The following is a 71200-nucleotide window of genomic DNA, read 5'->3' as shown; positions in this document are numbered from 1 at the left end:
TAGTTGATTTCTCATGGATTTTAAGCCCTGCTTCGCCTACCTGCACATTCTAAAGGATAAATTTACATTTTTTTTTTCCCAACCTGAGTCCTATCAAAACATTGTTAGAAATCAAGTGTTTGAGTCCTCTACTCACCTTTAATAGTTACCTTTACAGGAAAAGAATCAAAATTCTCTGGCTGTGATAATACCCTTGTTTATAAAACACTATCACATCAAGTGCTTACAATATAAACAAAGCACAAAATGAAAACAACACACTAAGTTGCGCAGTTTCTCCAAATCACACACGCAGAAACTGAAAACTTGAAACTTCTTATGGTATCTTGATGGCCCAAATTTGTCTCCTTTTTGCACAGTCACGTGGTTTTTGAGAAGTACCTCCTCCCAATAGATTTAACATACAGCGCCATACTGTTTAACCATTGATGTAAATGAAATCCAAGGTATATTCAGTGCCTTGGGAATGTTCATTTGTATATATAAAAAAAAAAACCTTACATTTATTGTGTTCAATTACTTAGGCGGAACAATGTATTAAAGTGGTTATAATTCCAAATGGTTAATGTAATATTTTTGTTAAAACCATGGAGTAAGGGATCCCTAACACAGGACAGGTTGCTTTGAAAGTTTGTTGTCCCAAAAATTTGATACAGAGAAGACACGTACATCCAAAACACATAAAGGGTGTGCTGGATCAAGAAGAATTCTACCAAAAACAGAAAGATCTGCACCACCACCGCGCTCCCATGCAAAAAGCTTTATTAATGAAAATGTGACGTTTCAAGTGAACTGCCCTTCCTCAGTTAATAGCATTTTAAAAAGGAATAGTTTGCACCATCTGTCATCCTTAGTTATCATGTTATGGGGTAACATTATATATATATATATATATATACACTGCCTATACAATTGTACGTTCATTAATATGCACTGTCCCTGTCAAATAAACCAAGAATGAATGAATGAATATGTCATAGAATTCAATGGACGTTGACCTTGTTTGACCTTTACTTTGGAGACCAAGCATTCAACAGAGTCAAAACTATTCCATTTATTAAACCATTTATTTCAACCAATAATTTGCACCACTTTTTACCAAAATTGGAGCAACTTTAACTTTTGACCCCTGTACAAACTGAAACTGATCTTTGTCACCATTTTTGCTGTTTTTACCCCATAACTCCAGAACATTCAGTCACAAATAGTTCAAACTATACTTTTTGGAATCATTATGATCAGACAAATAATGTTATAGTTTTCAACATGATTGGAGCATTTTCAAATTTTGACCCCTGTGTTATTCTTTATTGAGGTCAGCTCCAGGATGGCTTCATATCTGAAAATAAACATTACTTAATTTAGAATACGTATGTGTGCCAAATTCCATTCTTTTATCACAAAAATGAAGGAATTGTTTTGCTATGCTGCCCCACTATTCCAACGGTCGGGGATTACCATGAAGACGAAACGTACCTCAGCAGTGAGATTCATGTCTCTGGATACCTCAGCCTTTAAGATCTAGAGACACCTGGGAATAGTTTACAGCCATGTGGTCGCTGGACAGAGGTGTGTGGTGATGCTGACATCTTTGCAGGAGAGTGAAGGTCCAAGTCATTCGGCTCCTGAGCACTCATTTATCAACACTGCGTAGAAAAGGATATCAATTCTGTCTTACAAATAAAATTCAGTAAAAATAAAAATCTGTTTATCAAACGTGCATGGTGGTCACACACACATATCAATATGTATCAGCTGTTGATGAATTCATTACAATGCTTACACACATTCATGGTCATTTGCATTCAGAAACAGCCCCACATAACCATGTATGGTCACAAAACATCTGTTCAAGAACCGCATGTTGCCTGTGTTCCTCACCGGAAAAATGGCCAAGTGAGCAAAGAACAGAAATTTGTGAAATGGAAATCAGGGTGGATGCTGCAAACCAAAAGCTCTTGTTTAGTTTCCTCAGCTCAGGAGTGACTACAATAAAAAAAAAAAAACACTGCATGAGAGAAAGTGATGAGTGCAAGTTCATGCTGTGGGATCAGATGAGAGTTCCTCATCAGAAATCAAAAGAAATGGTTTGATATGAATCTTAATAGAAAAAAAAGTCACGGTACACGGATGAGGCATATCTGCTTCTGGAGGAGGACAGAGCAGTGGCGGCGCCAGGAATTTTTTTTTGGGGGGGTGCTCCACAAAATGTGGGCAAAATGAACATCCATCCATCCATCCATCCATTTTCTTCCGCTTTATGCGGAGTCGGGTCGCGGGGGCAGCAGCTCAAGCAAAGCCGCCCAGACCTCCCGATCCACACACACCTCCTCCAGCTCCTCCGGGGGAACCCCAAGGCGTTCCCAAGCCAGCCGAGAGATGTAGTCCCTCCAGCGTGTCCTGGGTCTTCCCCGGGGCCTCCTCCCAGTGGGACGTGCCCGGAACACCTCTCCAGCGAGGCGTCCAGGGGACATCCGGAAAAGATGCCCGAGCCACCTCAACTGACTCCTTTCGACGTGGAGGAGCAGCGGCTCGACTCCGAGCTTCTCCCGAGTGACCGAGCTCCTCACCCTATCTCTAAGGGAGCGCCCAGCCACCCTGCGGAGGAAACTCATCTCGGCCGCTTGTACTCGCAATCTCGTTCTTTCGGTCATGAGCCAAATCTCATGACCATAGGTGAGGATTGGAACGTACATCGATCGGTAAATTGAGAGCTTTGCCCCCCTACTCAGCTCTCTCTTCACCACGACGGTCCGATACAGCGACCGCATCACTGCAGATGCTGCACCGATCCGTCTATCGATCGCACACTCCATCCGTCCCTCACTCGTGAACAAGACACCGAGATACTTAAACTCCTCCACTTGAGGCAAGGACACTCCACCGACCTGAAGAGGGCAAAGCACCTTTTTCCGGTCAAGAACCATGGCCTCGGATTTGGAGGTGCTGATTTTCATCCCGGATGCTTCACACTTGGCTGCAAACTGCCCCAGTGCACGCTGAAGGTCCTGATTTGACGAAGCCAACAGAACCACATCGTCTGTAAACAGCAGAGACGAGATTCTGTGGTTCCCAAACCAGACCCCCTCTACACCCTGGCTGTGCCTAGAAATTCTGTCCATAAAAATAATGAACAGAACCGGTGACAAAGGGCAGCCCTGGTGGAGGCCAACGTGCACTGGAAACAGGTTTGACTTACTACCGGCAATGCGAACCAAGCTCTTGCTGCGGTCGTACAGGGACCGGATAGCCCTTAGCAAAGGACCCCGGACCCTGTACTCCCGGAGCAAAATGAACAATATATAGTAAATTGCTTTATAAATACCAAGGTATATGTTTTAGTCACCTGTGCTCCTCTAAAATGTGGTATCAATGCACACACACATCACTTAGAATGATTGCAAGTTCAGTAAACTTGCACATATGTATAAATAAAGATAAGTGAAGTTTTAAGAGTGGCTGTAATAAATATTTAGGAAACCTAAATTTTTGGAGTATGGAGTTAAATTTGTCTCATTAATACTTGCAAATGCACAGAGGGTGATTTACAAATATCCTATGATTTGTACGCGTGCTTTATGATCCACAAACACAAATTTCTGGTTTGTAACTTGTGTGTGGGTTTTTACAAATAAATGTTTGTTTGCAAAACTGAAAATTCTGTTTGTGAAGGGTGATTCAGCATTGGTGGATCACCGAACACACACATTCATCACTTTGCTCAGTTATGCAATACTGAGACATTCTCAGCGCAAAACTGCAGTTGAGATCCACAAATATGTCAGTCGCTATTCACATTATTGTCAGAATTATTGGAGGGCTGAGGGGGGGACTTGGCTCATTATTGGGTGGGCTTAAGCTCCCCCAAGCACCCCCCCCCCCCCCCCCCCCCCCGGCGCTGCCACTGGGACAGAGCACAACAGAACTCAACACATCATTGGAGAGGCAGCTCTCACTGGCATTGCACGTGGAGACACGGACACCCTGGCTGAACCATCCAACATCCATATTAACTTTAAAAAACACACACACACTTTGAATACCTTTTATTTAGATTTGTAACAGAAAATAATTTTAAAGGACAGACTAAGGAAATGAAGAGCCTTTATCTCAATATGTAACCCTTCAGAAGAAACAGAGGCCATCAGTGTGTCCAGCAGCAGGTATCAGAGGCATCACTGTGACAAGGACCAGGGGCCGTCATGCATCAAGGAGTAGGTGCCAGGATCAGTGTGATGAGGAGCAGAAGCCGTCAGATGCCAGGGCCATCATTGCATTGTGGAGGAGAGGGCCCTTGGTGGGTGTGCCAAGGAATAGCCGCTGGGGCCCATTGAGGAACAGGGGGCTGTCGTGCATCGAGGTGCAGGTGCTGGGGTCATCAGTGCATCAAGGAGCCAAGTAGAACAATGCACTCTCTGAAGATACTCCATGCAGAGTGTACAGTTTGCCAAATCTAATGATGGAAGACCAGCCATGTTACATTTTCAAACACCTGCAGCTGTCGTTTGTAGGTTTTGACACAAGCGATGCACCACATCTGTTTCTAACTAGACATAATTACTAAGTGTACTTATTAATCCATGGAAAATAAAGAATGTATGTGGATAAGGTTGCACACTGTCTCCAGCAAGGCTTTACAGTTGCAATTTCTGTGTTCTACCACTAGATGTTATGCATATACAAATGAAGGCCCCAGCGCTTCTTGTTTTACTTCTGTACTTGGACTCTTTCTCAGTGTGCTGCCTGTTATTCATTCATTCAGCCCTACTTTGGTTTTATTTTGTGTGCAATAGTGTGTGTTCAATACATTATGAATAATTTGGTTGTTTTTCAAAGGGACTCTATGCAGGTGTGCACAACATCAGTGATAATCTGACCACAACCTCTGAGCCTGATGCAGGCAGTGTTGCCACAGTTACTTTAAAAGTTACCTTTTTAGTTACTTTATAGTTACTGCATTAGCAGCTTTATGTACTTTATTAATAGCTGCCAACAACTTGTAACTATAAGTAATGTAACTAATAAGGTAACTAACTTGGTTACTCTTAAGATTGAATAACCCAGTTAGAGTTGTAGTTACTTTATTAGTTACATTCAGCAGCTGCCGACAAGTTGTCCGTAGCTACTAATGACAATACTAATACTAATGGCAACACTGGATGCAGGGTTAAAATAAACCAGTATATTTGGGAGAAATCAGGCCTAGTTTGTTGGTTTCTAATGTTACATTTGTTTCTTTTTATTGTAAGCGTTCTGGTGATTTTTTAACACTCTGCATGGTTGCCCCTTTAATTTCTTTTGAATCTTTCCAGAACAGGATTTCCCACAAATGAAGCAAGGTTGTAAAGAAGTGAACTTTAAGTGTGATTGAGAAGGATGAATGTGATGGCTGTTTCAATTTTGAATGGTATATAAATAATGAATGTTTATAAGTTCAATGGTACGAATATTTCATGTGGTGAAAGCTGGTACGTTCCAGCTTTCACCACACTTTAGGCCCCCAGAAGCCAACGGTTTCTAGATAAGCATCCAGAACAGTAATTTTTATGTTTTGAGAAGACCATAAAGTGGACACGACTTGACTTATGCAATTTGAAACTGTGGATATAAGTACTTTATTCTGAGAATAGCCAGCATTGATTTTATTAACATCCCGGTGTAAATAAGGTATCACCACATGTGTAGAACTCACAAAGAATGATAGGTTGAGTTTTCATTAAAAAACAACTGCAATGTGTTAAAATGTATTCATAAATATGAAAGAACAGGCTCTTAATAATTATTAACTATCGCATACTGTATTTTTTTTCTCAAGATTTGTTTTTGCATAAGTTTGAAAAAACAACAGATCATAAGTTTAGTATAAATTATTTATCATGAATTTAATTTTTGAAGTGGCACTAATAACAACACTCATACTGAACATAATTTCACTTGCATAGACTGATTTTGGAGAGCAAGCAATAACTGCAGATGGGCTTTCTGAGGTCCCAGATAGCTTTTCTGATTTTCTTTTCTAACTTTCAGAATTTAGTAAATTAGCATATGGTCCATTGATACTTATGTGTAGACACTAGTCCCTAGAGGCAACTATTTTTGGTTTCAAATCTGGGCAAATGCAGTCCCAGAAAATTCCGAATGTGACAAACAAGAAACAGGTGTAAACAAGTCAATGCTGCTAAAAATACAAACTTGCAGAAACAAAGATACTATTCTGACATGGTTTGCACATAAGACTGACATAGCATGTTTCAAGTACACACATATATGTCAGATCAACCCTCCAAACTGCGCCTGTGTCACTGGTGCTTAACAGTCCAACACGAACTTTATGAGTCCAAAATTCTCAGTAGTTCCTGATGCCATCCACTGACTTCACGTACAGACTGCCATCTGCTTTCCTCACTCCAGCGAAAAATTGCATCAGAAATTTGTTCAGCTTTTCATCCTAAACAGCTCTTCATGCCTGCAGATGGCTTACAGCGTGGTGGATTTGTTTTTTGTGTGTGTGTTAGAAGAATTAGCAGCATCAATCAGCTCCTTCAAATAGTTATCTGTTAGCAAACCAAACTCCGCTATGTTTAGTTAAACACCGCCCCGGTAGTGTGAGCATGCGCGGTGGTTGGGGCGTGCAATAGCACATTTCATATAGTACCAAAATTGCACGCTAAAAAAGAACTATTGCACGGTCAATGAAACACAATGGAAAATGGTACGAATAATTCATGTCACATGACACACAAGCCACCAATCAAATGACAAGGATCCACTCAGCCGTTATATAATGCCTTTGAATGTACAGTAGAGGCGTTAAAAAAACCAAATGGCTCCCATGTCATAAATAGTTACAGTATAGAGGGCGCATGATTCATGCTTTGTAATTGGACTGCTGAGCGGGGAAAAAGTCAGCGTGTGTTGTGAGACACAGAGGGGGGTGTTCTCGTCGACATATGAATACTGTAGAACTGAACAGGATCCAATGATAGGACTCATCACGGCGACTGAATTTGGAGGATGATACAGATATTTATCAGCACAGGTTTTGTTCCGAACCCTCCCTCTATATTTGTAGCCACGAGCCAAAAAGGGAGGGGGAGCAAATTAGGTCATCACCATGTGTGGCTTATTGCTGCCGCTGGTAGCTCATGTGCACAGACGGTGTGATTTATAGGGTCAAATGTGTGTGCCACTCAATGACAATGAGGACACGCACCGCTGGCTTCATTCATTGTCAGCCCCCCTCACTCCAGCAGAGCTGCTGTTGACTCAGCTGTGACTGAACTGCATGATGGAGGTTGAATGCATCTTTCTCCTCTTGCACACAGAGAATCAGTTCTGGTGCTACAGAAGAAGCAGCATGCAGTAAATCAATACCGTTGGCAGAAGTTGTCCTCGTGCTCTTTGGTGTCTCTGCAGAAACAAAGCATTTTGCAGTTTTGAACTCACACTAAAAACACTCATTTCTCACCTTTTGCACTCACCCAGAAGACATGAAGGCCAACTGAGATTACAAGAAGATATGGTGTGCTTTGGGATATGAGAATGCATGTGGATGGCAGCTAAAAATGAGAGAAACAGGGAGAGCTGCCAGAGAAGAAGGCTCATGACTGTGTGAGTCAACCTGACGTCTGCAAATCTGGGGGATTTATTTTTTATTTTTTATGATAAGAAGCTTGGGGTCTGGCCAGAACTGAGGTCACAGTAGAAATTCCACAAAATTATTATTATTATAATTATTTTTAAATGCAACAAAAAACCCACTCAATAAATAAAAACAACATCATAAATTCCTTGTCAGAAATATAAGAATTCATTGTAATCTGGAATGGAACACAAAAGTTTGACAAAAAAAGGAACAGCAGCAGGCAAACTGGAGAGAAGAGGAGCACCACTCACCAGCATTTTGTCACATTTGGTCAATCATGCAGCATGAAAACCAGTTTTCAATTTACATTTTCACATTTAAATAATTTCCTTAGCACAAAATTATATATATATATATATATATATATATATATATATATATATATATATATATATATATATATATATATATATATATATATATATATATATATATATATATATATATATATATATATATATATATATGAGGCCATGAGCAAGTAGTTTATGGTCCAGAAATGGCTTTTTGTGTATCAATAAATATTTACCACACATTAATTTTTTTGTAGTATTAACAAAATCATAAAATATACTGAGCAAAACGTCAAGCAAAAATACTTTTGTGATTGTTACAGGCATGATGTGCAAGCATGTTGAGTCTAATTTAGTACAGTTCATTGCAAATTAATATCTTCTGAAAAGAAATGCCATTGTTGCACAGTTTTCATATTTACAGTCTTTCTGGACAAACCTATTTATTTAATTTTCCAAATCAGTTTCCTGCAGACTGTGTTGTGTGGGCTGCCAGAAGAGGAGGTACTGCTGGCCCACCACCAGAGGGCGCCCTGCCTGAAGTGTGGGCTTCAGGCACGAGGGGGCGCTGCCGCCTTACAGGAACAGCTGAGGTGACAGCTGTCACTCATCAACTATGACAGCTGTCACCGATCATCTGCACTTCACCCCGGATAAAAGCAGGATGACACCTCCACCACGTCGCCGAGATATCGTACTTCTTTGGAGGTAACTTTCTCTGCCTGCGTATTATAATAAGTGATTTCAAGAGCTACTTTGTTGCAGCTGTCTACCCAGAGGACCGGTGTGGGCTGCGACTGTTTCGTTCTACTTCCCACCAGATAAGTGGTTACTCAGACGCTGCACGAGTGTGTGTTAGAGGTGGAGGTGGAATTCCCACCGTTGTTGTTACAGGGTGTACACACACCCACACTTGACTGTCTTTGCTCTTTGCCAGTAGTACCAGATCCGACACGCTGAGACGGTGGCCACCTGGGGGACTCGAGACCTGGCGGCTCCAGTATCCTTCGGGTTTGGTGGTGGTGGAAATCGTGTGGTTCCGGTTCTTCTCCAGACGGACGTCTCCTATTGTCGAGCCTGCCCACATGACACCTTTATCCATTGACTTGTATTTATTCTATAATCTGCTGTGTGTGGTTGTGACATTCACAACAGTAAAGTGTTCAAATTTAACTCCCTCTATTGTCCGTTCATTTACGACCCCTGTTGTGGGTCTGTGTCACTACACTTTCCCAACAGGATATCTCGGCCAGCGTCATGGACTCCGAGGGGCGTCACCCAGCAATTGAATGACCAATGGGAGAGCAGGGTGCACAGGCATCTGCAGGAGGCGTGATTGGTGAGCTGCAGCACATCCTCACCGCCTTTACGGCTCGGTTGGATCAGATGACCGAGCAAAACATCCTCCTGAACCGCAGGGTGGAGGCTCTCTCCGCACAGGTGGCGGCGAGCGCTCAGGGCGCTGCTGCAGCTCCTCCTCCTGCCGACCCTGTGCAGGATATGAATGTTCCAGTGATCGTTCAACAACCCCTCCCACCGTCCCCTGAAGCATACATAAGCCCCCCAGAGCCGTACGGAGGTTGTGTGGAGACGTGCGCGGACTTTCTCATGCAGTGTTCGCTCGTCTTTGCACAACGTCCCGTCATGTACGCGTCTGATGCTAGTAAAGTAGCTTATGTAATTAATCTGCTTCGAGGAGAGGCACGCGCTTGGGCTACGGTGCTTTGGGAGCAAAATTCACGGCTTCTTCATACATACACTGGGTTTGTGAGGGAGTTCAAAACCATGTTTGATCACCCTAACAGGGGAGAGACCGCTTCAACTGTGCTGCTGTCAATGAGACAGGGATGCCGGAGCGCAGCCACTTATGCAGTCGACTTCCACATTGCGGCTGCGAGGTCCGGCTGGAATAACGCTGCGCTCTGCGCCGCCTTCGTAAACGGACTGTCGTCGGTCCTGAAGGAGCACCTGGTGGCGAAGGACGAACCGCGGGAATTAGATGGGCTTATCGACCTTGTTATACGGTTAGACAATCGGTTGGAGGAACGCCGTCAGGAACGAGACGAGGGGCGTGGCCGGGCACGCGCCGTCCCTCTTCCTTCCGGGTCCGAAAGAGGTCCGCCCTTCCCACGCTCCATGGCCTCTACGTCCCGTGTGGCTACAGCTCCCCCTGCTGACGAAGCTATGGACACGAGCAGGGCCACATTCAGACCACCGACTAGACAGAGGAGGCGTCCCCGCGGTGCGTGTTTTGTTTGCGGCTCAATTGAGCACCAATTGAGAGACTGCCCCGAATGGTTAAACACCAACGCCCGCCCCTAGAAACTGGGCTTAGGGTGGGCCAAGAAATTCACGTGGGACACACTCATATTTCCACACGGCTCCCAGTTACAATCCTTAGCGGGGATTTAACCCTTCAGGCCCCAGCACTGGTAGACACAGGGTCAGAAGGGAATCTGCTAGACAGCAGATGGGCCAGGGAGGTAGGGCTCCCTCTGGTGGCGCTTCCTTCGCCATTGCAGGTGCGAGCACTAGATGGCACCCTACTCGCTTTAATCACACACAGGACACTACCAGTAACTCTGGTGGTGTCAGGGAATCATCGGGAGGAGATAGAGTTTTTTGTGACCCCCTCTACCTCCCGTGTGATTCTGGGGTTCCCATGGATGCTAAAACACAATCCCCGGATTGATTGGCCGTCCGGGGTGGTGGTACAGTGGAGCGAGACCTGCCATCGGGTGTGTTTAGGATCCTCGGTCCCTCCCGGTTCCCAGGCTAAGGAGCAGGTCAAAGTCCCTCCCAATCTGTCGGCGGTGCCGGTTGAGTACCACGATCTTGCTGACGTTTTCAGCAAGGATCGGGCACTCACCCTTCCCCCGCACCGTCCGTACGATTGCGCCATCGATTTGATTCCAGGCGTGGACTTCCCGTCCAGCAGGCTGTACAACCTCTCACGACCTGAGCGCGAATCGATGGAGACCTACATCCGGGACTCCTTAGCTGCCGGGCTGATCCGGAACTCCACCTCCCCGATGGGAGCAGGTTTCTTTTTTGTGGGCAAGAAAGATGGCGGTCTTCGTCCATGCATTGATTATTGGGGGCTGAACGAGATCACGGTTCGCAACCAATACCTGTTGCCTTTGTTGGATTCGGTGTTCACCCCCCTGCATGGAGCCAAAATATTCACAAAGCTGGATCTTAGGAACGCATATCACCTAGTTCGGGTCCGGAATCGAGATGAGTGGAAGACGGCATTCAACACCCCGTTAGGTCATTTTGAGTACCTGGTCATGCCGTTCGGCCTCACTAACGCCCCCGCGACGTTCCAAGCTTTGGTAAATGACGTCTTGCGGGACTTCCTGCACCGATTCGTCTTCGTGTATCTGGACAATATACTCATTTTTTCTCCGGACCCTGAGACTCATGTACAGCATGTATGTCAGGTCCTGCAGCGGTTGTTGGAGAACCGGCTATTTGTGAAGGGCGAGAAGTGTGAGTTTCACCGCACCTCTTTGTCCTTCCTGGGGTTTATCATCTCCTCCAACTCTGTCGCCCCGGATCCGGCCAAGGTCGCGGCGGTGAGAGACTGGCCCCAACCTACGAGCCAGAGGAAGCTGCAACAGTTCCTCGGCTTCGCAAATTTTTACAGGAGGTTCATTAAGGGGTATAGTCAGGTAGTTAGCCTCCTGACAGCCCTGACCTCACCAAAAGTTCCCTTCACCTGGTCGGATCGGTGCGATGCCGCGTTCAGGGAGTTGAAACAGCGCTTCTCGACTGCACCCATCTTGTTGCAGCCCGATCCCAGTCGCCAGTTTGTGGTTGAAGTGGACGCCTCTGACTCAGGGATAGGAGCCGTGCTATCCCAGAGCGGAGAGACCGATAAGGTTCTTCACCCGTGTGCCTATTTCTCCTGCAGGTGGACCCCAGCAGAGCGGAACTATGACGTGGGCAATCGAGAGCTCCTAGCGGTGAAAGAGGCTCTTGAGGAGTGGAGACACCTGCTGGAGGGAGCGTCAGTGCCTTTCACGGTTTTTACTGACCACCGGAACCTGGAGTATATCAGGACCGCCAGGCGACTGAACCCCAGGCAAGCCCGCTGGTCACTGTTCTTCGGCCGTTTTGACTTCCGTATCACCTACTGCCCCGGGACAAAAAACCAGAGGTCGGATGCCTTGTCCCGGGTGCATGAACATGAAGTCAAGCCCGAGCTGTCGGATCCACCGGAACCCATCATACCGGAGTCCACTATCGTGGCCACCTTTACCTGGGACGTGGAGAAGACCGTCCGGGAGGCCCTGGCACAGACCCCGGATCCCGGAACAGGGCCGAAGAATAGACTATACATCCCACCAGAAGCCAGGGCTGCCATCCTGGACTTCTGTCATGGGTCCAAGCTCTCCTGCCACCCAGGGGTGCGTAGGACCATGGCAGTGGTCCGGCAGCGCTTCTGGTGGGCGTCCCTGGAGGCTGACATCCGGGCTTACATCCAGGCCTGCACCACCTGCGCCAGGGGCAAGGCGGACCACCAAAAGGCACAGGGACTCCTTCAGCCGCTTCCTGTGCCTCATCGCCCCTGGTCCCACATCGGTCTGGATTTCGTCACGGGCCTCCCGCCTTCCCGGGGGCACACCACCATCCTCACGATAGTGGACCGGTTCTCCAAGGCGGCCCACTTCGTGGCCCTCCCGAAGCTCCCGTCGGCCCAGGAGACAGCGGATCTCCTGGTCCACCATGTCGTACGTCTGCATGGGATACCAACAGACATCGTCTCAGATCGTGGTCCCCAGTTTTCCTCGCAGGTTTGAAGGAGTTTCTGCCGGGAGCTGGGGGCCACCGTGAGCCTCTCGTCTGGGTATCACCCTCAGACCAACGGACAGGCTGAACGGGCTAACCAAGAGCTGGAGCAGGCCCTGCGTTGTACCACATCTGCACACCCGACGGCTTGGAGTGAACACCTGGCCTGGATCAAGTATGCGCATAACAGCCAGGTGTCCTCTGCCACCGGCCTCTCCCCGTTCGAGGTGTGTCTGGGGTACCAGCCCCCTTTGTTTCCTGTGGTGGAGGGAGAGGTCGGTGTACCCTCGGTCCAGGCCCACCTGCGGAGATGCCGTCGGGTGTGGCGCACCGCCCGTTCGGCCTTGTTGAGGGCCCGGACGAGGGCAAAGTCCCATGCAGACCGTCGACGGTCCCCGGCTCCCGCATATCAGCCCGGGCAGGAGGTGTGGCTATCCACACGGGACATACCCCTCCAGGTGGCTTCCCCCAAACTGAAGGACCGTTACATTGGGCCCTTCAGGATCCTCAAGGTCCTCAGTCCCGCCGCAGTGAGGCTCCAACTCCCGGCCTCACTGCAGATCCATCCGGTATTTCACGTGTCAAGGTTGAAACCACATCACACCTCACCCCTCTGTACACCCAGTCCGGCGCCACCTTCTGCCTGTATCATCGACGGGGAGCCAGCTTGGACAGTACGCCGGCTCCTGGATGTCCGTCGAATGGGCCGGGGTTTCCAATATTTGGTGGACTGGGAGGGGTATGGACCTGAAGAACGCTCCTGGGTGAAGAGGAGCTTCATCCTGGACCCGGCCCTCCTGGCCGATTTTTACCGTCGCCACCCGGACAAGCCTGGTCGGGCGCCAGGAGGCGCCCGTTGAGGGGGGGGTCCTGTTGTGTGGGCCGCCAGAAGAGGAGGTACTGCTGGCCCACCACCAGAGGGCGCCCTGCCTGAAGTGCGGGCTTCAGGCACGAGGGGGCGCTGCCGCCTTACAGGAACAGCCGAGGTGACAGCTGTCACTCATCAACTATGACAGCTGTCACCGATCATCTGCACTTCACCCCGGATAAAAGCAGGATGACACCTCCACCACGTCGCCGAGATATCGTACTTCTTTGGAGGTAACTTTCTCTGCCTGCGTATTATAATAAGTGATTTCAAGAGCTACTTTGTTGCAGCTGTCTACCCAGAGGACCGGCGTGGGCCGCGACTGTTTCGTTCTACTTCCCACCAGATAAGTGGTTACTCAGACGCTGCACGAGTGTGTGTTAGAGGTGGAGGTGGAATTCCCACTGTTGTTGTTACAGGGTGTACACACACCCACACTTGACTGTCTTTGCTCTTCGCCAGCAGTACCAGATCCGACACGCTGAGACAGTGGCCACCTGGGGGACTCGAGACCTGGCGGCTCCAGTATCCTTCGGGTTCGGTGGCGGTGGAAATCGTGTGGTTCTGGTTCTTCTCCAGACGGACATCTCCTATCGTCGAGCCTGCCCACACGACACCTTTATCCATTGAGTTGTATTTATTCTATAATCTGCTGTGTGTGGTTGTGACATTCACAACAGTAAAGTGTTCAAATTTAACTCCCTCTATTGTCCGTTCATTTACGCCCCCTGGTGTGGGTCCGTGTCACTACACTTTCCCAACAGATTGATTTGGATATTGTGATGTCATACAGTTATGGCCATAAGTTTACAAATACTTTCAAACCCAGTTTTCACCAAATACATGTTATGAAGAACAAAAAAAAAAATCCTGTTTTAAGCCAATTAGAATGCCTGCTTTATTTTCATAAGCCAGGTCACTTTATTTGTGCAACACAAATCATAAATGACTGCAAAACAAATACATGAGGAAAGTTGAGACCATATACAGCAGGTAAAATAAGTATTGAACATGTCACCATTTGAAATATATTTCTAAAGGTGCTATTGACATGAAATTTTCACCAGATGTCGGTAACAACCCAAGAAATTCACACATACAAAGAAATCAAACCATATCCATATATTATGTGTAATAATGTGAAATGACATAGAAAAAAATGTGTTAACCACCTGAAGAAAGAGAGGTGCAAAAAGTTATGGAAAGACAAGACCAGCAGAAATCTGTCAGTAATTAGAAAGTAATCCTGCCCCTTGTCAGTGCAAATTAATGTCTGGTTCAGTCCAAATTGATTGACTATAAAAAGGTGTCTCATTACCATGGTATCACACAAGAAACATGTCATGATGGGTAAAAGCAAAGCACTCTCTCAACCAACCACTGTTGGGGCCATGTCTCAAGATGGTAAGAACCAGTCCAGTCTCACGTTTTTTTTTTTGTTTTTTTTTCATGCTCCCGTGACAAAATGAGTCAAATTTTCATGACAGGTTTTTTTTAAACTCACTATTACGAACCCTACTCCTGACCCAACCCTAACTTTAACCATAACCTAATCCTACTCCTTCCCCCCAACCTAACCATAACCACCCCCGACCAACCCCCGCTTCACTTTTAATTTCATGCAGCCATCATGGAAGGAATTAGAATGAATTCGTGCTGCCGTGACGAAAATGAGGCGCTTTTCGTCACAATATCATGAACCAATAGATTAATGTATATTTTGTGCTGCTGAATCACGACTTGCCATGAGACCAGGTTGAAAGAACATAATTTCACCATAAACCAGCCACAATCAGATGCTCCTCTCAAGATTTTTGATTGAAAAGAATTATCAGAAGACTTGTCAAAGAGCCAAGGACCACTTCAGAAAGACCTGGAATTAGCAGTTACAATTGTTTCAAAGAAAACAATAAGTAATGCACTCAGCCACCATGGCCTGTATGCATGCTCACAACACATGACTCCATTGCTGAAGAAAAAACAAAATTTAGACAAGCCTGTGAAATACTGGGAGAATATAGTCTGGTCAGATGAGACCAAAATTGAACTCTTTGGATTCCATAATACACACCATGTTTGGAGGTCAAATGGCACTTCACATCAGCCCAATAACACCACACCAACAGTGAAGTTTAGAAGAGTGAACATCATGGTGTGGGGCTGTTTTTCAACATACAGCACTGGCAAACTTCATATCTTTGAAAGAAGGATGAATGGAAAAAGGTACCAAGACATTCTTGATCAAAATCTTCCAGGATGATGAAGATAAAATGATGGTCGACATTTCAGCAAGACAACGATCCTAAAACACCAGCCAAGGAAACTCTCAGCTGGTTTCAGAGAATGAAAATAAATCTGATAGAATGGCTCAGCCAATCACATAATTTGAATCCAATAGAAAATCTATGGAAAGATCTAAAGATCAGAGTTGATAGAAGAGGTCCATGGAACCTTCAAGATTTTAAGACTGTGTGGAAGAACAGGCCAAAATCACAGCTGAGCAATGCATGCGACTAGTTTCTCCATACAGGAGGCATCTTGAAGCTGTTATTACCAACAAAGGCTTTGTACAAAATATTAAATACATTTCAGTAAATGTGTTCAACATTTTCCCCTCTGTCATTCCATTTTATGACACATAATTTAATTTCTGTACTTAATTTGTTTTGGTTTCTTTGCATCTATGGCTTATTTATTTGGGTTGTTACCGACATATTTTGAAATTTCATGTCAATAGCACTTTTAGGAATATATGTACTGAGAAAAATAGTGGCGGCCCGGTGTGTGTGTGTGTGTGTGTGTGTGTGTGTGTGTGTGTGTGTGTGTGTGTGTGTGTGTGTGTGTGTGTGTGTGTGTGTGTGTGTGTGTGTGTGTGTGTGTGTGTGTGTGTGTGTGTGTGTGAGACAAGGTTCCAAGTTTGCTTCCGACCTGGGGCCTCATGTACAAAGACTTGCATGGATTTCCTACTGAAACATGGAGTAGGCTAAATCTTAAAAAGTGGCGTAAGCACAAAAATATCTAGCTGTATCAAAGTGTGTGTACGCATGGATCCAAGCACCTTCTGTTTGTACATCCTGCTGAATGTGGAATTGAGCGCACATGCAGATGTACCAAGTTCTTACCTTTCCACGCCTCTATTTAAATATGCAAATCCACGTAAATAGGCCCGCTCCAAGATCCTAGATTCCCAGCTCCAAGGTCCTAGAAAAATGTTAGTGGAAGTGTGTGTGTGTGTGTGTGTGTGTGTGTGTGTGTGTGTGTGTGTGTGTGTGTGTGTGTGTGTGTGTGTGTGTGTGTGAGTGTGTGTGTGCATGAGGCCATAAATGCTGTGAGCTCAGAGCAGCGCACACACACAGAAGTTAAAAATACTGAACACAGGGAGACAATCGGGGGCTTGTTAAGAAGCGCTGCAGTTGTAGTTTCACCATCAACAAAAAGAAAACACATTAATAATAACAAAAACATATTTGAATGCGCACATACCCAAATGTGCTTGCTGGCTTTCATTCGGAACAATTACTTTTTTATTTATGTCCACCCATATACTACAAACACGTGGGTGTGGTAACTGTTCATCAGTGTGTCTCTGGTGTGCACATCACTCTGATGACTTCTTGTTTTCACAGTAATAACAGTGTCCCAGCATCACCTCTGCATGTCGGCAGTGGAACAACAGCTGTAGAAACGTGCGTACGCCAGCCATGATTTTTGCATGCCGCACTGCACATTTCCACGGTCATTTCACGTTTGATACATCTGAACATTAGTGTGTAGATGGACATACAGCACATTTTTGTGCATATGCAGCCTTTGTACATGAGGCCCCAGGTCCTCTCTGTGTGGAGTTCGTAACATATCTCCTGAAGCCTTCCATGTTATATAAAGAGGCAGTCATCTTGGGATTTGACCAACAAAAATCGGACATAATGAATAAAACAGAGATTAATATATTGTTTTATTATAATAATCATCATAATAATTATGATGATGATATTATTATTTTTTAAAAATGGAAATAAAGTAGAAATTCTAAGACGTGTATTGTTTGGTAAGATGAAATGTTCACAGTTGGGAAAACTTGAGTTTGGATGTTTTTATTGAAGGTGTATTTAAACATATGGTCTCGGGCAGTGGGTTCTGGAAACACTTTGGTTGTGTTCTTGGGGTGTAGGTGTACATGTTCTGAAGGGAATGTGGTCCATAATTACTGATGCCTGTTTTGTATTGACTCCACCACTTCAAATAGTGGACTCACTGACACACGAGTAAAACAATGAATTATCTTTTTCTTCTGAACCCAACATGTACCATTGCAAAGTACTTGTGTCAAGTTTATATCAATGAGCAACACACGAGTGAGTGAGCACTTCAAGTTTACGCATTGCAATATCAACCAGAAGCAATTGTTCTTAGCGTACAAAGGAAAGCTCACAAGAGTTTGACGTTCATATTAAAAGAATCACTGTTCAAAATGAATATATGATTTGACTTATCAAATGTATTGTCACAGATATCCTGGCGCTTTGGACGTTTTGCTCAGTATATGTTTTCATCCATGACCTAAACAGTGTCCTGACTAATGTCTGATTATTCCCAACATTAAACAGCATCTCCTGTTTCACACAGGGACAACTGGTGGATTTTAATGGTGGGAAGGTTTCCACCTGAAGGCGGTTGTGCACATTTTGTTTCCTTTGGAGGAGTACCACCATTCAGGATGCAGCAGCAGGTTTGCTGGAAGCTTTTCCTGCAGAGTTTGGCCACTTTGGTCCTGCTGGTGTCAGCATGTCCACCTGTGGGACTCCCAGAGAGCACCTTCCACTCTTTGCTGTCTCTGGAGGAAGGGGTCCTGGATAGCGCCAAAGAAGAGGAGGGGCTGAGTCGCCCAGGGGTCGCCCTGCTGTCCAGGCTCAGAGTGAGGGGCTGAACATGGCTCTGGCTCTGGCTCTGACTCGGACCTGCGCTCATGTGATGGTGATGAAGCGGTTTAGGGGTCTTTCGCATACAGTGCACACCGAGCAGACTTTGGAAAGCCTTCCTGAACTCTTGGCTGGAGCACGGGTAGATGATGGGATTGATGCAGCTGTTGAAATACCCGAGCCAGAAGGTGATTTTGAAGACAGTTTCTGAAGGTCTATATGCAGGAAACATGGAACCTGTGTGGACATTACAAACAGACATCTGATTAAACTTGATATATATCAGTTCAATTGAATGGGTGTCCAAACGTTTGAAGGCGTATTCGGTGCATCTGGAAAGTATTCACAGCGCTTCACTTTTTCCACATTTTGCCTTATCCCAAAATGGACGAAATTATTATTTTTTTATTAAAAGTATTTTATTAATTTATTAAAAGTAAAAACACTAAGAAATCACGTATACATAAGTATTCACAGCCTTTGCCATGGAGTTCAAAATTAAGCGCAGGTGCATCCTGTTTCCACTGATCATCCTTGAGATGTTTCTACAGCTTAACTGGAATCCACCTGGGATAAATTCAGTTGATTGGAGATGAGTTGGAAAGACACACACCTGTCTACATACAAGGTCACACGGTTGACAGTGCATGTCAGAGCACAAACCAAGCATTAAGTCAAAGGAATTGTCTGTAGACCTCTGAGACAGGATTGTCTCGAGGCACAAATCTGGGGAAGGGTGCAGAAACATTTATGCTGCTTTGAAGGTTCCAATGAGCACAATGGCCTCCATCATCTGTAAATAGAAGAAGTTGGGATCAACCAGGACTCTTCCTAGAGCTGGTTGCCCATCTAAACCGAATGATCGTGGGAAAAGGGCCTTAGTCAGGGAGGTGACCAAGAACCTGTTGATCACTCTGTCGCCAGACGGAAGCCACTCCTTAGATAAAGGCACATGGTAGCCGGCCTGGAGTTTACCAAAAGACACCTGAAGGACTCTCAGACCATGAGAGACGAGAGTGCTGTGAATACTTTCTGTATGCACACATGATTTCTTAGTTTATTATTTTTAATAAGTTTGCAAAAAAAAAAAAAAAATATTTTCATGTTGTCATTATGGGGTGTTGTGAGTAGAATTTTGAGGGAAAATGAATTTACTCAATTTTGGAATAAGACTATAACATAATAAAATGTGGAAAAAGTGATGCACTGTGAAGACTTTCTGAACTCTTCTTATATATACAGTATAGCGGCCCTCCTCACATCGCACATGGCAAATGACTGTGTGATGTGGGTGAGCCATGTTTGACTGTGAATCACAGTGACGAATATATTAAAAATAAAAGAAAAGAAAAAAAAAACTGAATTCTGGCAGTAGTTCTGGCAAAAACTAAGATTTCTGTCCTTTTTTGATGGACAGCAAAACCTCTTTTGTGGGTTGTGCTGCACTCTGTCCTCTCTGTGCACAGTCTTCTACAGAAAAAGAGGCTTAAATACAGACGCCACAGACTCAACAGGAAAAATTTTTAAAAAAATCATTCATTTAATGTAAAAGTTGTGCATATCTGAGTTAAACGGGTTACTTCACTCTTGTTTCATGAAGTTAGTTTTGTGGTACCCAGCGGCTTCATCGAAATGGAAAAGAAGCCCAATGTCAACACAGACACACAAAAACATGCACACAGGTGTGTGTGTGTGTGTGTGTGTGTGTGTGTGTGTGTGTGTGTGTGTGTGTGTGAGAGAGAGAGAGAGAGAGAGAGAAAGAGAAAGAGAATGAGTGAGATTATCACAACTGATCAGAGCCCTTCTCATGCGCAAAGCACTTAAGTACTGTCCACTGAAACTGGTGGACAGCATTCATTCATTCCTCACAAATCTCCTGCATCACAGAATCACACCTGTGAATAAAATGTAGAACATAAATATAAAATCCAGATTCCTGATGAAGTGGTGTAGAGGAGGATTTTCTTAAAAAGACCTGAAAGTTCAGCTATAATTTGCCAGAAAGTACATCTGAGATGCAAGGCTAGATTTGATGTTTTGGTGAAAGAAACTTTTGTATTTCTTCATAATTGATGTAAATAAAGTCCAAGACATATTCAGTGACTTGGAAATGTTGATGTTTCCATCCCCTGACTTGTCTAAAGAAAACTGGCAATAAAACTGATTATTATTTACAGGTTTTATCAAGTTTTAGAGATTTGCTTTCAGTTTGAGGAAGATAATTTTAGAAATTTTAATTCTTTATTTTTTTTGTATTTCTTGTATTTAAAATGACATCAACAAATTAAAATCCTAACCTTATGATGAGTGCAAAATGAGTGTGGTATTATTACCTTTTTGTTTAAGAACGTTTCATTTTCACTGTTGCTGCACTTTGTGTCAAATCACAGTCATATCGTATATCATATTGATATGAAAATTCAGTAAGGTAGACCTTCTATTATACATTCCAAATCTAAGGTGGAACTCTACTAATGTTTACTATGGTACACGTAAATATCTTTAAAAAAAAAAAGAAAGAGAGAGAGAGTAGAGCCACTTAGGTGCCTGGTCTTGAGAACCAGGGATGGTAGGTTGAAAAGCTTTTTTATCCCATGGGAACTCTCCCTACCCACCTAAGCGGCTCAAAAATATGGACAGCATGTATATAAGTATAACAATATTGAGATATGATAATTTGGCCATATTGTACAGCCCTACTGTCAACTAGCTCTCCCCCTGCCATCCCCTCATTACCCCATCCCCGTAGAGACGGTGCCTGCTCCCAGACTACCAATAACCAGCAAAAATCTATTTAAGCATAAAAATTCAAAAAGAAAAAATAATATAGCACCTTCAACTGCACCACAGACTAAAACAGTTAAATGTGGTCTATTAAACATTAGGTCTCTCTCTTCTAAGTCCCTGTTGGTAAATGATATAATAATTGATCAACATATTGATTTATTCTGCCTAACAGAACCTGGTTACAGCAGGATGAATATGTTAGTTTAAATGAGTCAACACCCCCGAGTCACACTAACTGTCAGAATGCTCGTAGCACGGGCCGGGTGGAGGATTAGCAGCAATCTTCCATTCCAGCTTATTAATTAATCCAAAAGCCAGACAGAGCTTTAATTCATTTGAAAGCTTGTCTCTTAGTCTTGTCCATCCAAATTGGAAGTCCCAAAAACCAGTTTTATTTGTTATTATCTATCGTCCACCTGGTCGTTACTGTGAGTTTCTCTGTGAATTTTCAGACCTTTTGTCTGACTTAGTGCTTAGCTCAGATAAGATAATTATAGTGGGCGATTTTAACATCCACACAGATGCTGAGAATGACAGCCTCAACACTGCATTTAATCTATTATTAGACTCTATTGGCTTTGCTCAAAAAGTAAATGAGTCCACCCACCACTTTAATCATATCTTAGATCTTGTTCTGACTTATGGTATGGAAATAGAAGACTTAACAGTATTCCCTGATAACTCCCTTCTGTCTGATCATTTCTTAATAACATTTACATTTACTCTGATGGACTACCCAGCAGTGGGGAATAAGTTTCATTACACTAGAAGTCTTTCAGAAAGCGCTGTAACTAGGTTTAAGGATATGATTCCTTCTTTATGTTCTCTAATGCCATATACCAACACAGTGCAGAGTAGCTACCTAAACTCTGTAAGGGAGATAGAGTATCTCGTCAATAGTTTTACATCCTCATTGAAGACAACTTTGGATGCTGTAGCTCCTCTGAAAAAGAGAGCTTTAAATCAGAAGTGTCTGACTCCGTGGTATAACTCACAAACTCGTAGCTTAAAGCAGATAACCCGTAAGTTGGAGAGGAAATGGCGTCTCACTAATTTAGAAGATCTTCACTTAGCCTGGAAAAAGAGTCTGTTGCTCTATAAAAAAGCCCTTCGTAAAGCTAGGACATCTTTCTACTCATCACTAATTGAAGAAAATAAGAACAACCCCAGGTTTCTTTTCAGCACTGTAGCCAGGCTGACAAAGAGTCAGAGCTCTATTGAGCTGAGTATTCCATTAACTTTAACTAGTAATGACTTCATGACTTTCTTTGCTAACAAAATTTTAACTATTAGAGAAAAAATTACTCATAACCATCCCAAAGACGTATCGTTATCTTTGGCTGCTTTCAGTGATGCCGGTATTTGGTTAGACTCTTTCTCTCCGATTGTTCTGTCTGAGTTATTCTCATTAGTTACTTCATCCAAACCATCAACATGTTTATTAGACCCCATTCCTACCAGGCTGCTCAAGGAAGCCCTACCATTATTTAATGCTTCGATCTTAAATATGATCAATCTATCTTTGTTAGTTGGCTATGTACCACAGGCTTTTAAGGTGGCAGTAATTAAACCATTACTTAAAAAGCCATCACTTGACCCAGCTATCTTAGCTAATTATAGGCCAATCTCCAACCTTCCTTTTCTCTCAAAAATTCTTGAAAGGGTAGTTGTAAAACAGCTAACTGATCATCTGCAGAGGAATGGTCTATTTGAAGAGTTTCAGTCAGGTTTTAGAATTCATCATAGTACAGAAACAGCATTAGTGAAGGTTACAAATGATCTTCTTATGGCCTCGGACAGTGGACTCATCTCTGTGCTTGTTCTGTTAGATCTCAGTGCTGCTTTTGATACTGTTGACCATAAAATTTTATTACAGAGATTAGAGCATGCCATAGGTATTAAAGGCACTGCGCTGCGGTGGTTTGAATCATATTTGTCTAATAGATTACAATTTGTTCATGTAAATGGGGAATCTTCTTCACAGACTAAAGTTAATTATGGAGTTCCACAAGGTTCTGTGCTAGGACCAATTTTATTCACTTTATACATGCTTCCCTTAGGCAGTATTATTAGACGGTATTGCTTAAATTTTCATTGTTACGCAGATGATACCCAGCTTTATCTATCCATGAAGCCAGAGGACACACACCAATTAGCTAAACTGCAGGATTGTCTTACAGACATAAAGACATGGATGACCTCTAATTTCCTGCTTTTAAACTCAGATAAAACTGAAGTTATTGTACTTGGCCCCACAAATCTTAGAAACATGGTGTCTAACCAGATCCTTACTCTGGATGGCATTACCCTGACCTCTAGTAATACTGTGAGAAATCTTGGAGTCATTTTTGATCAGGATATGTCATTCAAAGTGCATATTAAACAAATATGTAGGACTGCTTTTTTGCATTTACGCAATATCTCTAAAATCAGAAAGGTCTTGTCTCAGAGTGATGCTGAAAAACTAATTCATGCATTTATTTCCTCTAGGCTGGACTATTGTAATTCATTATTATCAGGTTGTCCTAAAAGTTCCCTAAAAAGCCTTCAGTTAATTCAAAATGCTGCAGCTAGAGTACTGACGGGGACTAGAAGGAGAGAGCATATCTCACCCATATTGGCCTCTCTTCATTGGCTTCCTGTTAATTCTAGAATAGAATTTAAAATTCTTCTTCTTACTTATAAGGTTTTGAATAATCAGGTCCCATCTTATCTTAGGGACCTCGTAGTACCATATTACCCCAATAGAGCGCTTCGCTCTCAGACTGCAGGCTTACTTGTAGTTCCTAGGGTTTGTAAGAGTAGAATGGGAGGCAGAGCCTTCAGCTTTCAGGCTCCTCTCCTGTGGAACCAGCTCCCAATTCAGATCAGGGAGACAGACACCCTCTCTACTTTAAGATTAGGCTTAAAACTTTCCTTTTTGCTAAAGCTTATAGTTAGGGCTGGATCAGGTGACCCTGAACCATCCCTTAGTTATGCTGCTATAGACGTAGACTGCTGGGGGGTTCCCATGATGCACTGTTTCTTTTTCTTTTTGCTCTGTATGCACCACTCTGCATTTAATCATTAGTGATCGATCTCTGCTCCCCTCCACAGCATGTCTTTTTCCTGGTTCTCTCCCTCAGCCCCAACCAGTCCCAGCAGAAGACTGCCCCTCCCTGAGCCTGGTTCTGCTGGAGGTTTCTTCCTGTTAAAAGGGAGTTTTTCCTTCCCACTGTAGCCAAGTGCTTGCTCACAGGGGGTCGTTTTGACCGTTGGGGTTTTACATAATTATTGTATGGCCTTGCCTTACAATATAAAGCGCCTTGGGGCAACTGTTGTTGTGATTTGGCGCTATATAAAAAAAAAATTGATTGATTGATTGATCTACATTAAAAAAATGCTTAAAGTGGCAGGGGGTTAAGAGGGCTGTAATTGGGGGGGGCAGCTGAAAAGCAAAAAAAAGAAAAATGCTTAAAAGGGTGGGGAGTGTGGGGAGCAGAGCCCCCCCCCAAGAAGCTGAAAGGTTTTAGTCATGATCATGCTCCCAAGAACCATTCTACTGAAAAAGGTCTGAAGGACCTAAAAGATGGTGAGGAGCTTTTCCACGCACGTGAGAGGCAAATAAAGAAAAATACTTAAAAAGGCGGGGGGTCTGGGGGGCGGAGCTCCCCCTTGAAGCTGAAAGATTTTTGCCATGCTAATGCTCCCCTGAAGCATTTACTCAAAATAAAGTCTGAAGGACATAAATGACATGGTGAGATGCTGACGAGCTTCGCTCATTCATGTCCGTGACATATGCATATTATATATTACTCTAGAACAAAGATGACAAACAGTGTTGTAAAGGACAATAACCAGGACATAATAGAGCAAACAGGAAGCGATAGCTCACAGTGATTCCAATTGAAAATAATGGAGAAGCAACCTGAACTTCTTCTGGCATTTTTACATAAAACAAACACAATAACAATGTCTATAAACCCAGAGAATATATTCACAAGAGTTTTAGGCACAATATACAAAGGGTTTAATGCTATTGTCCGTGTGGAGCCTGATCAGGGCGTCTCAAATGCATTTCTCCTGTTATGAACTTTTACAGTACCCATAATGCACTGCACACACCATGTCCACACTAAAACCTTTAGAATTGGTGCAATACTTTAAAACTAAAACATATAGCTGATATATCCAGTTTATAAAACTTCAGACATGACGTTAATTTAATTAACTTGTCCAAAATTAGTTTGGTTAAAATTTTAACCATAAGTTAAAACTGTATGCCTCTGGATGACTTGTGTGATATTGCTGGTTGGTTAGTACAGTATTATGAGAAATGTATCATTTTCTTTGTCTTCTGTGACCAGTTCTTCTCTGAGTACAGAGGTTGGAGCAGTTTCTCCTGAAACCAGTTCTCCTTTGATTGCAGAGGATATAACTGTATATCTACTTCAAAACATTTAACAGGTAGATTCAAAAATCTTTGATGTCAGACTTTAAAAATGTTTATAAACTGTAAAAGCTTTATCCACTAAACTTGTGATATGTTAGTGGTCTTAAAATGATCAGACCAAAATTTATCAGAAGATAATGGATCCGATGTTGGTTTTCATAGTTATCTGAAAAGCTAATCCGGTAATGAAAATGTTAGTTTTGATAATTAGTGGTTAGTGTAACTGTGCCCACCACTGAATACACCACAAAGACAAGATATTTAATGTTCAAACTGATAATCTTTATTGTTTTATGCAAATACAAAAAACAATAAAGCAAAATATGTCGAGGTTGAGGTTCTCTTATTTAACGTGGGTAACCAACGAAAGTCTCAACGAAGGACTTATTATTCCTCCCCAGCACTGTTTTAAGGGTGCCAGCTGGGAGCATAGCTGCAATCAGGAAACGAACCTGAATTGCTGGCATCCCAGTCCAACGTGGAAGCGGTTACACCACCACCTCCCTCCTATGCACTTTAAAACATGCTGCTGCATTTAGTTATGTCCACTTGCTATCTGTCTTTACAGCTCAGCTCATCTTGTAAAGTTGAGTTCAACATCCAAAACTTGTAAGAGCTCTTTATGTTAGAGGTAGCAAGTGGACATAACTAAACGCAGAAGCATGTATTAGAGTGTGCATTTTGAGTCAAAATGCATAGAACACCGCTATCTACTGGATGGGAGTGCAACTAGCATCAAACTGTCACATGGTCGCTATTCTGTGTGCTGAAACACACAGAATTTTCAGTCTTACAAATACCTTTTTTTTTTTTTTTTTACAAATGTAAAACAAATGATATTATATTTACAAATGCACATTTATTTGTAAAAACCAACACACACATTAGAGTAACTTGTGTGTTGGTTTTTTACAAATAAACCAACCAACCAGTGATGAGGAGGCTCATTTTCCCATAATGCCTTTTGGCATCTGTGAATTTTAATGCTCAAACCTTCAGAATCAGTGCATTAATTTAAAAGTAAAAGATATTTGTGATATTTTCAATTTGTAAAAATGACAGAGTTGACGTTAAAATCAATAAAATGGCCGGAATTAGTTTGGCTTTTAAATCAAACCATAAGTCAAACCTACTTTGGTTTTTATGCCTTTGCCACATGTCTGGAGCATGCTATGTTGAATATAAATGACTTTTTGTTTTTCTTTGTAGCAGCCTGGCAGCCAGGCTCCTTGTGCTGGGGTCAGGTTGGACTCAGCTCCTCACAGCTGCCTAACTGTTCCAAAACATATAACAGACAGGAACTAGCATGTGATTTTCAGGTTTACAAACATTTTTGACTGTTCAGCTTTACTTACTATGCCAGCAAAAAAATCGTTAGCAGACTAAAAGTTAGCGAAACTAAATTTAGCAGAAGCTAATTACTCCACTGATGGTTCACACTGCTCAGCGTGGCGCTCTGATTGGAGCGGGACTGCTGCTACTTTGGCATTGTGGGATAGCTCGCCGGACTACTTTCGCCACACTGCTCAGCATGGCGCTCTCATTGGAGCGAGGATTTTCCTGGTGAAAATTAAATCAAAGCAAATACCTACCTGTGGGCAACATGTAGAATGTGTCTCTTCCCAGATAGATCTCTTACAGTGCAGCTTCTTGTTCTGACTTTAACACAAAGTTAACACCTATCTTTCATCGCCAACTGTAAATGGTAATCATACCATTCCAATCGTACATTTCTGAACTCTTCCACATCAAACTCTATCATGTCAATGTTTACAATGTATTTGAGCGATAATAGGTGAAGTTGCTTCAAAACTTTAAGTTTCATAAATATTTATTACGGCCACTCTTAAAACTTTAGTTATCTTTATAATTTCATTTTTTATTTAGAATTGATTTAGATGCGGACCCGGCGCCACGAGGGGGCGTTTTGGGGCGACGCCCCCTCACGTCATCAACCTCGCCCCCTCGGATGTGAGAGTTATCAAAAATAAAAATAAAAAAGAAAGAAAAAGAAATACTGGAAAATATAGCGCCTCGCAGTTTCGCGGATTTTTTTTAAGTCCAATTTTGCATGCTTTTTTTTTTTTTTTAACAGCGCATTGTGCTCTGTGTCCTCATCAAGCAGGCCGGTGTTCTGTCGAGATGACGGGACACCTGTTGCGGCACTGCGAAGGGAGAGTACGCGCATTGTGTTCTGCGTGTCTTTTTATAAGAATCTTCTCGCACAGAAGAAAAAAGAGCAGCAACAACTACCCATAACTGTGTTCTTCACTTGGAAAAAGACACCTGCAGCGAGGGGTGAGTGGAAAAAGGCGCAACAGTGGCGCGGCGCCAGGATGAAGAGGCGCGATCAAAGGAACTGTGAAATACTGGTCAGTCACTATTAATAATTTCTTATGTGTCCAACCTCGTAGGTTGATCGTTAAAATTAAATTCGTTAGTTCTAAAAGCCATCATAATTATTTATAGGAAAACATTCTATTTTTATTTCTCAAACAAATGTTTGGGACTCAATGTTTGGGCTCGGAGTCGAGCCGCTGCTCCTCCACGTCGAAAGGAGTCAGTTGAGGTGGCTCGGGCATCTTTTCCGGATGCCCCCTGGACGCCTCGCTGGAGAGGTGTTTCGGGCACGTCCCACTGGGAGGAGGCCCCGGGGAAGACCCAGGACACACTGGAAGGATTACATCTCTCAGCTGGCTTGGGAACGCCTTGGGGTTCCCCCGGAGGAGCTGGGGGAGGTGTGTTTGGATCGGGAGGTCTGGGCGGCTTTGCTTGAGCTGCTGCCCCCGCGACCCGACTCCGGATAAAGCGAAAGAAAATGGATGGATGGATGGATGGATGGATGGATGGATGTTTGGGCCTGAAAACAGGTTGGTCTTATTTTTCTACTAAGGTTTGAACTTTGACAGTGTTTACACACGAGAGAAAAGTGAGAAAATGTTAATGCCTGTTTGAGAAAAGTGTATAAAGTGTGTAGTGAGGGGTTTTACAGCCTTAAAACATCTATAATAATTGTAAAAAATAACGCTGACTATTTCGTGGATTTCGCCTATTGCCGGCTATTTTTAGAACGTAACTCCCACGATAAACGAGGGACCACTGTACACCTACATGAAAGGTTTATCTTTGACCCGTTGTGTGACTGTCATGCCCAATTGTGCTGTGTTTGTGCTTGTGATGGAGGGCTGTATGTGGGGTTAATCTACTGTCTCGTGTCGTTTCTCAGATCAGTTGTTGGTTTGGTTTTGTGGTATGCAGGAGATCACTTGACCGAGGGTCTATATGTTCAAATAATAATTAAAAAATACTGTCATCACTCTTTACTCTTAGTCAGTCTCTTACAACGATGTAGCCTAAATACACGAGCTTTCTAGGAGCGAATTCATTACGCACGCTCAGAGGCAGGTATCCTCCGGTGCGCACTTTTTTTTTGGGGGGGGGCGACCCCGCCCCCTGTGATAAACTCATTGCCCCCTTAATATTTTTTTTCTGGCGCCAGGCCTGTTTAGATGAGATATACTTATTATCTCACAGGAATATATCACAATTATCAGGGAACTACTTTTTGAGCACGAATTCATTAAGCACGTCGGCCACGTACTACACACAGAATATACAGAAACTGTATATCGTTGTTTTGGCCAAAACAAGAGCATCCACTGCCAGAGCTAGTGGCACGCTTGGTTTTCAAAGTTATCTGAAAAGCTAATCCACTAACCAAAAAAATTAGCAGTGAGAGGATTAGCAGAACTGTGCCCACCACTGAGTAGTAGCCAGTAAACCAGTATTGATCAGTATGTCTGGTATTTATATTTGTGTATTTAGATTCATTTTTGCAAATTGTTTTTTACTTTCACTTTTGATGCTCTGTGTGCTTCTTACCCTGTGTGCTGCTACATAATGCTGCTGGAACCACAGTTTCCTTGAGGGAGTCTTCCCAAGGGATTAATAAAGTTCTATCTCATCTAATATAATCTCTAACCTCATTAAAATGTTTTGACTATTGATGTATAAGATCAGTCAAAAAAGCAACTGTGCTTTGCCTATATCATATCCCACAGACGTGTCTGCCACCTACTGGATTATTAGTGGATGCTGGATCGATGATGGATTAGGAGTAGGTGTGGCTGTCAGTGAGACAGGCAAATTGCTTCTATGTAGAAATGCACCAGCCCATATCAGGAAAAAAGTTTGGAAAATATGGAAAATGCAAAAGAAAAAAAAAGAAGTGATTTTTCCATTTACACTGAATTCTGTTCTACTGCAGACAGTATGAAGCCATAATTCATGTTGTGTGTGGTCACCTTCATTTCATTTGTTAATATCCATGTATTCCTGCATTTAAGAACTGAAACATATTCCAAAGTAGGTTGGTAAGTGAAAGCATTTACCACTTTGTAATGTTGTCATTCCTTATCACAACACATAAAAGAGGTTTTGGCATTGAGGATACAATGTTTCAGGTGTTATTTTAACTCATTTTCCTGCAAACATGTCTTGAGGAGTGCAACAGTAAACATCCATTTCTTCTAAAAACAGATCTGGAAAATTGATTTTTGTTAACAAAATGCACGCTTCCACTGTGCGATGATCCGACTTCTCTTAGAGATCAGAGAAGTTGACACTGCTCCTGGACAAGGTTAACATAAGGCTTCTTTTTAACTCAATAAAGTTTTAAGTGGAATTTGTGATGTACATAACTGCACTGTACGGTGGGACAAAGGTTTCACAAAGTCATCTATTGCCACTGTGTGTCATGATCTGCCCTGGTCCTTTGCCCTTTTTTAACCTTGTCTGTAGTTTGTTTATTTTTCCCCCAGGTGGCGCACTGCAGAGCCGAGGAACACCTGTAACTCATCATCTCCTCGCACCTGAAGCTTATGAGCGGCTCATCAGGAGCGGGCTACTTAAGCTCAGTCTTAGCCGGATTCTTCATTTTCCATGCCATGAAGCCAGTATGTTTTTCCTGAGGCCAGACTCTTCCAGGAGCTTCCCAGAGCTTCACTGAGATTCCATGACCTTGACCTCCTCTTTCCTGCCGCTTCCATGCGCTCTGACATCGGCGCTTTCCACAGCTCATTTCAAGGTAACCTGGCCAACTATTTCCTCTATTAGAGCTTGTTGATTTCCCTGGTGTTTCCAGACACACTGCTGCGTGGCTTCCATGTCGCAAATGCTCCTGGCTCCACGACAATCTGCACCATGGCTCTCAGCTACAGAGCGCGTAGCTCTGCCATGCTTCAGTTAAGTTCCTTCATGTTCTGTGAGATTCTGCTCTCACACAGCTCCTGTCTGTGACTGTGCATGACTAAGAACTGTCTCCAAGAACTAACACCAACAGCTATTTCCAAGAACTGTTTTCCTAGAACTGTATGAACTCTGATATTGAACCACTAAGAACTTTCCAAGTCGTTTCTAAAGTCAAGTCCTGCTTAATTGGAACTGCGTCACAAGACGCACCTGACTGCTGAAGATAAGTCATGAACTGTGAATGATTCCTGAACAGCAAACCTTTTTTCTTAGACTGTGAACATTATTTTCAGAACTGTGAATATTCCTGTTTCGAGCCTTCTGTGAACTGCCTGTTAAAGGCTTCAGTGTTACGAGTGCAGTCACACACCTCTCCTCTCCTCTGTTCTCCTAGTTCCTGTTTTCGGCTCTATGCTTCCCACCTGGCCCCAGCTCCAGAACCTTACACTTGTTCTCAGACTCCCTAGTCTGTCCATCTGTGCACTGCAGCTCCCAGATGTTCCACCGCTACAAGGGGGCCCTGTCTTGGCTCAGCAGGCGGTCTAACCAGCGCAGAATTGTTCACTTGCTTATTGTAAATAAATCTTTTTATTCACAACCAGTTCTGTTCTTTGCTCCCAGTGTTTAAGTCCATCACCTGTAATGGTCCGGACCCATCCAGACACCTAATCATAACACTGTGGTTATATCAGTTATTGATGAATGATGGTTTTTGATGTAGTGCCGTGTGAGAGATACTGAAATGATGCACTGTAGAAGGAGAAACTTGCACATCCCTTCCACTATTAATAATATGCTATTTGGTTTAACATTTTTGGATCATTTTCAAATGCATTTATCAAAAACTGGAGATCCTCTGCCCATGCTTGATCCTCAAAGACTCAACCTTTCATGGATGTATATTGCTTTTGTACCACAGCATGTTTATAATCACCTGTTTTTCAAATATCATTATTTATGTATTTATTTATACTTGTACACACCGCATTACTTGACCTAAATCGCCTCATCCCAACTTTTTGGCAGTGGTGGGCACAGCTAACCAAAAAGTTCGCTTCGATGACTGGTAATCAACTGGTAATCAGCTAACTGAAACATTTTTTAACGCTAAACAGTATAAAAACTTACCAGAAGCTACAGATGACAATAACTTTCAACTTCGCCTCAAATACACTCTCAGCTTACTAAGAAGCTGATTTTGAGTTTAAATACCACCAAAGCTTCTAATATAACCAATAGCAATCACAAACCTAAACAGCCAATGAGCCAACATTTTTGTTTTACACACTCTGCCCCCTGCTGTAGAAAAACATCACTTTCCCTGATAAGATACGCTGCGATGAGGCAGAAGTCTTGAAATGGAAAGCAGGTTTGAATTATGGTTTTGCTTTATAAATAAAATTATTCTGGATAGAATAACTACATTAAAGTAAACTCTTAAAATGTACAAAGTGATATATAACACATATCTGTTAATTTTAAAATAATGCACTAATTCTGAAGATTTGAACATTAACACACAGATCCCCAAAGGGGATTATGGGTAAACTAAGCCTCTGCTCATACTGATTGGTTGATTCATTCATTCTATGTAAAAACCAACACAAGTGAATCAATGTAACATGTTGGTGTTTACAAATGTGCGTTTGTAAAATATGTCATTTTTTTCATTTGTGTAAAAAAGAAAGAAATTTTGCAAGATCCCGCTAGACAACTCCTAAGCGCACACGTGATAACATCACAACTCTATCCGGTTAGGGAGACAGGGTTTCTTTCAGTAACAAGAACTATCAAAAAACTTTCTCGTGTGTGGTTGCTGGAGTTGTGTGGTGATAGAAATCAATGTTTGAATGCTTGAATAACGATGTCAGGTGCACAAAGAAATCAAATAATAGTGAAAACATGTTCAGTGCGGTGTCATAACGCATCAATCAGTCACGCCGCGAGGCATCATAACTTCCGATCGCTTAGCGGCTCGGTGCGGTGTTAGATCAATCAGTCGCTCCGTGAGCATCATAACATTAAGCCTGGTTCACATGGCAAAATAATTAGGCCGATATCGGACCCGATCTTCCCCTTCTGACAATCTTAAGGACGCCCCGACAATCGTCATGATGCTAAATATAATCTTATCAGATATTCCTGCTGTGTGTGGTTTGTTAAGAAGGACGTGAGGAGCTAAATGTGACATGCAGCCAATCAGAAAGCGAGGTGTCTGATCTGGGAATGTTTGTGTGTGAAATCTGTTTGTGTGTGTTGTTTTTACCATGTGGCTGACACCACACACTGCACAACTAAACCTGTCAGATCTATGATTTTTTTTATCTCCATGTGTGTGGATAATTTTAAAATCCTGCGGTCGACAACACTGTGATATAAGTGGTCACCAGTAGATGGCAGTGTTCTATGCATTTTGACACCAGTTATATCACACAGCCAGAATCACAATTGAACAGACTTTTTGGCTTTTGGAGAAGCAACCTGGGCTTCTTCTGGCATTTTTACATAAAACAAACAATAACAATGTCTATAAACCCAGAGAATATATTCACGAGAGTTTCGGCACAATATACAAAGAGTTTAATGCTGTTGTCCGTGTGAAGCCTGATCAGGGCGTCTCAAATGCATTTCTCCTGTCATGAACGTTTACCCAGAATGCACTGCACACACACCATGTCCACACAAAAACCTTTAAAATTAGTCCAATACTTGAAACTAAAACATATATCTATTTTCACTTTATAAAATTTCAGACATGACATTAATTTAAATAACTTGTCAGAAATTACTTTGGTTAAAATTTTGACCATAAGTGAAAACTGTATGCCTCTGGATGATTTAGGTGATATTGAGTATATCACTATGGGGTCCAAAGAAATGTGCCTAGCTCACCTGTGTCTGCAGAGGACAGAGCATCTTTATAGAGTACAGAACTGTGCATCTACTACAAAAAGCTACATCTCCAAAAATGTTAATGGACTAAAAATTATCAGACCATAACTTATCGGAAGATAATAGGTCCGATGATGGTTTTCAAAGTTATCTGAAAAGCTAATCCGATAATGAAAACATCATCTTCGATAGTTAGCGGAACTGTGCCCACCACTGCTTTTTGGAATGTTTTGCAGGCCTTAAATGCAAAAATGGATGTGTGTTAAGAAATTAAAGTTGACCACACACAAAAGTGAAATATCTTGGGTTCATACTGTCGTATGTCAAAGTAAATGGAAGGATCACATCACTCTGGGGGTATTTTTAATTTGCATTTTTCTATACTGTCCCAGCTTTTTCTTATTTGAGCTTGTACTACATCAGAAGCCAGCATGAAACACTCAGTAAACCTTCGGACTGTTTCACAGCTCTTATGCTGTAAAGCTTAAATAACACATCCACGCCTCCACACAACCCCGAAGAAATGATTTTGTATTCATTTATCTGCAAAAAAAAAAAGAAAGTGAAGTATTTAAGCAAGGTACATATTGAGAAAAAAAATGTTTTTGCTGCATAAATATAAAATATGACATAAATAAACTGTTATTTTCTGCTTGGCTACAGCAGTTACATTGTTAAACTCCAACAAGAAGTCAACAGAAGAAGGAAGGATTTTGTACGACTGCAGCTGAAGCTCTCTGCCTCTCTGTCAGCTGTAGCTTGAAATGAGCTTGTCAGTTTCTTTCATTTCCAGAGACTCGGCCTGGTGGCCACCAAAGTCACTGCTGTGTGATTTTAATTAAGAATGATACATTGGCTGTCAAGAATTTGATGAGATTGTCGTGAAATTTCATATCGCACAGTGTTGATGAAAATTAGAGGGTTATTTTTTAATTTCATGATCCCTTTATTCCGTTCAATAGTTTTTCTGTAATTCGGTCAAATATGGAACAAACAGCTGTGAGTGAAAACCTTGGTGTCAAAGGAGATAAAAAGAGAAGATTACAGTTTCTTACTGTCGTAATCATGCTTTCAAAGAAGAAACACAAAACCACTGAGAAAACATCACATCATTTCCTTCCATTTAAACCACGTCATCATATTTCCTCTTAAATTACTGACAAATTGCAATCAAGGTTGAGTAGTTTATTAAAATTCCCTTCATAGCTGTGCTGCTGTTGATGAGAGATTCTTAATTAGAAGCAGATTATATGGCGGAGCTGATTGTCACTGTAAATAGGAGCTGGCATCATTAAAACAATGGAAGGTTTTGGCTTCTCGTGCATCTGCAGACATCGCTGTCTATTTTTAAAGGCAGCAGGTGAAGTGCTGTCTTCTGAGGTGCCTTATTAGATGAGCTGCTGCAGATAAGCGTGGGCTTCAGAAAGATGAGATCTCCAGATGGATAGAGAGAAGAAAATAATGTTACGGCTCGCTGTACGACTCGTACATTTTATTTCCAGCTCGTCAAGAACAATTTTGTTTCTGATCTGCTTACCCTCCAGAGTTGGATTTCTTTTTCTTTCTTTTTTCCTTCTTTATTTCTTTTTGAAGATAAATAGGAAGTTTACTGCAGCTGTTGCATGAATGTGTTGATGTGAAAATCCTCGACACATCAGCAGCTGTTGTTAGAATAGAATAGAATAGTCTTTGTTGTCCCGCTGAGCTACTGTACACCACAAATGAAACAAGACGTCTTATTCACCACAAAAATGTTTAAATATGAAATATGTACTGTATATATGAATAAAGTACAGTGTAAAATGTGGCTGTAAACATTTAGGGTATGGGAGTAGGTCTGTGGGTGAGTGTGTGTATGTGTGTTCATAAGTGTTTGCAGTACGTATGGCCCAGGGGTAGAAACTGTTTGCTGACTTTGTTGACCTGTAGCATCTCCCGGGGGACAACAGGTCAAACAGGGGTTGGGCAGGGTGTGAGGGGTCTCCTGTGATGATCATGGTTCTCCTAAGGCAGGAAAATGTGGCAATGTTTTCCAGGCTGTGCAGAGGGCAGCTGATGATCTTTAGGGCAGTGCTTATGACCCTCTGCACCGCCTTTCTGTCCTCGGCTGTGGAGCCTGTGTACACCACACCCAGACAGTCTGTCAGTACGCTGTCCACCAAGGAGTGATAGAAGGCCAGCAGCAGCTTCATGTGTAGGCTGTTCTTCCTGAGGACACGCTGTTGTTGTGTCAACTCTTAAATGTGACTGAAGTTGTTTAATGATTTATACTTCTGCCACATAACTGTGATCATATTAATCCCTTTCAATACCAGTGAAATAATTTCAGTGTGGTTATTTGGGGGGATAGGCTATTTGTGCTTCCTGAAAGGAAAGGTTTTGTAACAAACAGCACTGGCGGCTCCATGGGAAAACAAAGCTTGACAGGGCTGTATCCACCCTCCAAACATCTCAGCAGTTCCACCATAAAACTGATATTTTCCAGTCAAAATTCAACATTTTCAAGCTCGATTATTCACCACCATTACATTTTCTGACTGATGTGGACCTATACCATAAAGTGTGCTGGAATCACTCACAAAACACAAGATGTAGTCTCTTTCCTTCCCAACTGATGTTGGCATTATTACAAATGGATCTTTCCTTGTCAAATAAAGCAGAACCCAGTGACAATGGGAAGTGGGATGACAAAACTGGCATTCAGAAAGGGTGAAGGAGAATAGCACCACGCAAACAAGAGTAGCCTTTATTCTGACTGTTGATTGTTGTTAGCTGTGTTCTATCATCCTTCCCTCAGTTTTCTCAAATTTACTAAATTAGCCTTTGTTTCACAAGTGTAGCTATGGTGATTTATAAACATGTATACTTCTCTTTTTTTCCTCATGAAATCTTCAAATAATGTATGCTTCAAGTTGTGGCTTTGGATTTGAAGTAATCCAATAAACAAATCATATTTGACAAGTATGGTTTTTATTGAGTTTGAGTTTACTTTTATTAGGCTATGGCTATTTCATTCCTTTCCTGTAATTTGCATACTATAGGTGTTGTGGGCTGGGGTGTTTGGTTGGCTTGGATTTTGTTTTCTGTTTCTCCCACCAGGTGGTATGCATTCAGGACTGAGTGGCTGAGCATTAGGACCTCACCCTGAACACCTGAGGCTTGTTTTCACATGCAGGTCATCAGGACTCACAGCTGTGGTGTATTTTGTCTTGATCAGAGATTGCTGCATTTAAACCTTGAATGCACAGTGTGTGATTGCCAGAGACTCGACCTTGTGAGCAGACGTGTGAGATCGACGTCAGGAGAACAATCTCACCATCACGGACGCAGAGACCGCTCCAGGTTTGACGCCACAGTCTGTGAAGGAGGATTGGATGAGGTCTCACGCTCTTCAGCACACTTCCTGAGGTAATTTGGTTTTGGTAACTTTTATGAAGTAATGACAGTGGATTTGGTGTCCCTCACACCTTGTGTTATTGAGCTGTCGCGTTATGCTAATTGTCTAATCAGCTTCTGCTGCAGTGGAGATTTGAACTGAGTTGTTCCGTGCCTGCAGGGTAAGAAGCTGATGTATAGATTTAAGCCAGGAAGTGTTTGCTGATTGCGTGCACCTTTGAGTTGTATCTGTGTGGAGTTGGACTCACCTCATGTTTTCTTTCTTCACAGACTCGGCTTGTCGCGGCCACCTGGGGGGTGTCGGCGGGGTCCCTGGGTCCGAACTGCTGTGGCTCCGGACCGTTTGCACTGTTGAGAGCGCGCCGTGTTTCCACCTCACCAGACCGTGGACTTTTTAGTTGTTTAGCACTGCACCTCACTGTTATGTTTATTAAATTCTGTTATCCTTTGAACTGTGCTCTGCTTATTTTATACTGGGTCCTTTCAAACGCTGGGTCGGTGCTCCGACCGCGTCCGAAACATAACAGTAGTCTCTGGCCATTTAACAATGGACCAGCGGAAGCAGAGACGGTATTTTTGCCAGGAAGGCTGCAGCAGATGTTGGAGTTGATCCGGGATCAGTTGCGGGTGCTCTCCGCCCGGGTTGTGCGCGTTTTTTTTTTTTTTACTTCCTTGTCTTCTCCTCTGGCCCCAGCCGTGTGAGCCGTAGGTTGTCGGCGTTGCTGGGGTGGTGCAGTTTGGTTGTGCTGGGCGTTTCCCAGGTGACCTCTGCATCCGGGGGGGGGGGGGGGGGTTTGGGGTGTTTTTTTTTTTGTTGATTCCCTGTTCCACCTCCGGCTTCAGCGTGCCTTTGAGCCGTACGCCATCGGCGTAGCTGAGGTTTGGGGCAGTGGAATATACCCGCAGCTGGTGGCTGGTTTAAAAGTCGGAGGGGTGGCACCATCTTGTGCCGTATGCCATTACCGCTGTTCCACTCCTCCCGGTTGACTTTTGGGGTATAGTCGTGGTTGGTGACACTGGACGTACTTCCAGTTTCCACTGCGCTGAGGGGGTGGGGTAGGGGTTGTTGTTTTGTTTGTATGTTTTTTTTTCCCCCAGTTTCCGCCCTCAGGGTGTGACTGTGGTGTCCTCTGGGGGGGAAAGGACTGTGGGTCCATCTAGCCGTAGACGGCCGGGGCTGGGTCTGCTAGTCATGGGGGGGGGGCGTCTCCTGGGGTTTGATGGAACGGTCCTCTGGGAGCCCCCGTGGGTGACTTTAGATCCCAGAGGGACCCCGGCTGTGGTTATTACTCCTGGAGCTGGCGGGATGTCCTCTGGGGGGTGTTGGTCCCTACATGTCGTCCGGGGGGGTGTAAGAGTTTTTTTTTGTTTGCAAGCTTAAGTTTGAGTTGTGTTTTTTCTTTTCTCCTCTTCCCGGGGTTTGATGGGACGGTCCTCTGGGGAGGGGGGGTTGGTATGGTTGTTTGTGTTTGTCTTTTTTTTGTTTTATGACTAAGCAGACTTTAACACATAGTCGGAAGAAGGCTGAGTGCACAGGTTCAAGAACTCCTGGCCAAAATTATGCAAAGTGAACAACTAAAGCAAGAGTCGACAGGAATGAACGCAAAGGTGGAGACTCTAACAGGTTTGCTAAATGAAACAGAGGGCAAGACCATTAAAGTCAACAAAGGATGTCTCTGCACTGGAGTGTCAGCTGCGGAGCAGTCTGCTGCAGACAGGCTCAGGGTGGGAAAGGATGAGCTCCAGGATGAGAGTGATGGTCTCGGCACGGAGTTCCCTGTTGACAGAGAAGAGGCGGCTGGAAGCGTGCATTATCCAGCTGAGGGAAGAGCTGGAGAGGCTCAATATTGAGATGATCAATGACTGCATGAAGAAATTAACATTGCAGGTGGAGCAGCTGATGATGGAGCTGTCGTCAGAGCACAGTAACGCACAGCTCCTGGAGACGGGCCTTTCCCAGCTGGATCGTCAGCACAAGGAGCCGAAACTGAAGCTGCAGGAGGTGTTTTTTGTTCCCAGCCAACATTCCAGCCATGGTCCCTGGAGGGGGGCTTTGTTTTTTCTGGCCCAGGTCTGTGTGGTCGCCGGGAGGCTTCCCGTGAGGGTGGGGTACTGTTGTGGGCTGGGGTGTTTGGCTGGCTTGGGTTTTGTTTTCTGTTTCTCCCACCAGGTGGTATGCATTCAGGACTGAGTGGCTGAGCATTAGGACCTCACCCTGAACACCTGAGGCTTGTTTTCAAATGCTGGGTCGGTGCTCCGACCGCGTCCGAAACATAACAATAGGTTTAACACAGTATATACTCCTGCAGGCCCACAGGTGGGGCTGTTGAGTTCTGAAAGTGTTCTGAAGTTAGTCTGGCTGTTGAGTTACACAGTTTTCATAGGGTCCTGTCATTTTTACCTCCACCAAGGAGGTTATGTTTTCAGTCGCGTCCGTTTGTTGGTTGGTTGGTTGGTTGGTTGGTTTGTTAGCAGGATTACTCAAAAAAAATCCTCAGTGGATTTCAATGAAATTTTTACCAGGGGTGTACCATGGCCTAACTTAGAAGTCTGTTGTGTGGGCCGCTGAAGAGGAGGTACTGCTGGCCCACCACCAGAGGGTGCCCTGCCTGAAGTGCGGGCTTCAGGCATGAGAGGGCGCCGGAGCAACCGGGTGTGGCAGCTGTCACTCATCATCACCATCCACACCTCCATAAGAGCCAGGCAGCATCTTCACCTCACTGCCGAGAAATCGTCTACCGAACAGGTAAACGTCTCAGCCTTTTTGGTGCCATACAGTTGTAACGTCTTTACTTCTGTACTTGACTGACATTAATTCTGAGTTTGCAGACGTACCTCTTGTACACTACGAGTACGTGGCTGTGTTTGGGGAGTTGGCGTATCTCCGCTCCTCATTCCAGTCTCTGTTTAGTGTGACATCAGGATCTGCACGAGCTCCGAGAGAATTGTGATTGAGAGGTGGAGGTGCTTCCCACCTTTATATTGAACTGTTTGCTGGGTGTTCACGCACCCTCCATCACCTGTCTGTTCTTCCTGCCAGCAGTACCCGATCTGACAGCCGGAGGCAGTGGCCACCTGGGGACCCAGCGCTTGGTGGCTCCAGGATTGCTTCAGGTCCGGTGGAGTGGAAGGCGTGTGGGATCCGGCTCTTTTCTGGACGGGCGTCTTCTATCCTCGAGCCTGCTCACACATCACTGTAACTAATTTGACTGTTGATCTCAATTGTGTTGTCTGTTGCTCTGTTGTGCACATTCACAACATTAAATTGTTATATTTTGGCTTATTCCATTGTCCGTTCATTTGCGCCCCCTGTTGTGGGTCCGTGTTCCTACACTTTTCACAACAGGATTTCTCGGCCAGCGTCATGGATCCCGAAGGCGCCCGTTGAGGGGGGGGTCCTGTTGTGTGGACCGCTGATGTATATGTATATATATATATACATACAGTTGTGGTCAAAAGTTTACATACCCTGGCAGAATTTTTTGCTTTCTTGGCCAATTTTAAGAGAATATGAATGGCAACACAAAAACTGTTTTTTCCCTCATGGTTAGTGGTTGGGTGAAGCCATTTATTGTCAAACAACTGTTTCCTCTTTTTAAATCATAATGACAACAGAAACAACCCAAATGACCCTGATCCAGAGTTTACATAACCCTGTTCTTAATACTGTGTATTGCCCCCTTTAACATCAATGACAGCTTGGAGTGTTTTGTGGTAGTTTTGGACGAGGCTCTCTGATGGTAAAGCTGCCACTGAGTATGTTTTGTATCACCAGTTATCCATCTTCATGGTGAAGTGGTATAGAGGAGGATTTTTCTTAAAAAGAAGACCTGAAAGTTTAGCTACAAATTGCAAGAAGGTACATCTGAGATGCAAGCCTGGATCTGATCTGTTTTGGTGAAAGAAAATCTTTCTCTGCTCTACTCCACTATGAAGCTAAGAGTAGTGATGCAAAATGCAAAGCTTGCACTGTGCACAATTTCTCCAATCACAGCCACATAAGCCCATAACTTCTCCTGGGTTGTCTGGGTGTCTTGGTGGCTTTCCTCACTCTTCTCCTTCTTGCACAGTCACTCAGTTTTTGAGAACTGTCTACGCCATGCAGTTTACCATAGAGTGCCATATTGTTTGTATTTCTTTGTAATTAATGTAAATAAAGTACAAAACATATTCAGTGGCAGCTTTACCATCAGAGAGCCTCGTCCACAACGACCACAAAAGACTCCAAGCTGTCATTGATGTTAAAGGGGCAATACACAGTATTAAGAACAGGGGTATGTAAACTCTGGATCAGGGTCATTTGGGTAGTTTCTGTTATCATTATAATTTAAAAAGAGTAAACACAGTTGTTTGACAATAAATGACTTCACCTAACCACTAAACATGAGTGAAGTTTTGTGTTATCATTAATATTCTCCGAAAAATGGTCAAAAAAAGCAAACATTCTGCCAGGGTATGTAAACCTTTGAGCACAACTGTATATATACACACACACACACACACACATATATATATATATATATATATATATATATATATATACACACTGAGTAAAATAAGTATTTGAACACCCTGCGGTTTTGCAAGTTCTCCCACTTAGAAATCATGGAGGAGTCTGAAATTTTCATCTTAGGTGCATGTCCACTGTGAGAGACATAATCTAAAAAAATTAAAAAAATCCGGAAATCACAATGTATGATTTTTTAATAATTTATTTGTATGTTACTGCTGCAAATAAGTATTTGAACCCCTACCAACCAGCAAGAATTCTGGCTCTCACAGACCTGTTAATTTTTCTTTCTGAAGCCCTCTTATTCTGCACTCTTTACCTTTATTAATTGCACCTGTTTGAACTTGTTACCTGTATAAAAGACACCTGTTCACACACTCAATCAATCACACTCCAACCTGTCCACCATAGCCAAGACCAAAGAGCTGTCGAAGAACACCAGGGACAAAACTGTAGACCTGCACAAGGCTGGGATGGACTACAGGACAACAGGCAAGCAGCTTGGTAGAAGACAACTGTTATGATTATTTATTAGAAAGTGGAAGAAACAAGATGACTGTCAATCTCCCTCGGTCTGGGATTCCATGCAAGATCTCACTTTGTGGGGTAAGGATGATTCTGAGAAAGCTCAGAACTACACAGGAGGACCTGGTCAATGACCTGAAGAGAGCTGGGACCACAGTCACAAAGATTACATTAGTAATACATGATGCTGTCATGGTCTAAAATCCTGCAGGGCAGCAAGGTCCCCCTGCTCAAGCCAGCACATGTCCAGGCACGTTTGAAGTTCACCAGTGACCATCTGGATGATCCAGAGGAGGCATGGGAGAAGGTCATGTGGTCAGATGAGACCAGAATAGAGCTTTTTGGAATCAGCTCCACTTACCATGTTTAGAGGATGAGAACAACCCCAAGAAAACCATCCCAACTGTGAAGCATGGGGGTGGAATCATCGTACTCTGGGGGTGCTCTTCTGCAAAGGGGACAGGACGACTGCACCGTATTGAAGGGAGGATGGATGGGGTCATGTATTGCGAGATTTTGGCAAACAACCTCCTTCCCCTCCTACATATATATATATATAGTAGTGTTCAGAATAATAGTAGTGCTATGTGAATAAAAGATTAATCCAGGTTTTGAGTATATTTCTTATTGTTACATGGGAAACAAGGTACCAGTAGATTCAGTAGATTCTCACAAATCCAACAAGACCAAGCATTCATCATATGCACACTCTTAAGGCTATGAAATTGGGCTATTAGTAAAAAAAAAAAGTAGAAAAGGGGGTGTTCACAATAATAGTAGTGTGGCATTCAGTCAGTGAGTTCGTCAATTTTGTGGAACAAACAGGTGTGAATCAGGTGTCCCCTATTTAAGGATGAAGCCAGCACTTGTTGAACATGCTTTTCTCTTTGAAAGCCTGAGGAAAATGGGACGTTCAAGACATTTTTCAGAAGAACAGCGTAGTTTGATTAAAAAGTTGATTGGAGAGGGGAAAACTTATACGCAGGTGCAAAAAATTATAGGCTGTTCATCTACAATGATCTCCAATGCTTTAAAATGGACAAAAAAACAAACAAAAAAAAAAACAGAGACGTAAAACGACCATCAAAATGAACAGAAAAATAACCAGAATGGCAAAGGCTCACCCATTGATCAGCTCCAGGATGATCAAAGACAGTCTGGAGTTACCTGTAAGTGCTGTAACAGTTAGAAGATAATAATAATAATAATAATAATAATAATAATAATAAATTTTATTTGTAATGCACTTTACATTTGACACCAAATCCCAAAGTGCTACAGTATAAAACAGAAGAACACAGAAGACTATAAATCAATGTAAAAGCAATTAAACAGTCACAACAAAATCAAAATAAGAACGATAAAACAGCAGCAGTTATTTAGCTAAAGGCCAGAGTAAAAAGGTAGGTTTTGAGTCCTTTTTTAAAAGCATCCACAGTCTGTGGAGCCCTGAGGTGGTCTGGGAGGGCGTTCCATAGATGGGGAGCAGCCACTGATAAGGCCCTGTCACCCATGGTCTTGAGCCTTGTCCTGTTCACGGCTAGACAGTGCTGTTGGCCTGACCGGGTCCTAGTGGAAGTGTGTGGTGTGAGCAGTTCAGTGAGGTAAGTGGGGGCCACACCGTGGAGACAGTGATGAGTGTGCAGGAGGACTTTGTATTGAATACGGCAGTAAATGGGGAGCCAGTGGAGGGAGTGAAGAATGGGGGTGATATGCTTGTGCCTGCGCACCCTCATCAGGACCCTGGCAGCGCTGTTTTGGATATACTGGAGCTTTTGAATGCTCCTGCCAGAGATCCCGATGAGGATCGCATTACAATAGTCCAGCCTGGAGGAGACAAAGGCATGGACGAGCTTCTCTGCAGCAGGGAGGGAAAGAAAAGAGCGAAGTTTGGAGATATTACGGAGGTGAAAGAAGGCAGTTTTACAGATGGAGGTGACATGATTGTCAAAGCAGAGGTGGGGGTCAAATTTGACCCCCAGGTTTATCACAGAAGGAGAGAGGGGAATGTTGTGTCCAAAAAATGAAACAGAGGTGATTGGGATGATTGATTAAGATGCCTGTGTGAAGCTAATTTATTTGCAAGAATCCCCGCAAAGTCCCTCTGTTAAATAAAAGACATGTGCAGAAGAGGTTACAATTTGCCAAAGAACACATCAACTGGCCTAAAGAGAAATGGACGAATATTTTGTGGACTGATGAGAGTAAAATTGTTCTTTTTGGGTCCAAGGGCCGCAGACAGTTTGTGAGACGACCCCCAAACTCTGAATTCAAGCCACAGTGACAGTGAAGCATGGTGGTGCAAGCATCATGATATGGGCATGTTTCTCCTACTATGGTGTTGGGCCTATATATCGCATACCAGGTATCATGGATCAGTTTGGATATGTCAGAATACTTGAAGAGGTCATGTTGTCTTATGCTGAAGAGGACATGCCCTTGAAATGGGTGTTTCAACAAGACAATGACCCCAAGCACACTAGTAAACCAGCAAAATCTTGGTTCCAAACCAACAAAATGAATGCATTGCAGATGTGAAGAAATCATGAAAAAATGTGGTTATACAACTAAATACTAGTTTAGTGATTCACAGGATTGGTAAAAAAGCAGTTTGAACATAATAGTTTTGAGTTTGTAGTGTCAACAGCAGATGCTACTATTATTGTGAACACCCCCTTTTCTACTTTTTTTTACTAATAGCCCAATTTCATAGCCTTAAGAGTGTGCATATCATGAATGCTTGGTCTTGTTGGATTTGTGAGAATCTACGGAATCTACTGGTACCTTGTTTCCCATGTAACAATAAGAATATACTCAAACCTGGATTAATCTTTTTTTAGTCATATAGCACTACTATTATTCTGAACACTACTATATGTGTATATATATATATATATATATATATATATATATATATATATATATATATATATATATATATATATATATATATATCAGTGTAGGTTTAGAGGTTTAGAAAGTACAAACCTCATTTTCAAACAAAATAAATATTGATTTCTTTGTCAGTTTACAAAAGTTATTGCCACTGATGTATCAGTAAAATAACTGTATTAATAAGTTGGCAGGTTTTTTTTTTTAGGTATATTTAAAGCATTCATACTTTGTGAATTGTCTTCTTCACAGACAGACAGACAAAGGAAGTCAATGGAATGAAATGTCTGTTTCTGAGGAAATGGTTGTCTCCAAAGAGGTGAGGGTCAGTAATCCTGTGTTTTTCATAAAAAGATTTAAGAGATTTTAAGGGCTCATTTTTGCTGTTACAAAGACAGTTTTTGTTCTTCCACGCTGTTGCTTTTGGAAATGTCAAGAATGTCTCCAAATAAGGACAAAACCAGAACAACTTTCTTAGTTTTTTTAAACCCCATCAAATTCTCTCTTTCTCTTAATCTTTGAATATGAAGTCCTAATGTGACAGAGACGAGTGAGTTGGCATGCGGCAGACGTATGGGCCACAGTGGGAACGCTGCCCGGTGATTCATGAGCAAATCAATCATTTTCCACAGGTATGCTGCAATGTGACTCCAGCGATGGAGCACCAGCAACCTCAAGTTTTTTCCTCATCAGAAAACAGCCGACAGTAGCAGCTATATTTAAAAGCATGAGAGTGTACACTCAGCATATTTAAAAGCATGAGAGTGTACACTAAATAAAAGCCCTGCGAGATTCGTGATGGTGCCTCAGCTCTTCTCACACTGACACCAGCAGGAATGTCACCATACCAGAAATTTAGTGCTTGTTACCAATGACAGTGAATTTATACAATCCCAAATACCAAATCTGATACCACTGAAAATTTTTACACACACATGCTTACAAAAAACTACAGTTTTGATCTATCTACATCAAATTTGGTGCAAGTCCAACCCCGCATCCATGCCATGTCACCTAGACAACAGCTCACGTAGGGGGATTGCCTGTTGGAGTGAAGTACGGCAGGGTTCATGTGCATTCTGTGGTCATTACGGTAGCTGTGATGGTCTAACAAGAACCCAGGGCCCGGTTTCATAAAGCAGTCTAATCTTGTTTAGTTGCACACAGTACTTAGCTAAAGTTTTGCGTTACCCGACTAAAGTTTTTAGCCTGGTACTGAGAAGGCTAGTTTTATTTTAGTTGACACACACAGACACATGGCTGAGTGTTTATACCATTTCAAATACAAAAAGCAAATCAGGCTTTTCAATATAAAAATTTCTAAAATTATCTTCCTTAAACTCAAACTCAAAGCAAATCTCTACAATGTGATATAAATTAATTAAAAATATAAAAGCCAAGATGATGGCTTGCCTAAGTAATGGGCCCCTTTGGTATTCACCTTATTCAGGAAGTCAGGTTGGGCGGCTCCATTTTGTCAAGCAATGTCCGGTTCGCCACTGCGTCTGATGATTAGCTATGTGGCAACACAGTACGCTAGAAGTGTCAGAATATGAGCAGCATTAAATGTTCAGTTCGTGGGTGCCACAACATCTGGAAGAAGAGGAAACTATCGCTTTCAGAACAATGTTTTGAACATGGAAAGCAGAGATCTGAGTGCTGTGGACCAGCATTTAACTTGTTCCCTCCTCCATCGAAAGATGAGGATCTCCGGTGCTCACTAAAGGCGCTGAATTTGAAAAATCCACCCAAATGTCCCTATGTCTGTTCTTTTCATTTTGTGGAGAAAAAACCCACACCACTGGATCCTTATCCAGAGAAATGGTTGGACTACAACGCTCAGTTGAAGAAGCCACGGCGGATGCTAGTGAGGCAAACGGGTAAGCTGTGTTTGTAGCATTAGCTGCTATAATTTACTCATTTTCTGGTGTTTGATACAACCAAGCACTGCATGAAATAACACCATAGGTATATTAACGTTACGTAATCTTGGCATTACAGCGGTACTACTTGTTGGGTAGTATCTGAACTTGATTCAAGGAGATATTGATAGGCTTCGGTGCTTTTATAGTTCCTCACAGCCAAACCGTCCACGCAGAGTGACAACATAAAGTAGTTAAAAATATCGGTATACATAATCGATGGCCACTTTTTCATGTCACTCTGTTATGACCCGTGAGTGAGCCAGAATCATTCCCTTTGAGCTTTTCAAAAAGGCTTTTGTTTCTACTCGTGTAATTACTTCCATTTGTCTATACTGAAAATACCGCTCACCGGAAGTCCTAAGACAAAACGGAAATGCCTCTGTTGTAAAAGTGGGAAGGGCTGAATAAGGTGAATAATACATGTAAATAATCAGTTTTATTGCTAGTTTTCTTCAGACAAGTCAGGGGATAGATACATGAACATTTCCAAGTCAGTGAATATGTCTGTAACTTTATTTACATCAGTTATGAAGAAACACAAACAGTATGGCACTCTATGGTAAATCTGTGTGGAGTTCTCAAAAAGTGAGTGACTGCGCAAGAAGGAGAAGAGACACTCAGAATCCAAAACAAAGAAATTGTAGTATTGTGCTGCATATTATTTGAGCAGTACATGTCAGTATGTCAGCAATTAGTATGTCAATGATAATTGCGGAGAACACAAACAAGAGCAGCTGAAAGAAGAAGAAACATGACGCTTCAAGTAATGAAACTTCTAGTGTCATGAATTTGACACCATACTACAAGTAAAGAAGGCACAATTTTATGTTGCCATATCCCACTTCTTTGGTTATCTTTCACTTTTATTACCAATGGTAATGTTGTGATGTGGCTAACTGTCCTGTCCATACATCCACTGTATGTGCTAGCAAGATGCTACCAAGGTTCGTGACTTGGTGAATGTAAGATTATAACAGCGTACAGCATTTCAGATTGATGTCAAACTGCCAGATTAGGTCAAATGTGATGTGCAGACTGGAAATATTTATTTGAAATGCAAACATATAATTTGACAACAGGGCACAGAACTGTCAAGGTGGTGCTACGGCTATGGCTACATTATGTTAGCCAAAGCTCAGCTATTGTAAGGAATAACACCTACGTCCTTTGATGAGATGAATTGAAACTCTTTAAACAGATCTGGATGCCTGTGTTTTGGGTGCTTCTGTATATTTGAAGTGATTGTAGATGATTTGGTTAAATGATTATGTACTTTGTACTTAATGAGCCGCCGTACTGGAGTTAGCCAATCAGAATGCTTGGTGGTGGAGTTCACTTTTTCCCTCCAGTTTTACTCTGCTGCAGACAGTCCGTTAGCAGTGGTCGGAATAAATGCAGCCATATATATCAGGTGTGATGATCCTTGACTCATCTCCACCCAGTAAGCAAATTTCTAGTGCTGTTTGGTCTGAAATGCAAAATGGTACGCACACTGTTTGCTTTTGCTTGGACTCTTTGGTCATCTGCTTTGAACACAAAGTACTTTGTCCGACTCATCTTGTTAAGTCAGAGCTGAGCTGATGCCACGTGTCTTGCTATCATGTAGTTGTTTTCATGCTTGGTGTTTAACGGCAGTTATATAACACCTAAATAGATCCTTGTCATTTGATTGGTTGTTTGTGTGTCACATGACATTGATCATTTGTCCCATATGCAATTTTGGTTTCATGCATTTTGCACCATTGCACACCGTGACCACCTTAACCGGCATCAAATGTGGTGCAATTTGGAGGTTTAATTAGCAATAAAGTACGTAAGTGACCACTGATCATGACCACATGTGCATGAATAGACTTACAATCATGAATACTTAGGCTAGATGCTGTGTTGTTGAACAGCTCATTAAATTACATAGCCTTCAATATGACGCAACATATTGCATTTTCGTGCATGCAGCATTCAAGCACTGATGGACCGCGCGCTCACACTAGCACTCTCACAAATTTTGACAAGGCAAAGGTGCATGGCGGTGGTTTGTTTTGGTGACAGATGACGATTTGAATGAGCTTATTTACAGTGTTCATTCTTCACACACACACACACACACACACACACACACACACACACACACACACACACACACACACACACACACACACACACACACACACACACAAAAACAAATCCACTAAGCCACAAATCATCTGGGAGCACTTGCAGTAATCGCTGGGACGTAGATGAAGTAGAAGCGCTTTCAGATGAAGAGCTTCTACTTTCTTACAAATTTCTGTTACGGTTTTTGGACTGAGGAAAGCAGACGGCAGTCTGTACATGAAGAAGTCAATGCACGACATCAGGTACAGACTACATCGTCATTTTAAAACCGTGAGAGATGTTGATATGACCAAAGCTGATATGATGTACAACTGTAAGTCCCTTTTCTCTTATTTATAAATTACTAAAATATCAAATGACAAGGATCTATTTTAGGTGTTATATAAAACAAATAATTAATGTTTATGAGTGCTTATCAGTCAGTCTATTACAGACTAGGACAATACTGTGCAACAAAAAGAAAAGAGAAACAGAAATGACAGAAAGAAATAGAGAAGAGGAAAAACAGTACAAAAACTTCAGAAAAACTGTTCAAAAATTCCAAAATACAAATGTTTATGACTGCAATGGCAAGAATATTTCATGAGGTGGAAGATGAAATGCAGCTACAGCCTCTATAAGTACAGTTCTAGCAGGACTGCAGGAAAACAGGTTTCATCACTTTTTCAGAATTTTGGTGCCAAAGTACCAGTTCTCATGACATCTCTCAACGCCGGCACAGATGGCCTCAACGCATCACTTTCAGCCTGCTGGAGCCAGGCGTGAAGTTTGACCTCACGGTGACAGAAGCATCTTTTAATCCACACGTGGCACTTTCATCAAGTGAGTCATGAATACAATGTAGAGAGGAAGGAGCACAGAAACGACATGACATTTCATTCACGGGTATCTCTGTAAGGCGCCTCTGAAATTGTGTTTACAGAGAAGGTGACTGTGGAGGCCATCGTAGGTCTATTTATAGAGAGCTTCTCTAGTGGGAGCAGCTACACATCCGAGATGACGTATTTACTACGCTGCTCAGTAAAGCACGAGGCTCGGGTGAGTGTTGTGACCTCTGCGCGCTCCCAGGAGGTGCAATTCAATTAACCTCATCACAGTGTTGAAGCCGCCAGCACTCATAAAGCTGCTGCAGCCTGAATCCATCTGGAAAATTAATTAATGCACAAGAAAAACAGCTGTCTAAGAGTCAAATGAAAGTATGAGTTGCTCAAATATATCAAACGTTTTTATTCCAATAATGCTATTTATTTAAAAATGCTACACAGAACAACCTGTCGCCATTAGGCAGCTGTCTTTGAGGAGGATTTTTACATTTTCACAATACAAAAAAAGCTTTTTTTTTTTTTTAATTAAAGATAACTATTGGTTTAATTGTTACACAAGTCAATTCATACAGTTGTTTTATCTTAAAGGACATGTTGCACAGAATTCATAACAACTCAGATTTTGGCTATTAGAGGTAGAGGTGGGCTATTGTTCATTCTGCAGCTCCCGTTTGTTGTTTGGGGTCGCCACAGGGGATACAACCAGATCCGCATTGGTAACTGACACAAGTTTTACGCCGGATGTCCTTCCTGATGCAACTCCAGTTTTACCTGGAGAAATACACACAGCCACTGGTGTTCCAAAGAGGTCTCCCATCCAAGTACTAACCAGATCCTGCTCTGCTTAGCTTCTGAGATCTGACGGGATCAGGCTGACAGAGCGGGAATTTTGGTATTGATCTGATACCAAGTAAATACAGGCCCAGTATCGCTGATATCGATACCAATACCGATACTTTTTCATATTTAAGCTTCATAGATCCAAAGGATCCAAAAGACCTAGGATAGAATTTTGCCAAACATTGTACATGACAGCAAAATACTTTATTATCACAATCAACATTTTTGTTTAAAAAATATCACTCAACACAACTTAAAACAAAATCTCCTGAGGTAGAGGGCTGACCACAATACAAGGGTGCGCTGCTCTGTGTTGTGTGACACAGCGCAGTGCTGCCCTTACAGACAGAGCGTAGACTTTGATGAATCTGCGTGCGCAGCAGTCAGTGTGTGCGGAAGAGAAAAAAAAGCTTGAGTATCGATCTTTTTACCAGTGTTGGTATCGATATTATCGATATTAGAATTGATCCGCCCACCTCTAATTAGAGGCCATGTGATGACATAACTATTCATTTGTGCACATCTGCAACCGTCTCTAAGTGTACGCCAAGCAGAACAAAGAGCTACAGAGACGGCCAAAAACACAATACTAATTTTTCCAGATGTTGCCAACAGTGTTTACGTCACTCTGAGCAAATATCCCTGCGCGCTGTTGGAACGTAGGCAAACTGCTGCTAACATAAGAACGGAGCTGCAGATTAATTGCAAATTTACAACTGCAAAGTTATAACTGGATTCAAATTATGTCATGCTCCGGTACAGACAGCAGACTCCTCACACATCTGGATCCAAAATCCAATAGACTAGGGTGAAGTGTTTGTCATCTCCTCTTTGTACGGGACACACTGAATGACCTGAGTGACAGTTGTGCACATCCACAAGCCAATAGAAAGTCCTGAAGCTTCTGCAAAATAAGGTATTCCTGACTTTTCCCTGCATCTGCTCACAGGTTCACAGATCTGCTGATGAATCCTGAGCCATCACTTCGTATGAATTGTCATTAGTTTCATGATCTGATGTTCCAACATTCATTTCACTCTGTCACTTCACCATTCTGCTGTCTCTGCATTTGCCCGGACTGATGTCACCCACAGCTCATTAAATTACATTCGACAGTCCTCGAATGTAATAACAATCACATGAATATTAAAGGATTACTAACCTTGCTTGCTCGGTCTGTACGGGAAAATATCAGACCGAACACCAAGGTCTGATACTCCCGTACAGACCAAGCAAGCAAGGTTAGTAATTTGTTTATTATATGGCTATTGTATCAAAACATAAACTTACGGTATTGCCCAAATATGAAAGCTGCTGACAGTTTTGGGATTGTAGTCAGAGACCTGTTCACCTCCATGAAGAACTTGCTAACAGATGGTCTGGTAGTTAGCTAGTAACCTTTCAATCGGTGTGTTTTTTCCAATGCTGTTTAGATATTTATGGAGTATGTTCATGTCCAGCTTGGTTTTTCTAATAGTGTTTTTAGCTTTCTGGTTTGTAACAAATGGGATATGCGTTTCAGACCATGGTAACCTACTTGGCTATGGGAAAATACTGGATGGGAAATCAGCAAATTAGAGCCTGCGGAGCGTTGCAGCCATATAATAAATTAATTGATTATACTTGTACTTAAAATTGTTACATTATATTAACTGGACCACTGTAAGATAAAACAACTGACTATATTTGAGTTAATTATCAGTATTTGTAATTTAGCTGCTATGTAACACTAGCTTCAACTGTTTATGTTTGAATAACTCCTATTTTTGAGTACATGAACTTAGACATGATACAAGACATCGCAGTTTCAGCTAGAAAAGTGGGCATGGCCAAACTCCAAAGATTGTATCAAGGTCAAAATTGAAAAAAGTCTTAAAAATCCATCAGATTTGTTTTTGGCGCTACCTACTAGCTATTGTTGTGTGACCGTAGGACCTTTGTGGCCAGGATGGCGGTGGGATCAAACCCCAGACGGTTCGCACTAAAGACCATTCCTCTACCAGGTCAGCCAAAGGGGAATTCCCCATTAGCCAAGCTAGCGGGAATGTCTTTTCAATCAGGACCCGGGACCTTCATCCCGCTACATATCTCCCCACCATTTTTGACTTCGTCCCGAAGTCACAGTTGCATTTAAGTATGTTCTGTGATTACCCACATCCTGCCGAAAATGCCAATTGTGACCGTAGGACCTTTGTGGCCGGGACAGCAGTGGGATTGAACCCCAGACGGCTCGCACTAAAGACCATTCCTCTACCAGGTCAGCCAAAGGGGAATTCCCCGTTAACCAAAGCTAGTGGGAACGTCTTTTCAATCAGGACCCGGGACCTTCATCCTGCTACAGTTGTACCAAATTTCAGCTCAATATCTCAAAAACTGCTGACCAATGGCTTTAGGTGACATTTTCACTATGGCCGCCATGGCAGCCATATTTGAAATCTGATCGCAATGCATCATGGGTAGAAATATGCACACCAAGTTTCAGCTTCACTGCTCCAGCGGTTTCGGAGAATATGTTTACACACAATGACACACACAGCGACGGACAGGTGACCCATGGTATAAGCTCATTGGACCACTGTTTTTCCCAACATTAACATTGTATAGTGTTAACAACATGTTTATGCATTTTGTAATTACTTACAACATATATTGCTGACGGTATAATTAAATTAATATGGAGACAACTGTGTTTATATGCATCACATCCACCAACACTAAAATAACCAGAATTACCTTCTAACACTGCAGTATCACTGTCGTAAACAAAATGGAAATTGGGGATAAAACATTTAGCTGGATATAGGGCAACGCAGTCTTGTTTGAACCCCTGAGTGATATCACGGGATTTGACCACATCCGGGGACAGAAAGCCAAACATGGCAGAGACTAATCCCCGGACGGACTGTGGGAGTTTCAGCACAAATGATTCGGCCTGGCTCTGTAAACTTAAAAGCATACTTCCACCCAACTAGTGTGCATGCCAGTTTAAGACGTGCTGGTGAAAGATGTGACAGTTTAAAATGGTTTCCACTGAAACCCCCCATCCACCCTACTCAGAGTGCCACTCTCATTGGACCAACATCTCTGCTATTTTGGAATTGTGGGATAGCTCGTGCCCACAGATTGAGCTCGCCGTAGTACTTTCACCACACTCTCACAAGCGCCACTAGCTTGTGAGAGTATGTGCTCGGCTCACCAGCACATACTGTCACTCAAAGTGACCGTGCTCCTAATTATTCATAACTTTATAGCTTAACGTTTGTTAAGCTGGTGAGTTATTGAAAGAAATACATCCCTTCAGAGTGGCAAGGTGGATTAACGGTTAGCACTGTCGCCTTACAGCTGGTCCTTTCTGTGTGGAGTTTACATGTTCTCCCTGTGTTTGTGTGGGTTCTCTCCGGGTGCTCCGCTTCCTCCCACTTCCAAAGACATGCAGGTTGAGCGAATTGGAATCTTTATATTGACCGTAGGTGTGCCTGCGAGTATGAATAAATTTGTCCGTCTACATGTGACCCTGCAATAGACTGGCATCCTGTACAAGGTGTACCTCACCTCTTGCCCTATGCTGATGGGATAGGCTCTAGCCCCCCGTGACCCTTGATTGGAGTAAGTGGGTACAGAAAATGAATGTATACTGTACATCCTCTCATAAAATTGCCATGGAAGGTTAAACTAATTATAGAAACCAAATGTGTTTTTTGTACCAGGCTGTTAACATGTTTATTTCTGCTGTCAAGTTGGACATTTTAAGGAACGTATCTCCCTTTTGGAGCCAGCCTCAAGTGGCCATTCATGGAACAGCAAGATTTTCCACTTCTGGGTTTGCTTCATTTCAGACAGCCAGAGGTTGGGGCTTGGTTTTAACCTGTATTTCAGTTTGTGTTCGAGTGCCCCACTGATGCACTGCCATGGATCCAACCTGCATGTAAACATTCAATCAAGCTGAAAGTTTTAAAAACCACACTGAATTCTCTTCAAAGGCGCATTCTCTCTGTGCATTTCAGCATTGAAGGCGCTCCTGCACACAGAGCAGATTAATGACGGCGATGGGACATTTTTCAACTTTTCAAGAAGTTTTTCAATATTAGAATCATCCTATGGATCATTGCTATGATTTAAATGTGCTATGAATGATTTTTCTACCATGAGATGCACCACAATTCAGGATGTAAGCAAAGTTTACCTCCTCGGCCACTCCTCTTCAACCATCCCGCCTCTGCACTGACCAGAACAAGTGGCAATTGAAACCAACAGGTTGGGGGTAAAGCCAGATGTATGTGGAATCTAGCAAGACTACATTCTTGAACAGAGGCATTTTCATCCTCTAAATGTGATTTTTGGACACATTTCTAGAAAGTCACTGCTGTCCACATCTTAAAATAATAATAATAACAAATAAATAAATCAACAGCTGTGCAGTGAGTAGTGAGTACTGCTGTCTCTTTATAAACATGGAGAGGAGCAACCATTTGACAGGGGTGAGGGGGACTTACATGTGCTAAATATGTACACACAGGAATTTCACACATTAACACGCACATGTAGCCACAACACAAATCTAAACAGAGAATGGAAAAGCTCAGAGCACAGAGGGAGTATTGCTTCATTTTCTGCACAGGACACTATTAAACCACTCAATTTTTACATTGAAAATAGTTGCTGGCTGTTATATTAATGTACTAAATACCATTCATAGCAAATTTAAGGTGTTTGTAATAAAAATGACATTGTTTAAAGTGCTCTATGGGCTTTTTTATGTTTGTTTCCTTGCCCTAAGTTGCAAGCTTGGATCACTGAGGTGCACTGAGGTGGACTTTGTGATACTTACCGATGGGTAGCACCAGGAAAAAAGGCAGCCAGCACAGCATGAAGCAGCCAACCACAATGCCGAGAGTCTTGGCGGCCTTCTTTTCACGCGAGAACTTCAGTAGCCGTAGTGCAAAATGTGTACGACTCCGAAGGGCCTCGTCTTCTGACACGGCCGTGTTACCACGGTGTATCCTGAGAGTCACACGTTCCGAGGCAGACTTTTCCGTCTTCTGCCCCTCTTTCAGGCCTTGACTTTCTCTGTGAGCCACCACATAAACCCGACAGTACATGACCAGGATGATGGCCAGAGGGAGGTAGAAGGAGCCCACAGCGGAGAAGATGGCGTATCCCGGCTCTTCTGTGATTTTACAGACGGTCTCGTCCTCCGGTGCCGGCTCTTTCCAGCCAAACAAAGGCCCGATGGATATGACTATTGACAGCACCCACAGCACCATCACGGCGAGCAGAGCGCGGCGTTTTGTCACTATGGATGGGTAGCGTAGTGGGTAGCTGACTCCAATATAGCGGTCCACAGAGATCACGCAGAGGCTCATGATAGAGGCGGTGCAGCAGAGCACGTCCACAGCTGCCCAAACATTACAAAACACACGTCCAAACACCCACCGGTCCAGAATCTCCAAAACGGCAGAGAAAGGCAGAATGATGGAGCTCAGCAGCAGGTCAGCCACTGCCAGGTTGACGATGAAGTAGTGTGTGACTGTCCGCAGGTGACGGTGGCAGACAACGGAGAGGATCACCAGGATGTTTCCAACTATTCCAAACACGATAATGACTCCCAGCACCAAACCCAGAACAACCGCTTTGACCAGGTTGAGCTCTGTAACTAACACTTGGCTGCAGTTGGAGCAGTTCTGAGTCAGAGGAGCCGGTTTCATATTGTCCAAAATAGGGAGCATCTGTTCCAGAACAATAGCTAAGCTCACCTCCGCCTTGCACGGCGAAGGTTTACAGAAGCACGGCCCTATTTGGGTTCACCGCAGGACGGAAAGGACATCGGGGCACATCTCATAAAATCCATTAGAGTAATGATCACATTAAGTCTGTCTTGTCAAAACATAATTTGAATGATGACGCCTCTCTTGTAAATGAGCCGTATTACGTTGGCGATGCATCAAGAAAAACAAACACTGCAGGACGCATGCACAAAGACGAAGAGAAAAGCATCATTTATGCAGATGAAATGAGCTGAGTTCAAATCAGCTAATCCATCTTGTTACTGATGTTAAACTCTCTGATTTTTTTTTTTTATGAAGGCGTTGTGTACCTGTGTTATTACAGTTTATTACGCTGCTGACAGCTGGTTGCATGTGTATAACTGGATCACATGTTTCCTGCAGCAAAAACTTGCAGTTTGGGCAGAAAATTAAAGTCTATAGCGTATAAATGTGCAAAGTTTCAGCACAATCAGTTCTGTGAGTCTTTGAGGTCACATGTTGGGTAAAACAGGAGGTGGGATGAAGTGAACCATTCGAAGACAGGCGAGGTCCAGACAGCAAGCAGCATCCAGCACCTACAAAAGGGGATACGGGGGGAAAAAAACATCCTGAGAATTCATACATTCAGGACACAAAAAACCCAAAAACATTTGTATTTCTATGGACTGTTGTTTTACTCAGATCAGACGCCGTCTCAGACATCAGCAGATCAGCGCCAGCACAAACACACCGTTTATTGACTCAACACAAATTAAAGTGAGTGAGCAGTGCCACACACTCAGTGCCAAAAACATACTCGCCCGCTACGAAGGCCCCACGCCTCTTTTTATTTGATTTGAAGTCCCAAACTAAATTCCAATCCTTCTTTGACCATATTGTACAACCCTGTTCAAAAATAGAAATTTCTTTGCTAAAGCTGGACGATTAACTGGATCTGGATCAAACTTTACAGCTGAACAGACAAAAATTATCCTTTATATTTACCTTTGATCCTGATCAATGACCTTTCATCTTGACCTAGTCGATTACCTTTGATATCCTGTTTGCTGATCTTTTATCTTGATCACTGATTTTTGATCCTGATCACTAGTCTTTGATCCCGACTTGATGGCGGATGTTTGACATTCTGATCACTAAACTTTGATCCTGAGCTGATCATTGACCTCTGATATCCTGACTGATGATGTTTGATCCTGATCACTGAGCTTTGATCCCAGCATGATAGATGACTTTTGACATTACGATCTTTAGGCATTAATCCAGACCTGATTGATGACATTTGATATCCTGATCACTAACCTTTAACTCTGATCTGATAGGTGACATAGGACATCCTGACCATTGATTGTGATGTGACCAATGACCTTTGATCCTGATGCTTTAATATCCCGATTGCTGACTTTTTCCCTGATCAGTGACCTTTAATCTTTATTACTGACCTTTGAGCCTGACCTTATCAAATATCTTTTATGTCCTGATTACTGATGTTTGATCCTGATTACTGACTATTGAGCCTGACCTTATTAATGATCTTTGATGTCCTGATTGCTGATCTTTGATCCTGACCTGACAGAAGGTTTTTGTATGGTGGCTGATAGGTGCCACGGTACTTCTAAATTAAGAAAACACTAGCAAATGTATAAAACACAAATGCAAATAAAATGAAAAACCCTTCATGAATCCAAATACAGGGAGCATGAAAAAAACCTTATTGCAACTTGGGAATATGCCTGAAAATGCAGAGAGCACAAAGACATATAACCTACAGCACAGACACCAGTTTACTTTGATAACGTGTCTGCTGTGAATTCACACAGTCCATGCAAAACACAGAAGCAACAGAAGTACTAACAACAGAATAAGAGGTTTCTGCCAGGAGGACTTTTAATAACAGACCAGCTCTCAGCCACCACACTTTTGGCCTCCTGGTGCATGATCAATAACATTTGATATTCTGAGTGCTTATTTTTAATCCTGAGCCTTGTACCTTTATCTTGATTAGAGGAACAAAGTAAAAAATTATTAAAGTCCACCATAAAGAATCAAAGTCAGGATCCAGACCTCAATTTGGATGTGCACCAAACTGTAATGTTTTGTTTCACTTCATCTGGTTTGATCAATTACAGTCAATCCTTGAGGAAAATAGTGACCCTACATCCAGCACCACCTTAAACTCTGATAAACCTTTCCTTAACCCAAAGGTCCCTGAAACCAAATAGAAAGCGTCGCTACTTCAGCAGAACTGATTGCAGTTATTGAAGTAACTAATTACAACTGAAGTATGTCATAATACACATTTTTTGGGGCGGGGGGTTAAAATCAGAATATGGTATCAATCTGAGTTTTACTGCCAAACTGCTTCTTTCATTTTACTATTTACTTTTGCCAGTGAAGTTATTTAACTAAGATAATTTATCTGTCACATATGATTACAAAAAACGTTTACAGACAGTTTCCATAAGGGCCCCTTCACACATAACATTGGAGGAATTGCACGCCACTCGTGAAAAATCGGAGCCACCTTAAACACCTCGTACACCTGTCGCCACAACATTCACGCACACAAGCCGCCGAAAGACAGCGAATGCCCTGCTGAATGCCCATTCGAGCCCCCTCTCGGTAGGTGTCTGCCAAATTCCAGGTGTCACAAACAAACATCTAACACCGCTCGCTGCACACTTAGAAAAGGTGTGGCCATTTGCGCACCTGGTACGATAGTGGAGAGCAGGTGACCACATTCGACTTGCCTGTGAAAAGTGTCTAAGTGCCACACGAAAGTGGCGTAACTTAGCAACACACTTGGGTGTGACAGTGCCGACTCCCCCCCCACACACACAAACAGCATGTAGTGTGTGTTGTTGTCACCCCCCCCACCCAGCTTATGTAGGATGTCGTCATTTTTTAATTTTTTTCCCTCCGCTGCTGTGTGCGTGACTTTCCACATGCTCGCACTGTGTTCGTGCACGCAAGCACGAGCGTGCACGAAACTGTCGCTGTGGTTTCATGCACGCCTGTCCGAACATGCGTTCCTCATGACAGCAGGTGGAATGTTTCGCGGTTCCCCATTTTCTTTTTGGTTCGCGGATTGTCTTCCAGTTTCTGTGTCTTTCGTGTTATGTGTGAAGGGGCCCTAACATTTGGTGGAATGAACAAAAGTGACAAAACTCATTAAAACCACTAACATTTGATGTAGATCAAAAACTAGATGTGGGTCGACGCGTATCCGCGTCAAACAACTCCAGAGGGTTAATTTATTTGTTAGCATGTTTTTGCTTTTTAACATACCAGAATGTTTTCTTCTTCCTCTTCTTCTTCTTCTTCTTCTTCTTCTTCTTATTATTATTATTATTGTTGTTGTTATTATTATTATTGTTTATTATTATTGTTATTTTCAAACAGTTGGATACTTTGATTTTCATTTTATAACAAGTGAACTTAACAGAACCAGCAGAGGGCCGCTTCTTTGTCCAGATGAAAAGTAGTTACCAAACTGTAAGCAGTTTTTTTTTCTATAAAAACAACAACAAAAAAGTAAGTACACGTCAATGCGTACTGTATTGCTAATGTTGTTAAAATATTTATTGTACTTTTTAATTATTTTATTTCTCATTTTATTGTTTCACAATGTTTATTGTATTGACTGAGAATAATTAATGCCGTTTTAAGCAGAAATGAGGCGATCATCATCTCATTTCGCAACTGATGCAACGAACTGACGTAGGCACAGCTGCACGTCAGGCGTCTGTCTGATCGATCCGCCATCTTTTATTATGAAATAATGCTGAATTTATGTGGAAATTAAATGCTACACACCCCAATATCAAGAATTCTGTACTATATTGCCAAATTCAACCCACCAAAATCTTGGCAGTATTAAACAATGACGTAGCAACCTTCAAACTATATATATATATATATATATATATATATATATATATATATATATATATATATATATATATATATATATATATATATATATATATATATATATATATATATAATATATATATATATATATATACACACATATATAGGTCAGGATATCTTACCCCCCCACCCCATCCTTATGTAGGAAGGTAGAATTATATATGACCAGGGAAGAAATTGTACATCAGAACTGACACAAAAGAGGGGTCAGTCACTTCAGAATGGAGGATCTTTCTTCTACAGCCAACCACTGTGCATCCACAAGTCGATATGTGGTCAAGATAGGAATGGTTTTCTATCAAATGGCCTATAATCAGCAGGGCGAGACCACATCATTCAGACATATAGCATTATTAATGTTGTTTTCCACTTTGTCATCCATGTACAAATCTGGATCGGATGAAATGGGTGATAATGTTACAGCAGACTTGGTTTGTAGGGGTGGAGGGAAGATATCCAGGTCAGGATATCTTCCCCTCACCCCATTCTTATGTGGGATGGTCAGATAATACATGACCAGAGAAGAAAATATAGATGTGAATTGAGAGAATTTACACAAATGAGGGGTCAGTCACTTCAGACTGGAGGATCTTGCTTCTACAGCGCCAACCTTTGTGCATCCACAAGTAGATATGTGTTCAAGACTGGAATAGGTTTTCTATCAAAAGGCCAACAATCAGTCCAGGACAAGACCACATCACTGAGATATATAGTGTCAATGTTGTTTTTCACTCTGTCAACCATGTATAGATCTGGACAGGATGAAATGGGTAATAATCCTGCAGCATATTTGCTGTGGTAGTGGAGGTGGGGTGGCGTGGGGTGGTATTCAGGGTGGTGGCATGGGGGTAAGATATCCTAGGACAACTTCCCTTCAGGGGGAAAGATAGCCAGGAGGAAGATAAACTGGGACTCCGGATCATCCAAAAAGAAACACGTGACATGGCCAAAATGTTGAAACTGACTGACCCTCCCTCACAGTACAAATCATACTCATCCAGTCATTGCCTGAGAGTGAGCAATGACAGGATGTCTCTGTTTTTGGTACGAGGTCTCTTGAGAGGATCCTTGGGTACCATTGGAATTACTCTGTGTAAAAAAACATGTGGATGGACTATTTTCTTTTTGCAGTATGTACAAGTATCTACCCCCAGGCTCCCCTCCATCGTAGACTGAACAGTCCCCCCCTAAAAATGGATCTGCCCTGCCTTCAATGTGCATGCGTCATTTCGGACCACAGCAGTACGTCTGGATCTGACTCTCTTCACCCAAAGCAATCAAAGGGAATAATGTGATTATTAACCATCACATGACAAAGTTAAACCTCTTAAATCATTCTAAAGTCAGCTTTAAGCAGAAATGAGGCAATAACTGCCGAGTCATTATTGGCGCTCTGAAATGACGTAGGCGTGCCTCTGATCGGTCCATCGTCTGTTATTATGGAATAATGCTGAATTTATGTGGAAATAATTGTTGTACAAAAGCTTCAGATATCTGTTGCTGAGATAGATGAAGACTGGAGGCAGTTTGAAGCAGAAACGAGGTGATAACCCGTGAATCGTTGCTGACGCTCAGAAATGACACTGCTGAGCATGTGCAGTGAAAGCATTTTGGAGGTGATCGGGAGCTGGATTGGCGGATGTCCAATAATCTCAGATTGCTCTTGTTTTATATTTATTTTAAACCAAATCAAATCAAATCAATTTTATTTATATAGCGCCAAATCACAACAAACAGTTGCCCCAAGGCGCTTTATATTGTAAGGCAAGGCCATACAATAATTACGGAAAAACCCCAACGGTCAAAACGACCCCCTGTGAGCAAGCACTTGGCAACAGTGGGAAGGAAAAACTCCCTTTTAACAGGAAGAAACCTCCAGCAGAACCAGGCTCAGGGAGGGGCAGTCTTCTGCTGGGACTGGTTGGGGCTGAGGGAGAGAACCAGGAAAAAGACATGCTGTGGAGGGGAGCAGAGATCAATCACTAATGATTAAATGCAGAGTGGTGCATACAGAGCAAAAAGAGAAAGAAACACTCAGTGCATCATGGGAACCCCCCAGCAGTCTAAGTCTATAGCAGCATAACTAAGGGATGGTTCAGGGTCACCTGATCCAGCCCTAACTATAAGCATTAGCAAAAAGGAAAGTTTTAAGCCTAATCTTAAAAGTAGAGAGGGTGTCTGTCTCCCTGATCTGAATTGGGAGCTGGTTCCACAGGAGAGGAGCCTGAAAGCTGAAGGCTCTGCCTCCCATTCTACTCTTACAAACCCTAGGAACTACAAGTAAGCCTGCAGTCTGAGAGTGAGAGCGCTCTATTGGGGTGATATGGTACTATGAGGTCCCTAAGATAAGATGGGACCTGATTATTCAAAACCTTATAAGTAAGAAGAAGAATTGTAAATTCTATTCTAACAGGAAGCCAATGAAGAGAGGCCAATATGGGTGAGATATGCTCTCTCCTTCTAGTCCCTGTCAGTACTCTAGCTGCAGCATTTTGAATTAACTGAAGGCTTTTCAGAGAACTTTTAGGACAACCTGATAATAATGAATTACAATAGTCCAGCCTAGAGGAAATAAATGCATGAATTAGTTTTTCAGCATCACTCTGAGACAAGACCTTTCTAATTTTAGAGATATTGTGCAAATGCAAAAAAGCAGTCCTACATATTTGTTTAATATGCGCTTTGAATGACATATCCTGATCAAAAATGACTCCAAGATTTCTCACAGTATTACTAGAGGTCAGGGTAATGCCATCCAGAGTAAGGATCTGGTTAGACACCATGTTTCTAAGATTTGTGGGGCCAAGTACAATAACTTCAGTTTTATCTGAGTTTAAAAGCAGGAAATTAGAGGTCATCCATGTCTTTATGTCTGTAAGACAATCCTGCAGTTTAGCTAATTGGTGTGTGACCTCTGGCTTCATGGGTAGATAAAGCTGGGTATCATCTGCATAACAATGAAAATTTAAGCAATGCCGTCTAATAATACTACCTAAGGGAAACATGTATAAAGTGAATACAATTGGTCCTAGCAAAGAACCTTGTGGAACTCCATAATTAACCTTAGTCTGTGAAGAAGATTCCCCATTTACATGAACAAATTGTAATCTATTAGATAAATATGATTCAAACCACCGCAGCGCAGTGCCTTTAATACCTATGGCATGCTCTAGTCTCTGTAATAAATTTTTATGGTCAACAGTATCAAAAGCAGCACTGAGGTCTAACAGAACAAGCACAGAGATGAGTCCACTGTCTGAGGCCATAAGAAGATCATTTGTAACCTTCACTAATGCTGTTTCTGTACTATGATGAATTCTAAAACCTGACTGAAACTCTTCAAATAGACCATTCCTCTGCAGATGATCAGTTAGCTGTTTTACAACTACCCTTTCAAGAATTTTTGAGAGAAAAGGAAGGTTGGAGATTGGCCTATAATTAGCTAAGATAGCTGGGTCAAGTGATGGCTTTTTAAGTAATTTATTTTACACTGATATACAATTTTCTTTATATGCAACACTACTTTCGTGAACCAAAGACTTTGATGAAACCATTTCTATCACCAAAACAGGTCAATGACATGAATAAAGGTGTATTTTCAAATAAAAACTGGAAGAATTTTCTAAAACACTGAGGCCAAATAAGTGTCCGTACTCTGTATCTACTTACATGTAATAACCTTTCTTTTCCATCCTGGTTGGAAAAGTAGGATGTGATTCTCCATCTTTTGCATTCTAAGACCCATCATTTCTGGAGAATGTGTCAAACTTTGGCTCACTGGGTGCATTGTTGAGAAATGTTGGTTTGTCAGACTGCAAAAGATGGAGAACCACATCCAACCTTTCCTGGGTCAGGCTAAAAACTTCTCAATCACCTCTTGTGTATATATTTGCTTTTTTGCACTGCCTATAACTTCTGTTCCATGAGTGATAAATAATGTTTGTATGCTGGCATCTGTCCATTTGTCTGTCTATTTGTTGATAAGTGAACGTAGGAGTGCAGATGCTGAGCTGGATTTGATTGCTGGCCTTCTCGTGCACTGATCCTTCATCCGTGCTGACTTTGGCTCGCTTCACTTGCTGCGACTTTTAGTCATCAAATTATGTCTTCGTTCCCATTTGACAGATGTGAAATTAATCTCATCGTTGCAGATTACTGTTGTTTGTTATGTGAATGTTCTTTAACTAAAACGCAGACTGAACGCTGCTGCTGCCGCGACGACGATGTTCGGATTTTATTAAGCTGCTTTATTTTGGGCAGAATTAAAAGTTCATCTGAGTTGTCCTCTTATCTATCTATCTATCTACAGTAGTGTTCAGAATAACAGTAGTGCTATGTGACTAAAAAGATTAATCCAGGTTTTGAGTGTATTTCTTATTGTTACATGGGAAACAAGGTACCAGTAGATTCAGTAGATTCTCACAAATCCAACAGGACCAAGCATTCATGATATGCACACTCTTAAGGCTATGAAATTGGGCTATTAGTAAAAAAAAGTACAAAAGAGGGTGTTCACAATAATAGTAGCATCTGCTGTTGACGCTACAAACTCAAAACTATTATGTTCAAACTGCTTTTTTAGCAATCCTGTGAATTACTAAACTAGTATTTAGTTGTATAACCACAGTTTTCATGATTTCATCACATCTGCGAGGTATGGAGTCAACCAACTTGTGGCACCTTTCAGCTGTTATTCCACTCCAAGATTCTTTAACAACATTCCACAATTCATTCACATTTCTTGGTTTTGCTTCAGAAACAGCTTTTTTGATGTCAGCCCACAAGTTCTCAATTGGATTTAGGTCCGGAGATTGGGCAGGCCACTCCAAAACATTGTGAAGAACCAAGATTTTGCTGGTTTACTAGTGTGCTTGGGGTCATTGTCTTGTTTAAACACCCATTTCAAGGGCATGTCCTCTTCAGCATAAGGCAACATGACCTCTTCAAGTATTTTGACATATCCAAACTGATCCATGATACCTGGTATGTGATATATAGGCCCAACACCATAGTAGGAGAAACATGCCCATATCATACCCAAAAAGAACAATTTTACTCTCATCAGTCCACAAAATATTCCTCCATTTCTCTTTAGGCCAGTTGATGTGTTCTTTGGCAAATTGTAACCTCTTCTGCACATGTCTTTTATTTAACAGAGGGACTTTGTGAGGGATTCTTGCAAATAAATTAGCTTCACACAGGCGTCTTCTGTCACAGCACTTACAGGTAACTCCAGACTGTCTTTGATCATCCTGGAGCTGATCAATGGGTGAGCCTTTACCATTCTGGTTATTCTTCTATCCATTTTGATGGTTGTTTTCCGTTTTCTTCCACGCGTCTCTGTTTTTTTTTTTTTGTCCATTTTAAAGCATTGGAGATCAATGTAGATGAACAGCGTATAATTTTTTGCACCTGCGTATAAGTTTTCCCCTTGCCAATCAACTTTTTAATCAAACTACGCTGTTCTTCTGGACAGTGACTTGAACGTCCCATTGTCCTCAGGCTTTCAAAGAGAAAAGCATGTTCAACAGGTGCTGGCTTCATCCTTAAATAGGGGACACCTGATTCACACCTGTTTGTTCCACAAAATTGACGAACTCACTGACTGAATGCCACACTACTATTATTGTGAACACCCCCTTTTCTACTTTTTTTTTACTAATAGCCCAATTTCATAGCCTTAAGAGTGTGCATATGATGAATGCTTGGTCTTGTTGGATTTGTGAGAATCTACTGAATCTACTGGTACCTTGCTTCCCATGTAACAATAAGAAATATACTCAAAACCTGGATTAACCTTTTTAGTCACATAGCACTACTATTATTCTATCTGTGGTGATTGTGCCTCCGTCTCTCCTCCACTGTGGTTGACCTTTTCTTCCGTATCCCACAATTCACTGCTCCATGTGTACAGCTGTTTAACATGTCAGACACACGTGCGTGTCTTACACATGCCTGCGCCCGTGCTCGCCTGCTCCCAGTTCTGAAATGCTGCAGAGAAACAGATCGCATAAAGCCAAAGCAAGAGACTTATTCATCGTATTATTTAGTTTATTGCTGTTTGTTGTTTATCCACAGGGGCCTCGTCATCGCCGTCATTTTCATGCAGATCATTAAGTTCGTACGCCTGAAAATTTTGATTTTTCTCATTGAAGTCACACTGATAACTGTGGCTCACACATTTATTACTTCACGATCTGTTTAGGTGCTCAGCAGAAACACACAGGATGTTTATAGGTTTAGCTGTTTGTCTTCAGATTCAGCGCCCTCATGTCTGACGTATGAGCTTTTTGTTTTATATTTCGCATTGACTAAACTGTGAAACATTTAATATAATATTGAAACTTTCTGGCACCAGCACATCCTTTTCTCCACCTGAAAGGAAATTTGACCTGGAGCCCACAGAGTCACTTAATTTATTATGTTTCCTGCAGCCACCGCCTGCATCAACTACAAAAAGATGGGGGTTTGTTTCGTTGTGCTTTTTTCAAATAAGACTGTGTATATTTATACACAAAAGCACCGCATATGCATACATACATACATTTTGTTATGCTACAGCTTTATTCCAAAATAGATGAAATTAATTTTTCCCCTCAAAGTTCTACACACAATACTCCATAATGACAATGTGAATAGGTTTCTTTTAGATTTTTGCAAATTCATATTAAAAAAAAAAAAACCTAAGAAATCACATGTACGTAAGTATTCACAGCTCAAAATCACACTCAGTTGCATCCTGTTTCCACTGATCATCCTTGAGATGTTTCTACAGCTTAATTGGAGTCCACCTGGGGTAAATTCAGTTGATTGGATATGATTTGGAAAGACACACACCTGTCTACCTAAAAAGGTTAATATCACTTTGAGCAGATGGAATCATTTAATCAGTGAAATCACCTGGTGGAATCAGTGGCTGCAAAGAAAACCTGCACCCTCTTGTCCCTTTCTGGAACAAGTTGCCCACCCCTGGCGTGGACTAATGGGCAGACAGAGCTGATGAGGAGCTTTGACATGTTGACAGCAGGGACTTAAAGCAGCATGTGAAGACTGCAGACAGACATACTGACAGACAGATGAGCAGAAACAGCTTTGAGCTTTGACAGGAACAGACACGCTGACAGATGGGACCAAGCACAGTCGTGGGAAACACAAACCAGCCAAAAGAGTTTGTGAAAACTGGGAATGGATATACAGAGTGGATAAGAAGTGTACAGACAGAGCAGGTACAGTAAATAATAATGTCATGTCACACAAACCAAAACACACAGTACACACACACACACACACACACACACACACACACACACACACACACACACACACACACACACACACACACACACACCTCCCCCCAAAAAACCAAACATGAACAAACAGAACAGTAGAACCTGACAGCGGTGGCTTCTTTCCTCACTCACCCCTCCAACAATTTTTGTTTTAGTTGTTCAGGTTTTTTAAATATCTGACAGACACAGAGGAGAACATTATTTGGTGATATTTAAAAAAAAAAAATACTAAATGCATGTTCTGCTGAGTGTGGCTGCCGTATGACGTCACACGACCTCAACTGAGCACCCCTGGTTTAAACAGCCCAGTCTCACGGATTGTCGTGATTCAGCAGCACAAAATATACCCATTAATCTATTGGTTTTGCCATACTGTCATGAAAACTGCAAAATTTTCGTCATGGCAGCATGAATTCATTCTAATTCATTCCATGATGGCTGCACGTAATTAAAAGTGCAGCGGGGGGCGTATTGTTAGGGGTAGGAGTAGGGTTATTAATAGTGAGTTAAGAAAAAAGCCCCATCATGAAAATTTGAATAATTTCGTGACGGGAGGACGAAAAAAGAAATGTGAGACTGGGCTGGGTTTAAATACAGCAATCAGGATTTATTATCAAAGTGGACACAAATGACAGTGTTGTGGTTCTGCCCAGTGGCCTGTTTGTCTGTGGCTTTTGGTTTTTATCATATCTTTGGGTTTTCAGTTGTTGGTGAATTCTTTAAGTATTATTTTATTCTGTATGTATTCAGTTGTTTCATTCTTTACGTATAATTATTTTGTGTATGAGGTCATGTAGTCATATTTTCTGTACAGGTTCTTCTCTCTGGGTCCTGGTCCCTCATGTTCCACCCATGTAGTGGTGCAGCTTCGCTCATCACTGCTGACGCTCAGAAATGACGCATGTGCAGTGAAGGCAGGGCGGACTGATTTTTCGGGGTGGGGGGGGGGCCGTTTAGTCGGTGACACAGTCTCCCCTGTCTTCACTGCACATGCGTCATTAGCCGCGGTTCACTGATTATCACCTCGTTTTTGCTTAAAACTGCACTCAAGTCATCATCTATCGCAGCAACAGATATCTGAAGCGTTTGTACAACAATCATTCCCACATAAATTCAGCATTATGTCATAATAAAAGATAGAGGAAGCGATCAGAGCACCACAGATAAACGAGCTGCTAGCTGATACATTCACTGTGCGTCGGTCATTTCAAAGCATCACTGAGTTTCGCCTCCTTTTTGCTGAAATCTGACTTTAGAATGAGATTTTACTTTGAGACTGAGACTGAGACTCTGTCTCAGACGAGCTGCTGTGGTCCCAAATGATGCATGCACAGTGAAGGCAGGCAGCCTGATTTTTCAGGGGGACCATTTGGTTGGAGACACAGGCTCATTGCATTTGCACCCCCGTGTATGCTGTCCTCTGTTTATGGACTCCTCTGTGAGTTTGCTGTATCTTGTGATATGATCATTTTGGTTTTTGGATCTTGTTTTCATCTTTGGCTCATGTTTTCCTTTTTCTCTGTGGATTTTTGTGGTACTGGGACACGTTCACATTTTAGGTTGTCTTGGACTTTTGGCAGGATTTTGGGAACCAAATAAATCACTTGTTGTTGGTACTTTTTCCTCTCCAGTTTTCTGCCTGCATTATTGGGGTTCACCTTGATTTAGTACATATCCTAACAGACAGTGGTCTGTGTGTTTTAATTAACAGCCTGTTTATTGAAAATAAGTGAGGGTTTGATGACGGAAATGTCTGTCGATTATTAAACTGAACTGACACTTTAAAGTTCACATCTTTCTATCCAGGCTTTAAATTATTCCTCTGGTTAATATTCAGATCCACACTGAGAGCTGGAGACTTTATAAAAGGCAACCTTCTGACCATCAGGAGGGCAGAGGTGCTTCTGCTTGAGGGCATTTAGAGCGTGCACGTCTGAATCCAATTTCTTTTAAGTCTGAAAGTGTTTTTGTGACAATCGTATTTCTGCACAGGAGAATACCAAACTCCTACAGCCCTCAGTGAATTGGACGGGATGCAGCTGCTGCTAACGGTCAGATGGATATTTACAAAATGTGTAAATGTCCATAAAAAATGTTTGTATTCTGTACATCTTGCGCCCTTGTTGTATTCATTTGTTTAAAAAATATCAGTTTGGAAGTTTTGTTTAGAGAAGCCCAAATTATTATTATTATTATTATTATCATAGCATAAAAAATTTTAATATTTAAAAATACAAAGGTGCCCAAACATTTGGAGGCAGCCATCACATTATACACTAAACAAATCTTGCTTAGTACTTGTCACTGTGGTTCATTTAAGCTGATAACGGATCAGACCATATTGTTTCAGATATTAGGGACCTGTCCCACTGGCATTTAGGAGGATTTGCGTATGGATTGCGCACAAAATTGGCCCATATTCGCCAAACATCTGCAATATCCGTGTAACATGCCTGTATGAGTCGGCCGTCATCCGAACACGTCCGTGATCATCCGCAGAGGCACGCATGTCCGCAGCGAGGATTTTTGAGCTGTTCAAAAATATCCGCCTTACATACTCCATATATACTCAGTTAATACACAATACATACTCACTCTATGCACTGTATATCTGCTGTTAACTGCTGCTATCCGCAACTGACGGGGATTTGCGGCTTGGCAGCGGACTAGGACAGTGTGTAAAACAGATATATTGCGTGCCCATCATGTTCACATCACAAACTAAAATATGTTGTATCAAATGCATACAAATTGGCCATGATTAAAGCGTTTTTATTACATCTGCTTTGCAGGTGATTTGCAGACAATCTGTGAATGCATAACAAACACGACACGTAAACCCAAAGTGTGGCAGAAAGCAACATACCTGCCAGTCAGTGCCAACCTCTACTGGTGGTTGGCTCTCACTGCGGTATTGTATCACTTCCTGTTCCGGAGCACAGCGGTGTTTTTCTGTATCTGTTAGCTGTTTAATCTGCGCAGTTAGATTGATCTAGTTATCTAGATTACGATTTGTTTCCCAGTGTAATCTTTACGTGCCTTAACTAAAGCACTCCTTCTGCTGAATCACCTCTAAATTATTTACACATTATTCACTTTGCGTGTTTTTAGGAATCCGCTAGCTTAGCGTAGCTACTAGCTCTTAGCCGATTTAGCATGGCGGCTTCTCCTGTCTCTCCCGCACTTTTCTGCTCTGGGTGTGAAATGTTTAGTTATTCCTCGGCCTCCTTTAGCAGTAATGGTACTTGTAATAAGTGTAGCTTATTCGTAGCTTTGGAGGCCAGGCTGGGCGAATTGGAGACTCGGCTC

The 71200-nt window shown here is 42.3% G+C and overlaps 1 protein-coding gene across 1 annotated transcript; it reads right to left on the bottom strand.

Moving 5' to 3' along the window:
* Positions 1–17952: 17952 nt before the first annotated feature.
* adra1aa (adrenoceptor alpha 1Aa) lies at positions 17953–57006 on the bottom strand. Its single transcript, XM_034169812.1, has 2 exons — positions 55736–57006; positions 17953–18756 (listed from the first exon to the last, which is right to left on the bottom strand). Exons 1-2 carry the CDS (start codon positions 56631–56633, stop codon positions 18200–18202), a joined length of 1455 nt encoding a protein of 484 aa, XP_034025703.1. The 5' UTR covers positions 56634–57006; the 3' UTR covers positions 17953–18199.
* Positions 57007–71200: the final 14194 nt, after the last annotated feature.

The sequence above is a fragment of the Thalassophryne amazonica genome, chromosome 5, assembly GCF_902500255.1.
Source record: "Thalassophryne amazonica chromosome 5, fThaAma1.1, whole genome shotgun sequence".
Lineage (NCBI taxonomy): Eukaryota > Metazoa > Chordata > Actinopteri > Batrachoidiformes > Batrachoididae > Thalassophryne > Thalassophryne amazonica.
Note: the sequence above shows the minus strand (reverse complement) of the source record. Positions and strands in the feature narration are given on the sequence as shown.

Bases quoted from the DNA above. Each gene is read 5' to 3' on its own strand.
- adra1aa (XM_034169812.1), bottom strand. From the start codon at position 56,633: ATGCTCCCTATTTTGGACAATATGAAACCGGCTCCTCTGACTCAGAAC. The intron at 18,757-55,735 runs GTAAGTATCACA...ATGTCCACACAG, and splicing joins TTTCCTGGTGCTACCCATCG to GTTCCATGTTTCCTGCATAT.